General features: G+C 48.7%; 3 protein-coding genes and 1 non-coding gene across 6 annotated transcripts in view; all 4 read right to left on the bottom strand.

Moving 5' to 3' along the window:
- Window positions 1–4,662: 4,662 nt before the first annotated feature.
- On the bottom strand, window positions 4,663–7,159 carry LOC127203384 (disintegrin and metalloproteinase domain-containing protein 1a-like). The gene has a single exon (XM_051162151.1). It carries the CDS (start codon window positions 7,057–7,059, stop codon window positions 4,663–4,665), a length of 2,397 nt encoding a protein of 798 aa, XP_051018108.1. The 5' UTR covers window positions 7,060–7,159.
- Window positions 7,160–10,118: 2,959 nt separating this feature from the next.
- Mapkapk5 (MAPK activated protein kinase 5) lies at window positions 10,119–34,473 on the bottom strand. Of its 3 annotated transcripts, none has more exons than XM_051161574.1 (14): window positions 34,275–34,473; window positions 30,166–30,239; window positions 28,620–28,695; window positions 27,937–28,034; window positions 26,649–26,757; window positions 25,341–25,430; window positions 23,851–23,946; window positions 20,914–20,994; window positions 18,437–18,624; window positions 15,286–15,406; window positions 13,727–13,857; window positions 13,308–13,423; window positions 12,183–12,287; window positions 10,119–10,294 (listed from the first exon to the last, which is right to left on the bottom strand). In XM_051161574.1, exons 1-14 carry the CDS (start codon window positions 34,308–34,310, stop codon window positions 10,200–10,202), a joined length of 1,416 nt encoding a protein of 471 aa, XP_051017531.1. In that variant the 5' UTR covers window positions 34,311–34,473; the 3' UTR covers window positions 10,119–10,199. The 3 variants fall into 3 exon arrangements, with proteins under 3 accessions (XP_051017531.1, XP_051017530.1, XP_051017532.1); XM_051161573.1 differs by having other exon boundaries at window positions 10,122–10,294; window positions 13,302–13,423; XM_051161575.1 differs by lacking the exon at window positions 27,937–28,034 and having other exon boundaries at window positions 10,122–10,294; window positions 13,302–13,423; window positions 25,341–25,426.
- Window positions 34,474–40,858: 6,385 nt separating this feature from the next.
- Window positions 40,859–40,977, bottom strand: LOC127204052 (small nucleolar RNA SNORA11). The gene has a single exon (XR_007832408.1). It is a non-coding gene; the product is annotated as a small nucleolar RNA SNORA11 (small nucleolar RNA).
- An 8,408-nt stretch (window positions 40,978–49,385) lies between these two features.
- Aldh2 (aldehyde dehydrogenase 2 family member) overlaps window positions 49,386–61,327 on the bottom strand; it is a 26,318-nt gene continuing 14,376 nt past the window's right edge. Inside the window, exons 4-13 of the mRNA XM_051161570.1 lie at window positions 59,578–59,657; window positions 57,352–57,463; window positions 56,825–56,953; window positions 56,380–56,493; window positions 55,510–55,612; window positions 54,761–54,945; window positions 53,799–53,963; window positions 52,084–52,241; window positions 51,207–51,321; window positions 49,386–49,575 (exon numbers count right to left, since the gene is read on the bottom strand). Coding sequence (XP_051017527.1) covers window positions 49,543–49,575; window positions 51,207–51,321; window positions 52,084–52,241; window positions 53,799–53,963; window positions 54,761–54,945; window positions 55,510–55,612; window positions 56,380–56,493; window positions 56,825–56,953; window positions 57,352–57,463; window positions 59,578–59,657 — 1,194 coding nt within the window. The 3' untranslated portion in view covers window positions 49,386–49,542. The remainder of the gene's footprint in view (window positions 49,576–51,206; window positions 51,322–52,083; window positions 52,242–53,798; window positions 53,964–54,760; window positions 54,946–55,509; window positions 55,613–56,379; window positions 56,494–56,824; window positions 56,954–57,351; window positions 57,464–59,577; window positions 59,658–61,327) is intronic.

Raw genomic sequence — 61,327 nt, 5'->3', positions numbered from 1 at the left:
GTGGTGCATGCTTTTAATCCCAGCACTCAGGAGGCAGAGGCAGGTGGATCGCTGTGAGTTCGAGCCAGATTGGTTTACAGAGAGAGTTCCAGGACAGCCAGGGCTACACATAGAAACCCTGTCTTGAAAAACAAGAAACAAAGATTTCTTGATTTTTATAAACTTTTAATTATGTTTGTGTGTGTCTGTGAATGCTGATGTCCATGGAGGCAGAAGAGAGTATCTGCTCCCAGGTGGGATTACAGGCATTTGCAGGCTGCCTGACTTGGGTGCTGCGTACTGAGGTCAAGTCCTTATGCGTCTCCACACTTTGCCACTGGGCCATCTCTATAGTCCTAAAGGTTGACGTTTAGCCTAACATATTTATCTTAGAGAATGTCCCATATGCTGATGGGAATAGTGTGTGTCCTTCTGCCGTTAGAGGAAGTGTTCTGTAGTGTCTTCCAGGACATTTGTCCTTGCTTAAAAAGACATTTCTTTGTTGATTTTCATTGTAGATTCAAGCAAGTAGGATATTGAATTCTTTCCTTTGAGACTGCATAGTATTTGCCATTTGCATTTGAGTGGTTCCATGATAGGTTCCATGTATTTATAATTCCTAATTTGGGGGGGGGTTCAAGACAGATTCTCTCTATATAGCATTAGCTGTCCTGGACACTCTTTGTAGACCAGGCTGGCCCCAAACTCACAATGATCTGCCTGCCTCTGCCTCCCAGGTGCTGGGATTAAAGGTGTGCGCCACCACGCCTGGCATCCTAAATTTTCTTGATGAATTTTTTTAAACAAAGTCTCATGTATCTCAGGCTAGCCTCAAACTATGTAGCCAAGTAACCTTGATCTTCTGAGCCTCTTTTACAGCCAGATGGCTGGGACTACAGATGTGCACCACATCAAGTGTGTATGGGGCTGGGGCCTGGAGCCTAGGCAAGCACTGTACCAATTGAGGCATGCCCCTGGCACCTACAGTGGGTCTTTCACATTGTGTTTTCCTGGTGGTTGGTGATCTTTTTGTCTCTAGTGTGGAGTCCCTTGACTATTCCTTTAAGAGCACTTATAGAGCTGGGTGTAGTGGCACACACCTTTAATCCCAGCACTCAGGAGGCAGAGGTAGGTGGATCGGTGTGAGTTCGAGGTCAGCCTGGTCTACAAAGTGAGTCGAGGACAGCCAGCACTACAGAGTGGTATTCATGACCTTGGAGCTACAGGACACAGATAAGAACCTTCTCCTCATCCCCTGAAACAGGCTTGGCTGGGACTGGAGTTTTTTGCATGAGCAGTTAGTCTCAGGAAGCCCTTCCCTAGTGTGCACAAGATGTGTACAAGTGGTACCAGCTTTTAAAGCACTGATCATTGTCTCTGGAACTGCAGGATGAACATGGTACCACCTTGAAGATGCACACGTAACAATGGCTATCTTGGGAGACACATGGTATCAGCAGCCACAGTCCTAAGGTCTTTTTTTGTTTGTTTTTTGAGAAATGGTTTCTCTGTGTAGCCTCAGCTGTCATGGACTCGCTTTGTAGACCAGGCTGGCCTCGCTAAGGTCTTTTTGTTGTTTTCATTTGGTTTTGGTTTTTTGAGACAAGGTTTCTCTGTGTAGTCTTGGCTATCCTGGGCTCACTTTGTAGACCAGGCTGGCCTTGAACTCATGGAGGTCCACCTGCCTTTGCCTCCGCAAGTTCTGAGACTGAAGGTGTGTGCCATCACGGCCCAGTTATTAGTGATCTGACTTCCACCTAAGAGCCACAATGACCACTGGCTGCATGGCACAGGGTGGAAGCAGAGACCAGTTCATATCCTCTGATTGCCCATGGGTGTCGATGCTGAGCTGCATAGCTCTGGAGGATCTGGGTGTGCAGTGCAGTAAACCTCTTGTAGAAAGACCTTTCTCATGGTTTCCACAGTATAGTTCTCTTGTGATGCTCTCCCACACTGAATATCCTGACATCCTCCCAGAATCTTCCTCATTACAGCAGCATGCACACAGATGTCCCTTCTCCAGCAAGACAGTGTCCACCAACCGCACAGCTCTCACATCCTCTCTGGCTAGGTTTACAGCTCCAGTTACCTTACTGCCCAGTGGACACACCCACTGTGTGTTTAGCCGGCCTCTCATACTGAACACAGCCATGTCTGCTGGTTACACTCGACCCCCCTACCCCCAGTCAGTAATGGTTGCTGCTTCTTGAGCCGTTGAAGGCAAGTCAGTGAGTCCACATCCTGAGCTGTGTTGCTCTCACTCTGCATCTGCTCTGTCAGCAAATGCTTTTAGCTTTGTAAGGGGTTGTCCTATCTCAAGGCACTACAGTCTTCCTAGAGCAATGGTTCTCAACCTTCCCACTGCTTCAAACCTTTAAGGAAGATCTTTGTGTGGTAGTGATTCCTAACAATCATCTCTCCAGCCCCAAAATGTGTTGCCTTTGTTTGTTTTTCGAGACAGGGTTTCTCTGTTACACAAAGCCTTGCCTGTCCTGGACTTGTAAACCAGGCTAGCCTCGAACTCAGAGATCCGCCTCATCTCCCTCCACCTCCTGGGTGCTGGGATTAAAGGCGTGTGCCACCACCACCTGGCTCCAACAATGCTGTTTTGTTGCCACTTGATAACTCTAAGTTTGCTACTGCTGTGACTCAAAATGTAAATATATGATATGCAGATGACCTCAGGTGACCCCTAAGGGTGAAAGGGTCATTCCACTCCCAGGTTAAAAACCCCTGCTAGGGCCTAGATTCTACTGTCTAAGGACTGTCATCCTGAGCACCAGCACCTTCCACTTGGTAAAACAGAGCCACAGTTGACACAGTTCTCAGTAGATACAGTTCTCTACCTACACAATGACTGTCACAGTTTTGTTTTAAGAGTTTTACTCTGTAGACCAGCCTGGCCTTGCATTGGTGCCCCAAATCTCCCTAGTACTGAGACCTGGTATTCGACTGGCAGCTAACGGCACTGCATGTGCTAGGTAGGAACACACCCATTAACCTATATCCATAGCTAATGGTCAGTTTCGGTTTTTGTTGTTGTTGTTTGAAACAAGGACTCTCTGTCTCTGTGTTAGCCTTGGCTGTCCTGGACTTGTTTTGTAGACCAGGTTGGCCTTGAACAGCAATCGGTCTGCCTCTGCCTCCTGAGTGCTGGGAGTAAAGGCTTGCGCCACCATGCCAGGCATAGTCAGTTTCAAGATACTTATCTAATGCTCATGCAGTACAATAGCTACTTATGGTACAGTCTGGACAATCAGACTCATTAGACATTCTTCCTTTTTACTGAAGGGGAAGGCTTGGGGGGTCATAGAATGTAGGTAAAACTGACCAGTGTAATACCCTTTACTTGCTTAATGTCTGTTTCCTGGCAGCTGGGGAAATTACAACAGTAACTGTGGTGTCAAACCTTCCATCACACACAAGGAATTGTGCTTTGTTCTAGCTCTGTACCTCAGGAGACACCCTTCACACTGCAGACCTGGCACTGCAGACACTGGCAACCCATAGAACATCAGCTGCCAGGCTGCAGGTGGAGAGGACCCAGGCTCAGTTCCTGGACTCACATGACAGCTCACCAACTGTCTGTGACTCCATTTCTACAGGAACCAATGCTCTCTTCTGGCCGCCTTGAGCACTAGGCACACAATTTGTGCACATACATATATGCAGGCAAGTATTTTTTTGCAGGCAAATATTCATACATACAAAATAAAAGAAAATGAATACATTTGGGCTTTTTGTGGTTTTGTTTTTCAAGACAGGGTTTCTCTGTGTAGCCTTGGCTGTCGTGGACTCATTTTGTAGATCAGGCCTTGAACTTCCAGGGATCCCCCTGACTCTGCCTCCCAAGTGCTGGGATTACAGGTGTGCACCACCACGCCCAGCTAAATAAATCATTTTTTAAAAAGCAAAATTCTGCCGGGCCTAGTGGTGCACACTTCTAATCCCAGCACTTGAGAAGCAGAGGAAGGCAGAACTCTTGAATTTGAGGCCACCCTGGTCTACAAAGAGATTCCAGGACAGCCAAGGCTATACAGAGAAACATTGTCTTAAAACAAACAAACAAATTCCATAGAAAAACTGAGAAATCAAATGGAAAAACTAAATGCTGCAAATAAGAGCTCAGAACTGCTTGAAGCTCTGTGTGAGCCTGCGTCCTGTGCCCAAGTACCTACTTGTCCACCACTGCCCTAAAGATCCTGCTGAGTGGCGGTGGCACACACTTTTAATGCCAGCACCTAGGAAGCAGAGGCAGGTGCTCTCTGTGAGTTTAGGTCAGCCTGGTCTACAGAGTGACTTCCAGGACAGCCAGGGCTACACAGAGAAACCCTGTCTCAAAAAACCAAAACCAAACAAACCCCTAAAGATCCCAAAGTATGAAGGTGACTAGTCTGGAGTGATGCTTCATCTGAAGGGGAAAAATGGCTTTATTATTTATATTTATTTAAAATCACCTCTATTTTATGAACAGTAGCTAACAGGGCAAGTTAGAACATTTAGGTCTCATAAAAGCATTCATGATGTAATACCAGTTATTACTGAGATGAACAAAATAAGTGTAGATTAACACATTACAAGAAACAGTGCAGAGGTAGCTTGCCCTGGGAAGCCACTTGGTCAAAATTGCCCTGCAAATACAAGACATCAATAGCAATGACCCATGAGATCTTAAATAAAACGTCATGGGGGTGGAGCTCCCTCTGCAGCTGCTCCTTCTGCTGGTTTAGCTTCTGAGGACTCCTCCTCTTCTGAGGACTCCTCTGATTCTTGTACTTCAGACCAGAGGTAGGCGATCAGCATTAGGCAGCACAGTAAAAGGATAAGAAATATAGGGACCACAAGCACCACCACTTTCAGGTTTACATCATCATCCTCCATCCTAGGCATGGCAGGGTCTGTACCTGGGAACAAACTCAAGTTTTGAACAGCTGGCTTACCAACAGGGCCGCTGTCCATACTCCCCCCATTTCCTAGGCTACTGCAGTCAGGAGGGGCAAAACCAGCATCACAGTGACAGTGCCTCAAATTGTTGCACACTCCTCTCCCATGACACATTTCCTGTGGTTCACAGTTGTACTGGAGCACCATGTGATCAGTGCAGATGTATTCCATGCAGACTTTGTTTGGGGCACAGTAGGTGCCACCCTGCACATCTCCATAATCGGGGACATCAGTAATGTTATAGGCGTCCATGCTCCAGCACCAGTCATCTCCATGGGGAACCTGGAGAAGTGTGTGTCGCGGTTTGACTTGCGGCAAGTACCTAACATTTGTACATACCAGTTTCCCACAAAATATATCCTCGTTGGAACATGTTTCATATCCTAAGTTAGCCATACTGGGATGGCCACAGTTTCCAAACCGGTTCCCTTTGGTATTAATTGAAATGTAACAGTCCTCAGGGGCGGATCTTGCAGGATACCCATATATCTTAGTGCATTGTTTATCTGGGTTCCTACACCAACCTCCAGAGCAGTAATAAATCTTATCACACCGTGTGCCATCCTGCTTGTAGCTGTTTGCGGGGCATTCTTGACTATTGCCATTGCAGTACTCAGGAAGGTCGCACACATCCTCAACAGGGCGACATAAGGCCCCTTTCTTCTTGAAACTACATTTGTAGCAACAGAGCCCCTGACTGCACTGCGCACCCCTCTTCAGTGTACACGTTGGCTCACAGCATGGGTGATGTTCACAGTCAGGACCACAGTCACACTCCTCCCCAGGCTCCACCACACTGTTTCCACACCGGGCAGCTCTGCGCTTGCGGCTTTGGCGCCGAGGCTCATCAAGCAGGCAGGCCCCTCTGCCATCCTGGAGGAAATGGTGGAAGTGGTCAGAGCTGCAGCTGCTGAAGCCACTGTCCTTACTGATCTTCTCATGCATGAGGCAGAAGTGTTTAGAGTCACAGGTGCAGGCCGGGTGGTCATGCTGGATACCCAGGTTATGTCCCAGCTCGTGGGCCACGAGGGCCGAGAACAGGAGGACGTCTTCGTGATGGAAGGCCTCCACCGCTGCCGCAAACCCGCCTGAACAGGCACCATTGAGAAACGCCTGGCCCTCATTCTCTCCTGGATGATGCCCAACGATCAGATGTGCGACATCGTGCCTGCCCCGGTCCATGAGCTTCTCCTGTCTCCAGCGGTTGAAATTCCTGAGTGTAGCCTGCAGGTCCACTGGGACCTCTATCTGGTCCCCCTCTGTCCAGATTTCCACGCCCACCAGTACCACCTCTGTGTTTATTCCCCTAGTGAAGCTGTTGGCCAGAGCAATGATGTCCACTATTGCCCGGACCGTCTCGTTGACATTACTGCCCCACATCTGGAACCGTTGGTGGTTGACCACGACAAACATCTCCACATTCTTGGTGTGTGACCACAAGTCAGACAGCGCCTGGAGGTCAGCAGGCTTCCTGCTCCTTTGTTGCTGGCTCATGTCCCCTGGGCTGTCTTTGGGAGTGACACTGCAGGAGACCCGAGGCTGATGTGCCACCGTGTAGAGGACGTGTTCAAACTTTTGGGAAGAGAGGATGGGCTCAATGCCGTAGGACGTCTCCTCCTTAATCAGGACGCCCCTGAGGCCTGAACAGATGTTGACAGAGACAAAGGAGCCTGGCACCCCTTCCATGTAGCCTTCATAGTGGCAGTCTTGTGAGAGGAGAGGCGTGTCTTGCCCCAGGATGCCGCTGCGGTAAGTGTAGACCGGGAAGCTGTTCACGGAGTAGTATCTCTTTACCTTCAGGTGGAGCAGCTGCTCCTGGCCCTGCAGCACCAGCATGTAGGACACCTTCCCCCCAGGGTCCTCACTTCCCCCACCTGGCAGTCTCTTGGGGATGACTGTTTCATAGGAAGAATTATGTGCAGGTCCTGTGTCACAGAACGTGCTCGGGAGGAAAATCAATAGCACCAGGACCCCTACACCGACAGACAGGTGTCCTGGCACTAATCTCAGATCCAAGTTCCACTGCTGGGCAGCCCAAATGTGAGAAGGTATCTTAGCCTCCGTTAAGGCCACTTGCCTGATCTGCAGGGAAGATAGAACGGAAGCAATTCCTCTCACCGATGCCACCTCTGACATGGCGCAAACAAGTTGGTAATGTAGAATCTAAGTTCATCAGTGGCAGCTCTGATAGGCAGGTTTTCCCTGACTCAGGAACCCAGATCTGTGCCTGTCCCTTACAGGGGGCCTTCAGGCTGTGTCTCTGTTCTTTTTTTACTCCTGGCCTCAGTGGTTATGTAGAGCACAGGGACTCCTTTCAAGTGGAAGACTTCAACTTTGCTTAAGTTTCTTTGATGTTCATGGAGATGAGCCGTCTGTCTGCAATGACTCAGCTACTTCTCTAAGTCAGACCATGTCCCGAGGCCACGGACACTGTTAACCTGCTCATTCTTTCAGACCCAACATTCTGCCAGGGCTGCGGGGGAGGGGCAGAGTTTCTCTGGGTTCTATGAACAATTAAGAGTTCTCTGTTGTCCTGCCTCTTTCCTCATTCTTACAGTGATCATGCTGTACTGATGGCTAGTTCTCTTTTATCCGTGACTGCCTTATTCTTTCTAGTGGCGTGCGCACGCACGCACGCGCGCGCGCGCACACACACACACACAGTACTTGGATGCTCTGCTTTCCATCATCTTTGTGTTTACCAAATGAATCTTGACGTTTTATATCTGCTTTAAACATGATCCTTCTCTAAGGCATAAAAGTTAACTGATCTTGTTTGTTTGTTTGTTTTGGGGGGGCGAGAGTTGGAGACAGGTTTTCTCTGTGTAGCCTTGACTGCCCTGGACTTTGTAGCCCAGGCTGGCCTCAAACTCACCGTGATCCACCTGCCTCTGCCTCCAGTGCTGGGATTAAAGGCGTGCACTACCACCATCCGGCCCAAATGATCTTAGTTTTACCACAGAAATATACTAGAGCCAGAAATCTTAGTTCTCCCCAGAGTCTTACCATAAAAATAAAATAGCAAAACAGAATGGTGACCCTAATTGCAACAACGAAGAAAATGAGAATGGGCTCTGGAAGAATTATTAAACTCTTTAATCCCAGCCAGCACTCCGGAGGCAGAGGCAGGCTGATTGCTGTGAGTTCAAGGCCAGCCTGGTCTACAAAGTGAATCCAGGACAGTCAAGGCTATACATAGAAACCTTGTCTATGGGTAATACAAAAACAACTGCTCTGACAGAGTGCTGAATTACAAATAACAGGGAATTACTGTTTCTGGAACTTTGTCCAGGGATGACATACTTTTGAGTGACAGTAACTGGGACAGCTCCAGGGTTTTTATAAACGCCCAACATAGTTCTTATGTAGACAAACGCAGATTTGATCATGGGGCCAGATGAATTCAGCTTAAAGCTGCTGAAACAGGTAAGCCATACTCAGATGAAAAGCAACAGTCCAGACAGACGTCCTTCCCAGTCATGTCCACACATCACTACACTGAAGGCAAAAACATCCTGAGCTTTTAGAAAACTCCCAAACGACAAAGATGAATGGTAAGTCAGTGTGCCAGCAAGTTCCTCTGAAGAAAGACTAACAACTAACTTCTGTCCCAAGGGAGCACTGGATTCCAATGCAGGACAGGAGTGCTGGAGGTCTGAGGATACAAGAGAGCAAGTGTGCCCTCCCTGTTATCTGTGGGACAGGATTTCACTGAAAACAACAGGTCCCTAATCCAACTCTGAGCTACATATTTCCCCCCCCCCCCCCCCCTCTGTATTTTCAAGATAGTTTCTCTGTGTAGCCTTGGCTGTCCTCACTTTGTAGACCAGGCTGGCCTTGAACTCAACAGCTATCCACCTGTCTCTGCCTCCTGAGTGCTGGCTCCATTTTTCTGGCCAGAAATTTTGCTTAAAATGGTTTTTCTCTGTTGCCTAACTCTGAGGTCTGCTATCCTGAAAAGTGCCCTTACTTCCCACAATAGCACCAGTCACCTAAGAGTAAAGACCTTCCCTCCCACTGCAGTCTCCTAGGACATAGCAATGTTTATCACTTACCCCTAGTCAATGCATCCTCCTGAAGAACAGCAAGAACGCTCCAGGAGCTAAGAGCCCTTCTGATTGAAGAGGATGAGACAAACCTGAATAACTGGGACAGAGGGCTTGCCCTGCCTGTGAGAAGTGTTAGCTCTTCTGGGTGCCAACAAAGGCAATCAACAAAATCAGCTGTCAACCACCAAGAGCTGCCTGTGCCTATGTACACAACAGAGAACAAAGAAGTCTGCCTTCTGGGCCAGTCTATACCCTGAGCATAAAGGATGCTGAAGAAAATGAACAGAGCCTGGAGATGGCACTGAACCTGTCCACTAAATTGTGGACAGCAGTAAGAGAAACAATCAAACACAACTGGCTCCTCTTTGATGATTTCTTAGCAAAACTGTGCCAGTGTAAGTCAGGGGAGCAGGGAGGGCCACACGTGATTGGAGTGTGGCTGTGAGGGAGGCAGAGCACAGAGCGGGTGCCAGGGAGTGGAAAGAAGAATAAGCCCCAAAGCAAATCCCAGTGGGCTGAGGGAACACACCCTTGGCAGGAAGGACAGAAAGGAAATGGTTGTCTTCTTCTGTGATCAGGGACAAGAGAAGGTAAGGCCATGCTCCTGTTTTTCCACCAGGTGAAGCTCCAGGCCAAGGCATGTCCATCCTGGGAGCTGTGGCAGGTGGCTGACAACTCACAATTCACAAAAACAGGCCGGCACTACAATTAATGTAGCCAACACACAGGGGAGAGAATGAAGTGAGGCTACAGGTAGCCCAGTGTGGCTCCTTCGCCTGCCTCTGACAAATGGCTGTCATACTTTACTATAGATAAATATAAGACTCAACCATCCTATGTTTATAATATGTATAGAAACTGAGCTTTTTTAAAAACAAAAATAGTTAACTGTTAAGAAACTCTGAACCAGCCAGGCGTGGTAGGGCACGCCTTTGATCCCAGCACTCTGGGAGGCAGAGGCAGGTGTATAGTTGTGAGTTCGAGGTCAGCCTGGTCTACAAAGCAAGTCCAGGACAGCCAAGGCTAACACAGAGAAACCCAGTCTCGAAAAACCAAAAGTAAAAAAGAAAAAAAAAAGAAAAAAAAAAAAGAAGAAGAAGCTCTGAACCTAATAGAGCAACTTTAAGCAATAAGGAAATGAAATTATGATTTATTAATTTACATAAAAATTACTTTTTACATTAAGGAATAATTTTTCCAATTGTTAAAAATAGTTTGAAGCTGTTGCTACTGGGGCTCGTGGGGAGTGGTCTGTTCCTCAATCACCTGCTTCACGACTTCTGCCAGCTTTAGTCGGTCTACTTTATCTGTGAAGCCACGACCTAAAAGGTAAGAAAAAGCAAGGTCAGCAGGTTGCCTTAGCACTCTGAACCCCACTCCTCCCCCGGCCCCCACTGTCCAGAAGCCATTCAGAAACCCAGTTTCCATGCAGCACTTGAGCACTGAGCAGTTTCACAAACCAGAGATCAGTGCATGTCTAATAAAGGACTCATACCCACACATATAAACACCCCTAAACATGTGTAAGAAAGCTTCAACTGTGTAGAAAGACAGGCCAAAGGTAAAACAGGCCAGTCACACAGGGGAACCTACGTGATCAGAAGCATGTGAGCAGCACTGTCAGCAGGCTAAAGCTATCTAAACCTGCACCACAATCGCAACAGGCAGGAGGACAGCAGCAAAGCTGGGGCAGAAGGCACCACTACTGAGCATTCCTCATTGCGTGCGACTGCTTCCCAAACCTCGTTAATACAGGTAAGTACAAAAGCAGCTAATACTAGGCACACTTATTTTACAGTTCACAGCTGCACTTTCCTTCTTTATTAGACCCTAGAAACAAACTACATGTCCACTCAGGTGAGTGGACGGAGTTCATGACAACATGGCTGGAATTCACAAAACAATGCCAATTAACCCAAGAGTACAAACCTGACTTTGTTTATATAAAATACAGAACACAGAGCGGTTAAGAGCATTTGCTGCACTTGCAGAGGACCCAGGTTTCCAGCACCCACAGTGGCAGCTCACAACCACCCATAACTCCAGCGGTAGGTACTCTGACTTCCTCTTTTGACCTGTGCAGACACTAGCACAAATAATGCTACAGAAACATACATGCAGACAAACACTCATACACATAAAATAAAACAAAAACTCTTCAGACTACAGAATTAAGAGTCACAGTTGAGCCAGGCACACGCCTTTAATCCCAGCACTCTGGGAGGCAGAAGCTGGGGGATCACTGTGAGTTCGAGGCCAGCCTGGTCTACAAAGCGAGTCCAGGACAGCTAAGGGTACACAGAGAAACCCTGTCTCAGAAAGAAAAAAAGAAAAAGAATCAGGGTTGAGCCAGGTAGTGGTGGCACACACCTTAAATCCCACCACTTGGGAGGCAGAGGCAGGCAGATCGCTATGAGTTCGAGGCCAGCCTGGTCTACAAAGTGAGTCTAGGACAGCCAAGGCTACACAGAGAAACCCTGTCTCAAAAAACCTAAAACTCAGGGTTGAAGGTGCCTTTGAATTGATGGCTGGTGTTGGTATATAGCAGTGCTCACTCACATTATGTACTCTGTATCGACCACTTCTCCACACCCATCACACAGTTCATATTAATACAAATTCCTTGTGAAGTGAATCTCCTCAGGGGTCGGGGTGGCCAGGCACATTCAGGAATGTGAGACAACATCAAAGCATGTGTTCCCTCCCTCCCTCCCACACTGGAGCTGGTCTGACACAGCCTATTCAACTGGAATCATAGTATCACCCCAGGCTGCTAACAGCAGGGTAGGGCAGGCCTCTACCCTACCCTCCAAGGAAAGGAATTTACTCAGCAGCAGATCAGGAAAAACAGATTATGAGGAACCTTCTGGTACTTACCCCGCACCCCCTCCCCCCCCCCCCCCCTCCCCCCCCCCCCCCCCCCGCAAAATGTGTGGTGTTCTTTACACCTGGTAAACAGACAAGGAATGTAGGCAAAGAATGTAGCTGTTTTTGTTCTTTTCCACCTCAAGAAATATGGCAGAGCTCTGCAGTGTTCACTCTGTGACATATAATACACCTGCTCTCTGGAAACCGAGTGCTAGAAGCAGATACCAGACACACCACAACTGGGCAGTTGAAGTAGGGTATGAACCCCCCACACACACCATCCTCACTGAGCTCTGGCCTCAAGGCCCAGCCTGTGTGTAAGCACGGGCAGGGCTGTCCTACCGTCCCAGCTGAAGCTCTGCAGCGCGTCCCTCAGGAGCTGGCACTCCCGGTTGTACTTCCAGGCTTCTTGCATCACCTCATTCAGCTTCTCATCCTCATTCTCTCCTACAGGCAAGAAGGAGAGGACATTTCACTTTTTCCGTAGCATCATGGGATTTTAGTGCTAACAATGGAAAGACAAGCTGTCCGACTAGATGAGAAATGGCAGCACGCATATGTAACTGCTAGCCACCGGCTCCCTGCCGTCCTGGTGGTCCAGTCTGCCCCTCTTGTCACTAAGCTCTTCTCAGTCTCCATCACCACACACACGTTCTAAGAACCTCAAGTGGTTAGAGAAATGTGAGAGGAGTTTCTGGCCAGGAGAGGCTCTGTTGCTGCCCTTTTCCTGAGCACATCCCTCGCTTTCAAGTACTCAGGCACATTCTCCGAGTGCTCTTAAGTGGCAAAAGATTTTACAAGACAGGTTAATCCAACCTTTTCTGAGAGTAGCCCCTCACAGCACAGCCACCTGAGTAGGGAGGCCCGGGGACGGAAGTCACAGCAGGGCTAGTTGTGAGCTAGTACAGTGCTCTTTCTATACTAACAGATGCACAGTATGCACAGTAAAGACTGGAAATGGTTTTGCTAGCCTCCAGCCTACCCTTGGACCTGTCACGTTTACATTCTTCATCCTGTACTTTGTGTCTTCATTGTGAAACAGACCACACAAAATCATATCCCACAGCTGGCACTGGCAGCTACACCTAAGCTAGAAGTCCCAGAAGACCAAGGACACAGGACTTACCATGTGTCTGCACTTCAACTGTCTATATTTCTTAGTAGATGTGGACTCATTTATATAATGTACTTAGTTTAAGAAACAAACAGGCTGGGCAGTGGTGGTGCACGCCTTTAATCCCAGCACTCGGGAGGCAGAGATAGGTGGATCCCTGTGAGTTTGAGGCCAGCCTGGCCTGCAATGTGAGTCCAGGACAACCAAGGCTACACAGAGAAAGCCTGTCTTAAAAAACCAAAAAAAAAAAAAAAAAAAAAAAAAGAAACACAAACAGATCATCACAAAGTAATGAGCTCCTCTTGTCACATGTACACACACAGAGAACATTAATAAAGTGGCATGACCTTTACCAGCCTGGGGGAGGATACACTGGGCAATGACATCTCGAAGCTTTTCCAAGGCCACATTTGAATCCTCAGCTCCATTCTCATGGTCGTGGATATAAATACCATCCTTTGGCTTGGTTCTTTACAAGTGTGGAGAAAGACAGTAACAAGTTAAGACTTCAGAACCAAGCTCCAAACTCAAGATAGCAGAACAAGGGCTGGGTAAAGTAGCACACGCCTTCAATCCCAAGACTCAGGAGGGGAGGGAGAGGCAGGCAGAGAGTTCAAGACCAGCCTGGTCTACAAAGCGAGTCCAATACAGCCAGGGCTACACAGAGAAACCCTGACCTGAAACGCAAAAACAAAACAAGATACCAGAACATTCAGTAAAATAACTACAGAGCATGTCAACTTCTGAGGCCACCCAAAAGGCCTATACTTACCCCAGTAGTTTCCTTTTCCTCAGAATGGGGTTGTTCACAGAGTGTAGGGGTTTGAGGCTGACTTTGAGGTCCTGGATCCTCATGTTAGCCAATTGTTCAGCATGAGCCTGCTGGATCCCTGCAACCATTGCCTGCATGTGAACACTTTTATGAGTTAGTTTTGCCTTCTGGCTTTTTTTTTTTTTAAAGACTGCCTGCATGTGTTCCTGCACACCAGAAGAGGGCACCAGGTCTCACTATAGATGGTTGTGAGCCACCAAGGGGTTGCTGGGACCTTTGGAAGAGCAACCAGTGCTCTTATCTCTGAGCCATCTCTCCAGTCCCTGGATTTTCTTTTTTTCTTTCTTCTTTTTCCTTCTCTTTTTTCTTTTTTCTTTCTTCCTTTTTTGCTATGTTATCCATGTTCAGCTTGAACTCTTGGACTCAAGAGATCTGGCAACCTAAGCCTCCCAAGTAAGTGCTGGGTGTGGTGTGCCACTGTGCCTTTCCTGGCTTTGGCAGCTTATGTCCCCATTTGTCATTTAGCACTTAAAAAGGCAATCCAAAACAGAAACGAAGCATAAAATGTGTGGATGACATACACATTCCCATCAGGCAGAGGATTCTTCCCAAGGCCCAGGGAACAGCAAAGCATACAGAGGCCACGTACCAACTAGCCTTCTTCTTTGCACACAGTTTCAGTAATTCTTACTAACAGTGCTGGAGAAATGGTTCAGCAGTTATGGGCACGCACTGTTCAGTTCCCAGCCCTCATAGCAGGCAGCTCAAAAACGCCCATAACTCCAGTTCACGGGGGGTCTAAAACCCTCTTCTGGCTGCCAGAGCCACCTGCGTGCACATGGCATACATTAAAAAAATAAAAGCCGGGCAGTGATGGCACATGCCAATATTGCGGAGGCAGAAGCAGGAGGGTCTCTGTGAGCCTGGTCTACAAAGCAAGTTTAGGACAGCCAAGACTACACAGAGAAATCCTGTCTCAAAGGAAAGAAAACCAACAAACAAAAAACCTTCCTATTCCTTAGATAGAAGGTAGCCAGTAAGCGTGAGGGTCTCTGCTTTCCTCCTGGTATACATCCTCGGAGATGCCCATTTCCCAGAGCATGGAAGATCTGGTTTCTAAAATACTCACATTTGTTTTGTTTGCCTTCACAACCAACCTGATTTCAACCCCTTGGGAGAGGATTTTAATGCTGGGTGCCACTACACCCACATCAAAGTGTAGAGGATATTCCTTTGAGCCTTCCCTTGAATCATGATTTTTTTTTTTTTTTTAAGGAAATGAAAAGAAGCATGTGCTTGCCACTGTTTAAGCCCCATGTTCAGTCATCACAACTTCCTTTCTCACTATTTTCAGACAACAAAATCAGTATCACTGAAAAAAAAAAAAAGTTTTCCTGGGCAGTGGTGGCCCACGCCTTTAATCCCAGCACCCGGGAGGCAGAGGCAGGTGGATCTTTGTGAGTTTGAGGCCAGCCTGGTCTACATAGCAAGTCTAGGACAGCCAGGAGAGCTACACAGAGAAACTCTGTTTCAAAAAGCCAAAAATAAGCATCATTGACCTTATCCATCATCAGCTGAGCAGAAGGTAGCACATTATCCAGGGCCTCTGTTGAGTTGAGCCAGGGATGGTCCAACACTCCCTCGATGGTGAGTCTTTCCTCTGGTTTGACCTTTAGGAGCCTGAAAAGAAAACATACCAACAGACTCAATATGCATAGAATGTCTCCAAAAGATATAAAGGAAGGTCGTGGGTGGGCTCCAAATAGCTCTGGACTCTTGACCTTCTACCAACTTCTACAGGCCTGGGGCTTCTAATAGCAAGGCAGGATGGGATGCTAGTCCCATGTAGTACTTATGGGTATGTTATGACTTGAGGTCTCCTGGGCTGCAGATTAAAAGTGGTACCAGAAATTTTATTCAAAAATACTTCAGACCACACCACAGGATTCAGTAGGTAAAGCAAACATGACTGTAGGTCCTGCTGTATTTAACCCCTACACCGACGTTTCTGGGACAATGCTTCAACTACTGTGGGCTACTAGTGACTGTAAATTACCTGAGGGCCATGCACTGTGAAACAGGAGGCTGTTATCTAAGATAAAACTAGATCCCATCAATAGTAGGACCTAAATCTTTCTTTATTCCACAGACAGTAACTTAGGACCAACCATGACATGGCACTTCCTTCTTTTAAGCCCAACAGTCTCTGAACCAGCTATGTTTTGGTCATCTTCATGACCTCACATCCAAATTTACCCAGCTCACCCCAGCATACTCCTGGGCTCTCTGCAACACCACCTCTTCTAATTACATACTCCGATTCCAAATGTCAGGACAAGCCTACATCCCTTGGGCAAGCTCCAGGCCAGCAAGAGCTCTTTATCTCAAGGGGGAAAAAAAAAAAAAAAAGAGGAGGAGAAAGAAGGAAAAAAATGTGTACAAAGACCTGAAAAATGACGCTCAAGATTGACCTGTGACCTCTACGTGCATACAGACCTACACTCACAAGAGGCAGAAAACCATGAAGAAGACACCAAGGTTTAGCTACAGAGCTGGACACACAGACTGGAAGCAGTGTATGAAGATTGGTGTGAATTCAAACCCTGTCTTCATTATCATAAAAAGTTTTTTTATATAGTTTAGGAAATAGTCCCTCTTTATAGCACAAATTCCCTAAACCATCAACTCACTCTTTTTTTTTAAGATTTACTAGTTCAGCAGGGCGGCGGTGGCACACACCTTTAATCCTAGCACTTAGGAGGCAGAGGCAGGCGGACCACTGTGCGTTTGAGGCCAGCCTGATCTACAAAGCGAGTCCAGGATAGTCAAGGCTACACAGAGAAAGCCTGTCTTGGAAAAAAAAGAAAAAAGATTTACTAATTGACATATTTTATGTTTATGAGTGCTGTCTTCAGGACACAAGATGACATCAGATCCCATTATAGATGGTCATGAGCCACCATGTGGTTGCTGGGAATTAAACTCATGGCCTCTGGAAGTGCAGTCAAGTGCTCTTAACTGCTGAGCCATCTCTCCAGCCCCACCACTTCACTTTGTAAACTTATTGTTTTGCTATAGGGTCTCCGTAGCCCAGGCTGGTCTTCTAGGTATTAGGACTGAAGGCCTGACACAGCTCGCTTTTAGAAGGGAGTAATCCCCAGCACTGCCCCTTTCATGCTTCTCTTCCTCTCTCTGATGCAACTGACACACCAGGCACAGCCACGCTTTCCATACAGCAGGCAGAAGAAACTACAGCTCAAGTTCAACTCTGCTTTCTTTCATCTTCTTGCTACCAAAGGGCAGTGTCAGCTCTTTCTCATGTAGTCACATACAAACATACATACATACAACATACATGTTTGTTTCATGTATGAGTGTCTGCCTGCATGCACCCCTTGTACATGTGCAGTGCCCAAGTGACCAGAAGATGGTCCTAACCTCCATGGAACTAAAGTTACAGCAGTTGTGGACCCCCATGTGGGTGCTGGGAACTTTTGGTTGTGAGCCTAGCCTTTAATAGCTAAGCCATCTCTCCAGCCCAGCCAGTACTCTTAACCACTGAGCCATCCCCTAAGCCCCTGCTATTCCTAATTCTTACTGACTCCCCCGCTTAGTGTTTGTCAGAGCAACCATCTGGCAGAGAAGGCTGGGTGTGGGTCCTGAGACTAACAACACACACTGCAACAGTATACAAGGAATGAAAAGGTCAAAGGTGCCATCTTCTGGAACCCCATTTAAAGACTTAGCATCAACCAGCGCTGTGGCGCAGGCCTGTAATTCCAGACTCCAGAAGGCAGAGGCAGGTGGATCTCTGAGTTCAAGGCCAGCCTGGTCTACAAAGTGAGTCCATGACAGCCAAGGCTACACAGAGAAACCCTGTCTGGGGGAAGAAAAAAAAAAAGTCTTAGCATCAGCTCCACCCCTGATGGCTGACTCACACATAAGAAAGACAGAAGCTAGGCAAGGTGCCACGGCTGTAATCTCAACACTCAAGAGACTCAGGTGGGAGATTGCCACAAGTCACAAGCCAGCTTCAATTATACAGTGAGTTCTAGGCCAGCCAGAGTTGGAATAAGATCCTATTTCAAAACAAAAACACAAAACAAGATGACCAAAAGATGAGGAAGGAAAGGGTAGAAAGGCACAGCAGGTGGCTGATCACTCACGGTCCTGAATTTAACACCCATGGACTACCTACAGCGATTCCCTAGCTAGGTTCACAATCCTGAAGCAAAATCTAGGGATATAACAGAAAAGGGACCACGTAGCTGGGTGTGGTGGCGCACACCTGTAATCTCAGCACTTGGGAGGCAGAGGCAGGCTGATCTTCTTGAGTTGGAGGCCAGCCTGGTCTACAAAGCAAGTCCAGGACAGCCAAGACTACACAGAAAAACCCTGTCTCAACAAACAAACAAACAAAAAAAAAAGAGTTCCATTTTCACTAAAGCATAAATAAGGAGGGGAAAAAAATCAAAATAGGATCTATATAGTCCTGACTGGCCTCAAACTCAGATCTACCCGCCTCCACCTCTGAGTGCTGCGATTGAAGCCATGCGTCACCACACCTGGCTAAATAAAGAGAACCCTCAACTTGGGCTCTAGAGACGGTAAGACATGAAGATGACTTCTAGGCAAACCAAGGACTTCTCTTTATGCTGCATTTCCAGCTCAAAGCTCCTTAGGCACCCTTTCAGCAGCCCGGGGACTCACTTCCTCACAACGTCTTTGGCCATCTCTGAGATCTGGCTCCACTCTTCTTCTGGGAACTCGAAGCTTCCTGTCATGATTTTTCTCCGCATATCCTTCGGGATAGTCCGACTGTGATGTTTGGAGTAGAAAGGAGGATACCCGCACAGCATCACATAAATGATCACCCCTAGGGACCACAAGTCACAGCTCTGAAAGCAAAACAGAAAACAATCACTCCAAGCAGAGAGGAGCCTCAAACCAAGGTTCAGGACATACAGCCAACACATGCAGGCTGGAACCACCAAACTTCACAAGGACAGTGACAGCTGGGAACACCTATGAGCCACCCAGACTGTGTGTGTCACAGGCATGAGGCCAGCCTGGAGCAAAAAAGCAACAGCTAAAAGCAAGCTCCCACTCCAGCACGTACTGTGTCAACCTGGACGAGAGAGGAGGGAGCTGAAAAGAGCAGCTAGGGCATGTGCAAGCTGGTGTATTTATGAAAAGGCCTAAGCAATGTGACAAAATTCAACCAAAAGTTGGTCACATATAACAACTGTGTCCTTCTCTATTCTCATTAGAAGGTTCTATTTGAATTGGGTTTTTTGTTTGTTTGTTTCTCAAGACAGGGTTTCTCTGTGTAGCCTTGGCTGTCCTTGACTCTCACTGTAGACCAGGCAGGCTGGCCTCGAACTCACAGGAATCCACCTGCCTCTGCCTCCTGAGTGCTGGAATTGTCTATTTGAATTGTTAAACAACAACAACAACAACATAATTAATTTTAAAAAACAACAACTATATAAAGAGAATACTGTATGTAAAGAACAAGCAGAAGGCCAGGAGGGTGGTACATGCCTTTAATCCCAGCACTCAGGAGGCACAGGTAGATCTCTTTGAGTTCGAGGCCAGCCTGGGCTACAAAGTAAGTCCAGGACAGCCAAGGCTACACAGAGAAACCCTGGGGGTGTGGGGGGAGGCAAGGGATGAACAGAAAGTTCTTCAGCTAAAAGCTCCAAACAGAACATTCCTCTCTCAACACTCTTCAGTAGAGTCAGGATAAGACAGGAAGGCCTGGCTCACATTTCACACTTATCTCTGCAGTAGCACTTATGAGCCCTGTGAAGGGCTGCACAGGCAGGCAGGCAGGCAGGCAGTCTGGAGCCACTGTTAGCACTTGTACTGGCTCAGGTGGGTCTGGGGCTGTAGTCACCTCTCCTGCAGTGCCTGAGGAATCCTGTAGAATGTATGCTTGTGCAGATCTGTGTATACAGTGTCCTGAGGAATTGTGAAGAATGTATGTTTGAGCACATCTGGGGTGGGGGGAAGGCACGTATGCCTATGCGTCATGCATGTGAAACCAGAGAGTATCTGGTGTCCTCCTCTGTCATTTTTTGCTTATCTCATTGAACCTGACATTTTCTGGCTAGGCCTGCAAACTCCACAAATCCTCTGAATGTTCCCGTTAAGAGTGCAGCTTAAGGGCTGGAGAGATGGCTTAGAGGTTAAGAGCACTGTCTGTTCTTCCAAAGGTCCTGAGTTCAATTCCCAGCATTACACGGTGGTTCACAACCATCTACAATAAGATCTGGTGCCCTCTTCTGGCAGGCAGGCACATATGTGAGCAGAATATGTATAAATAATAAGTAAATAAATATTTAAAAAAGAAAATAAAATAAAAGAATACTTGCTGATCTTCCAAAGGTCCCGAATTCAATTCCCAGCAACCACATAGTGACTCACAACCATCTATAATGAGATCTAGTGCCCCCTTCTGGCCTGCAGCTGTTACATGCAGGAGAACATTCTACACTTAATAAATAAATCTTTAAAAAAAAAAAAAAGAGTGCAGCTTAAGGCAGGCAGTGAGGGTGACACATGACTTTAATCCACTAGGGAGGCAGAGGGAGGCAGATCTCTCTGGGTTCCAGGTCAGCCTGGTCTACAGAGCAAGAGTTCCAGGACAGTACAGAGAGACCTTATTTTGAACAAACAAGTAGAGCTTAGTTGCCTAAATGAAGCCACAGAGCTGGAGCATGTGGAGCCACAGCCACTACCCCAGGCTCCTCGTCACCCATAGCTAGTTTCAAGTGCCCAAAGAACAAGCACACTTTAAAATCTATTCAGAAACCCCAGGATCCATTTCCAGAGGCACATGGGCTCCAGACAGGTCTGGTACATGGCTGTAGATACAGATAGCACCACACAACTAAGCACTTGCTATGCACAGAAGACACTGTTCAAACTAGGCAGTTGTTCTTTTTTAATTCATCTCTTTAACTTTTTCAAACTGGTATTTATGAAGTCTAAACTGAAAGCTAACCAAGCCATTGCAGTCACCAGTGGATGGTGACCATGGCTCTTGGCTCCTGCGGCACACACTAGACTATCTCGTCAGATTAGAAACTTGGGTTCCAAGGCACTTGGTGCTGCATCATGAACATCTCACACAAGAGCTACTGAGTCCACAGTGGGGAGGCGCTAACCACCTCTTCCTTTACCTTGTTATAAGTGTAGGGTGTTGGCGAGGTAGGTATGATGCCGGACTTCTCCTTTTGGTGCCTTCTCTGGGCTTCCAGTACCTAGCAAAGAGTTGGACAAATGAGACGGCTTACTGGAAAATCTCACCACCAATGTCCCATGGCTTGGGCAGACTACAGGAAGACTAAAGATAAACTGACAATCAATGGACGACAACATCAATACAACACTTTCAGCCAGGCATGTCGGACACACCTTTAATGTCAAGGATAGCCTGGCATGCACAATGAGGACATAGTTTCAGGACATCGTGAGACCCTGTCTCAAAAACAAAACCCTTCCGCCAGGTGGTGGTGGTGCACACTTTTAATCCCAGCACTTGGGGAGGCAGAGTTCAAGGCCAGCTTGATCTACAAAACAAGTTCCAGGACAGCCAAAGCTACACAGAGAAGCCCTGTCTAAAATACAAAACAAAAACACTTTTAAATTTCCTTCTCACTAGTATCAGTCTGCTGAAGACACGGCCAGCCGGACCAAGAACAGAAGGGTTCAAGCCCCTTTTTCTCTTCCTCCTGCCCTTCGGGGAGTGACCACTAGCACGGGACTGGCATAGGCACGGGACACGATGGTGCCCATGCAAAAGCACAACTACCCTGGCCAGATGGACATCAGACTACAGTAATCACACGGATCGAGTGACAAACACTCAAGAAGGTAGTTACTGCCACCCATGGGACCGTCATTCGGACCAAACTGCTCATTATACCAGTGCACAGAACAATGGCTGAGGACAAGATTGGCAATTTTGCATTGTTTTGTTTTGGCTTTTTTTTTTTTTTTTTTTTTTTGGTTTTTCGAGACAGGGTTTCTCTGTGTAGCCTTGGCCATTCTGGACTCACTTTGTAGACCAGGCTGGCCTCGAACTCACAGCGATCCGCCTGCCTCTGCCTCCCGAGTGCTGGGATTGAAGGCATGCGCCACCACGCCTGGCGCAATTTTGCATTGTTTTGAGAACAGTGACAGCATGCTGAGGCTCTGCACCAGTGTTGCTCCCACAGTGCCATGTGCACTACCACATTCATGTTGCTGCTGCTGGCAGATACCAAGTGTGAGGCCTCAGGCATGGACTGCACTGTTCCTTTAGGTGTCTTTGACCAGACACTTTCAGGGCCCTCTGCAAAACCTACAGATCTCCTAAGAGACTCAGATTATTTTAGAAAGACCCACATCAGAATCTCACTGCTTTCCTGAAATATATTTTGATTTATGTGTATGTGTGTGCAAATGTGTATGGGTGTCTGAGGAGGCCAAAAGAGGGCATCAGATCCTCTGAGCTGGAGTAAAGGCGGCTGTAAGCCACTCCATCATCTAGGTGTTGGGATCAACTCCAGCCCTATGCTAGAGCAACATGCGCCCAGGCAGAGGACTCATGTGGAGCATGAGTTTGTTAAAACTGAAACTATATCCAAAGCAGGAATGCAGTAGTCTCCTCCTCAAACAGCGTCTAAATTGTGTTTGTTGTGTGTGTGTCTGTGGTAGCAGACAACAAACAACTCAAGTTTGTTAGGTTTAGTGGCAGCATCTTTATACCTGGAGCCCAAATAGCCCTGGTCTCTCTTCCCTTGCTTCCTACCCGCAGTCAGCCATTACACAGTCTTAACTAAAGTCTGCACCCACTCTGAGCACTCGCCATTCTGCTCCATGGCATCTGCAGCTGGATTCGTCCCTCTGTTAAGAGTATCAGCACACCTGTGAGTCACAGTGCTTAATGGCAGTGCCCCACACAAGACTAGTGATAGTGATACGTCATAGAAAGTCTACCATGGAGCCGGGCGTGGTGGCGCATGCCTGTAATCCCAGCACTCGGGAGGCAGAGGCAGGCGGGTCCCTGTGAGTTCAAGGCCAGGCTGGTCTACAAAGTGAGTCCAGGACAGCCAGGGATACAAATACAGAAACCCTGTCTCGAAACCTCCCCCTCAAAAAAAGAAACAGGAAAACACATTAAAAATATGTAAGGGATTGGTACTATCTATAATATAAAGCCCCTGGCTTTCCTGGAATTGCAGTATTTTACTTGTGTAAATCAAATCTTTAAACCAGAGCTCAAGAAAAGTTAATTTTAAAAAAATGCACATGGTGTATCGCGTCTCCCTGTGTGTATGTACACACATAAAATTACATGTTTTTGTGTGAGTACAGGTTTGTGCATGCTACAGCACATACGCATGGAGGTCGGGGCAACCTCCCGTGTCTTCCACTGTGTTTAAGGGAAAGTTTTTTGTTTCTCTTCTACATACCCAGGCCAGCTGGCACATGGGCTTCCAAGGACTCTCCTGTCTTCATGTCCCATCTCATCACAGGAGCATGGGGATTATAAGTAAATGCCACATCAGCCCAATGTAGATTCTAGGGATTCCAACTCAAAGACTGACACAAAGAGCCTAAAAGTTCATTCAGAAGCAAAATTTTATACCAAATGAATCAATCTATAGGTTTCTGAAACTGAGTTTCCTGCTTTCCATCTTTTTTGTTTGTTCATTTTTGTTTTGTAGACAGGGTTTCTCTGTATAGCCTTGGCTGTCCTGGAACTCACTCTGTAGATCAAGCTGGCGATCCACCTGCCTCTGGCTCCCGAGTGCTGGGATTATAGGCGTGCGCCACAACGCCCAGCATACACAGACTCACTCAAGTACACATAATTAAATCTTGAAAAAGGAGGAACAAGGGTCTAAAACAAGGTGTGGTGTGGTACAGGCCTGTAAATCCTAACACTTAGGAGGCAGAGGCAGCGGATCTCTGAGTTGGAGGCCAGCCTGGTCTACAGAGTGAGTTCCAGGACAACCAGGACTACACACAGAAACCCTATCTTTAAAAAAAAAGGGGGGGTGGGGCAGAGAAGGGAGGTGGGCAGCTACAGGCAATTTAGTAATACATAGTAAAGTAGAAAGCATGCTCACCTGAGGTGCTACATAGTACGGGGTAAACTGGGGTGTCATCAAATCACCTTGGTCCACTTTTGCAAACCCAAAGTCACATAACTTCACAGGGGCATCCTGAAAGAAAACAAACTGGGGTCAATACTGCATAGTTGTTAGTAAACATTTATGGGAAGCCAGGTATGGTGGCTCATGCCTGTAATCCCAGCACTGTGGACTCCAGCATTACCATGAGTTTAAGACCTGGCCTGGGAAGGGTATCTGGAAGCTGTTCTTAGTGCAGGGCCTGTGGAGTGCTCAGCACTTGTGAGCACTTTCTGCTCCTGCACACTGCCTGGCTTTGGGTCCCAGCACCCATGTGGCAGCTCACAACTACCTGTAACTCCAGTTCCAGGACATCCAGTGCCCTCTTCTGGCCTCCACAGGGACTGCTGCATCTGCAGACAAATCACTCATCTACCTAAAATTCAGTCATCACTATCTAAAAGTAATGCAGAGCCGGGCAGTGGTGGCGCACACCTTTAATCCCAGCACTCGGGAGGCAGAGGCAGGCGGATGACTGTGAGTTCGAGGCCAGTCTGGTCTACAAAGTGAGTCCAGGACAGCCAACGCTACACAGAGAAATCCTGTCTCAAAAAACAAAACAAAACAAACAAACAAACAAAAAAAGTAATGCAGGAAGCTCATTCAGTCCTGATTTACACTTGTGAGCACAATTCTGAATTCAGTGTCTTAGCTCCTGGCCCCTCCTCTCATCCACCCAGGGCACTCTTTCACCCTGAACATTAGCCACGAACTTCATGACTAGGAGGGCTGGCTAGTAGATATGAAGCAAGGGACAGGAATACAGGGGAAACTGCCTATCATAGCTACCAGCAACTCAAACTTAACTTTGAAGGTTCTACATAACAGCATGTCAATTCCTGCCTCTCCCAAAGGCCCTCCAGATAATATTTAAATTTGTAAGTCACACAAATACATCTGTACCATCCAGACTCCCCCATGCCATGGCTGTGGTAACATTTCTGAGCCCTTAACAAGGAAACAAGTTGAAAACTACAGTGTTGGAAGCACCATGGCCTAAAACCTCCTGTGCATGGGCTCAGTGCAGCAGCAGGGAGACACACCCCCGCAACCCCAGCACTCAGGAAGCAAAGGCAGAGTTTTAGGCCAACTTACGTCTACAGAGCAAGATAGTGTGACAAAAATAAACCAAGCCTGGGGGTGTGCCTCAGCTGGCAGAGTGCTTGCCACTATTCACAGAGTCCTGGGTCCCACCCCCAGCATCAAGGAAACTGAACACGGTAGTGCATACCTGAAATCCCAACACTCAAAAAAAGGTAGAGGCAGGAGGACCTGCTCAAGATCATCATCGGCTACACAGCAAGTTCAAGGCCAGCCTGGATACACAGAGGGGGGAGGGGGAAGAAAGAAAGAAAAGAAAAGAAACAACAACAAAAAAAAACAAAACAAAGTGACAGCATCAAACAAGAAAAAGCAATTTTTCTTACCAAAGAGTTATCCTTGAAAAGCAGATTTTCAGGCTTGAGGTCTCTGTGCGCAATGTTTAGCAAGTGACAGTGCTGTAGGGCCAGGGCTATCTGGAAAAGGGCACAGTGGACCAGCCACCCCTTAGAAAAGCACTATCTCTAACACCCCTAGTGTGAGAGCTCAGGGGTTAGGTCAGGTATAACTATGGCCAGGATCAATTACAAAACAGAAACTATAAGACAGAAATGAATTCACCTTAGTTTAACCATAACCTCCATTTACTGCACAGGCATGACTGCAAATGATCCATTGTCAGAAGGGAGTGGTGGGTACATCCTGTAAGATGCCCAGCTGTCTCTTTACCTGTGCTGTGACAGCACTGTAGGGGACCCACAGGCAACAGTCTTCAGTAGGCAGCAGCTTCCAAGTGGGCGGCAGGGCTGCTCCTTGAGATAGCTGCACTCCAGGGAGCTGAATGGCAGGCAGCACCTTCCAACCAGCTGGCTCCATTTCCTACCTAATGTTGCAATCTGCTCATCTTACTCAATGATAATGCATATGTCTATGTAGAGGGCAACAGTTTTTGTTTTACACATGATCAGATCTCATCTTTTAGTGTTAGCATCGAAAAATGGATGGTGTAATTTAAAAGATAAATGTAAGAGGTTCTGCAGTTCCTCAACTCTGTGAAATTCTCAGCATTTCAAATATTAGTTGGTCCCAGTCAATGGGAAAGGAGGCATCTAAAGACTTGAAAACTGAAGTACAGAATCTGCACTTAGCGCCTCCTGCTTTCCTGTGGCCTGCTTGCTTGATTGAAGGCAAGGCCTAAGGCTTAGCTTGTCACCTCTATGAAGTCAGAACTGGCTGGAGTCAGTGTACTGAATGGGACATAAATCATTTCTACTATAAAAGAGAATAGAATAGGACTAAGAATCATATACTATTTCAAAAATCTGCAGAAATAATAGGTGACTTACGCAAGAAACATCTTAGGTACAAATGCCTGAGAACAAGTCTATAATAAGGGTCTTTCAGGTGACACCAACAGCACAGAAAGCTACCTGTCCACAGCTGTCCTCAGTTAAGACAGCCATAGAGGAAACTGTTGCAGCAGCCCTTGGGAAACATGTGACAAGCAATTAAAAATATCTTCCCTCCCAGAGCATAAAAGGGATCGCACGTCTCCTAGAATGGCGTTCTTTCTGATTATAACAAAGCAGGCAATGAGAGGTCAAATGGAGCTTTTCTTTGAGCTTGCTTTCCCCTAACGCAACTGTACTGCTTAACAAGGTAGTCGCAGTCTGACTGTGCCGGGGATGACTTGCCTGCTTTGTTACTTGGCTGGCTTGCTTCTCTGTAAAGTGCCGGTGCTGGCTGATCCTGTGAAATAGCTCTCCCCCTTCCATCATCTCCATTACAATTAAGAGTCGAGCCCTGTTTGAAAGCATTTGATTTTGTTAAGTTAAAAAAAAAAAAGAAAAGAAAAAAGAAAAAAGGAAGAAACAAAAGAAAAGGAAAAGAAAAACCCTGAAGCATCAAAAAAACAAAAAACAAAAACAGGCCTAAAGTATACTCTTCTACAAACTGTGCAACCACTCTCTTAGTTCAGGGCAACCTAGCCACTGATTAAGTCCAATGAGTCTCAGGCTCAAGTTAAACATAAAGGAAAACAAAACAAAACAAAACAAAACAAAACATGAGTTTTGGTTCCTATTCCTTCATATAAATGCTTCTGCTTGCATCCAAATGCTTTCACCAACAGAGCACGCTTGGGAAACACAACTGACTTCCCACTGGCTTTGAATACTATAGCTTCATTTACCACCTTTACAGTGCACACTTCCCACAGCCTCCCAGACAGCACTCACACTAGCTCTGCTGGGTAAGGTTCAGAATGCAAGGGAGGGGAGCTCACACCTCAGTCTCCACCTAAGGTATTTATTTCCCAAACATGTGCAGCTAAAAGAATGGCAAGGGTTTCTTTCTTCAGAAAGAAAGTCCCGGCAGGTGTGAGGTGTCTTACTGGGCTAGCCTCTAACACTAACCTGGAAAGACATTTAGGCCCTTCCCACCCATTTGAAATAGAATCTTTTTCAATTCCTATTTATTTAGAAAGTCTTACTATGTAGACCACACTAGACTAGAATGTGTTATCCTCCTGCCTCAACTTCTCAAGAGCTAAGATTACAGGCATGCACCACTATACCTGGCTCTTTAATGTATTATTTTGCTTTTAACTAAACTAACATACATACAAGAAACACTAGAGATTAAATCCAGGGCCTTGGGTATGCTTCACAAACACTCTACTACTGACCTATAATCCCCAACCCTTAAAAGTGTTTTGAAAAGAGAAAAGTAATCAAAATAATGGTGGGGGAAGGGTAGCAAATGAAACAGGATTCCCACGGGCAGCTGGTAAAACTTGGTGATGGGAACTTGAGTATTCGTTACCTAATTCCACTTTTACAAAGGTTTCTAGGTTTTTAACACAAAGAGAAAGAGGCAGGGAAAGGCGAGGAGACGGGTGGGAATGGGGAGAGGGTGCAGAAGAGGACGGCTCTGCTACACGGCCTCCACATGGACACACGTGATGGCTCTGTTTAGTCTTACCTGGGGCTGGACTCGTGAGGGAACTGTACACTGTTAGCAAACACTTCAATAATCTGAACTATATTGGGGTGTGTGGCACACATCATGTGCAGGCGCACCTGAAAGAGAACGCAGGAAATGCCATCATTTCCCCCAAACTTCCCATCAAAAACTGACCATACCGGGTTCAAAGGATAAGTCTGCTGTAAAATCCTTATCACCTAGAATAATACAAAAACAATGTCTTCCTTCCAGACCCTCTCCTCAATCTTCTCTCGCCAAGCAAAACTGCACCAACAGATTCACTATTTCATTAGTGATGAAAAAACATTAACTCACCTTATTTCAGAAATTATTGCTACTAATTAAAATAAATTATGAAGTGGCTGGAAGAAAAAAGACTGTAAGCTAGCTTTCCACCCTGAGTTAGAACACATGGCGGCTATAGTGAGAACAGAGAACAGAAGCTAAGTGCAGACACAGGCTCTTCACGCACCCCTCTGAGTCTTCCAGGAAGCTGCCTGCCCTAATTGTAAACACATATATACTCTAAGGCTCTAAAGCCATTTAGACAAGAGCTAAAGAGAAGGTTAAATGGTTAAGAGTGGTTCCTGCTCTTCCCGAAAACCCAAGTGGTGTGTATGTGAGGGGAGCGCTGTGTGTGTGTGTGTGTGTGTGTACACAAGTCAAATAAATAAGCATACCTCATTTCTAGCTTTTGGACGATCAAGAAGGATCTTCAGTGCAAAGCGTTCTTGAGTAGATTTCCTCACACAGACTCTAGGTGAAAAGGAAATCACAGTAGCAGTTAGGGTCTACATAGCGAGGACCAGGACAGCACGGCCTGTAGAGACCCTGCCTCACAGACAACTTGCCCTAGAGCAGCAGATGGTGAGGGAGAAGTCTCTTGCTCCTCTCTTCAGCCATTGATACTAGTGTCTCAACCCCAGCAGGGAATGTCAGCTCACTCAGAAAACACTGAGGAGATGATGGCTCTAAAGTGGCACAGGCTTATTTTATTTTACATTTCTTGGAATTTTTATTTCTGCCGGGAGTGGTGGCACACGCCTTTAGTCCCAACACTCGGGAGGCAGAGGTAGGCAGAGTTTGAGACCAGCCTGGCCTCACTGAGAAACCCTGTCTTGAAAAACAAAAAAGAAAAAAAAGAAAAGTATTTGTTTTTACTGTATGAATGTGTTGCCTTTGTGTAAGGTTGTTCACCACACTGTCCCTGTGAAGATGGGAAGGGTATCAGGGTATCAGATCCCCTGAACAGGAGTTACAGAGAGCTGTGAGCCGCCTCATGGGTACTAGGAATCCAACCCAGGTCCTCTGCAAGAGCAGCCAGTGGTCTTATTCTCTGACCCATCTCTCTAGACCCACCTTTTATATTTTTGAAATTACATTTAAATTTTTAAAAAAGATTTCTTTATTGTACGTATGTATACAGTGCTCCGCCTGCATGCACACCTGCACACCAGAAGAGGGCATCAGTTCCCATTATAGATGGTTGTGAGCCACCATGTGGTTGCTGAAAGTTGAACTCAGGACCTCTAAAAGAGCAGCCAGTGATCTTAACTGCTGTGCCACCTCTCCAGCCCACATTTAAATTTTTTATTTTGCGTATGTATGGATGTACATATGGAAGTCACAAGGGAACCTGCAGGGGTCAGTTCTCTCCTTCCAGTACTATTGCTGGTCCCAGAGATTGAATTCAGGTCATTAGAATTGTAAGCAAGCAACTCTACCCAATGACCCACCTCACTGGTCCAAATACCTTGACATCTTAAAATTAACCCATAATACTATAGACCCTATAACCTTGCTACTTAGCTGTTTCTAGATGTAAAAGAAACTAAGGGGCCAGTGAGATCTCTAGGATCCATGTGGAGGAAGAGAACCAATCCCTGAAAGTCATCCTTTGACTTCCACACAGTCACTCCTAAAAATGCCCCCAAAATAAAATAAAATAAAGTAATAAGCCCTCTACTAGGAGCGTGGGGTATAATTCAATGGTACATGTTCTTCTTTGTTTGTGCTGGGATTAAAGGCGTGTGCCACCACACCTGGCTCACGTTCTTAATATACACATGCACACAAAAACCAAATCCGAAACCAAACAAAAACTCTACAGTATAAACTCAAACTCAGGCTAATTCTAAAGATATCTGCCTGTAGCTCAAGGCCCATTTAGTATGTCCCTTCCCAGAGCAATGCTCGGGAAAAGACCAGTTTTCCACGCTGTCTTACCTAACTGGGCCACTAATTCCGGCTCCCAGTTTCTGAGTCCAGTTGATACTATATTCTTCTAAAATGGAGGTTTCCTATGAAAGAGAAGAAAAAGGAGGAGGGGGAAGGGGGGCAGAGATGATTCCATTGTAATCTAGATAATAAGCAAAGGTAAGACAGCCATGGCTCAGAAATTCGCAGGCTTTATAATTGTACATCTGTCTACGTAACTGCTACTTCCTCCCAAGCCATAGTCTCAAGAACAAAAGGAGGAGTTCAAAGCCAGCCTGGTCTACAAAGCAAGTCCAGGACAGCCCAGCTATACAGAGAAACCCTGTCTCAAAAAACCAAATAAGAGCCAGGCGTGGTGGCGCACACCTTTAATCCCAGCACTCGGGAGGCAGAGGCAGAGGCAGGCGGATCGCTGTGAGTCCAGGATGGCCAAGGCTACACAGAGAAACCCTGTCTCAAAAAACCAAATAAAATAAAATAATAAATTTTTAAAAATTCAAAAAGGAACCTGTGTTAGCGCCTACATGGTCTATTTAAATAGACAAATGATGCTTTATAAAACGTGTCAGGGACAGATATTATTTCAAAGTATTACCATGCTAGAATACTTCCCTAGCATAGAGAGGCCTACATACATCCCAGCATCCCACCCCTATGTGCTCAAATGTGCACACACAGCACAGTCACTTGTGTGTCTTCACTACAACAATTAAGTGTACTTTCTGAGAGTCCAGAAACCCATGCCAGGTATTTGTAGAGGCTTACATCCTTGAATGAACTGTTCAATTTGTTCGAATGGGAGAGTGAACTCAGGTCTAATCTTTTAGCACACTGCACAGGACAGTCTGCTTGGCACAGAGCAGAGAGCACTCCACATTCAACTGGGTTACAGAAGTAAGAAAGGCACTTTCAGACCCATTCTAGACTGCTTGTCCTCAGTCACAACCCACCACACCACCTGAGAATATTTAAATTCAAAATAGCCCAATGTCCAGGCCCTTCGCTTGAGATTCTAGTACAATTGCTCTGGAACAGGGTGGGTGAGGTATTCATCTCAATCTTTCCATAAATATATTTAAAGCTAGACAAAATTGTCAAAACAAAACAAACAAAACTGTCAGATGTGAAGGCTCTTGCCTTTACTATCAGCACCCAGGAGGCAGGCAGATTTCTCTAGGTTCAAGGCAATACAGTCCATATAATGAGTTCCAGGCCAGTCGGAGCTACAGTCGAGCCCTGTCAGTTGTCAAAACTAATTATTTTAGGACTATATAAGCTAAGCAAACTAAGAACGGTCTGTGGTCGGAAGCTGTGTGCAGCCTGGCTCCTGCAGCTCCATCTTGTCCTCACTGCCCAAAGTGGCACTGCTGGCCCTGGACGCAGCTGCCTATGCTGCTCTAAAGAACAGAGGTGCAGGTGAGAGCAGGTGGGTATGAGTGAGAAGGGACAGAGGTGCAGGTGAGAGCAGGTGGGTGTGAGTGAGAAGGGGCAGCTGTGCTGAGCACCAAGACAGCGATCCTGGCCAGGAGTTCAGAATACATGGGTTTAGAGGACAAACAGCTACACAGAGCCATACAACAAGGCCAAAATGAGGCCACCACAAAAGCTGGAACTCCAGCTCCAAGGGATCTGACACCTACTCCTGGCCAGGGAAAGGCCAGAGAAAATCTTTGCAGTCAACTGTGGTGTGCTGAAAGGACTCCAGAGCCACAGGGGCTGAGCGGCAGGGGGTAAAGGCCTCAGGAGTTCAAAACAGGGGAAAGTCAGCCCACGTGAGGGGCTGACATAACACCAGGAGGCTGAGAAAAACAAAGAACAGCCCTGATCCCATATTAGCATGCACAAGAGGAAGAAATTTCCTTTTATTCTAGGCAGCTACAAATATAACATGCTGGGGGAGGGGAATCCAGAGCTGTTACATGTTACCAAGTGTCCAATTGTCAACACAAATTACCAGATACATAAACCCCAGGAAATGATCCTCTAATGTGATGGGGAAATCAGTAGCTACTATCTCTGACTACTGGATACAAATTGAGAAGCTTTGCAAAGATTTAATAGCTTCTGTCTTGTTTTTTTGGAGACAAAAGTCTCCCTATGTAGCCCAGGCTGCCCTGGAACTCTCTATGTAAACCAGTTTGGCCTTGAATTCAGAGTTCCAAAGCCTATGTCTCCTCAGTGCTTGGATTAAAGGTGTGCTTAGTTCACCAAGCCCTGCTTATTTGTTTGTTGTTGTTTTTTTTAATTATGTGTTCCCTGGAAGCCATGAGAAGAGGTCAGATCCCTTGGAGCTGGTGTTACAAACTGCTGTGAGTGGCTGTGAGCCTGGCTCTAGGAACCAGCAGGAGTCCTCTACAGAGAGGAATAATCCATGCTCACTCACTAAGCCATCTCTCCCTCTCTGAGAAAAAAGTTGAAGAGGTGTGTGTGTGTGTGTGTGTGTGTGTGTGTGTTTTAATATGCCCAAAGAGGATTCAGCAGAATTACAGATAAAGAGCACTTGTCACCAAGCCTGAGTTGGATCCTCGGATTCCTCACGATAGAAAGAGAACCACACTCAGAGGAAGGATAGCAAGTTACCAAGAGACTCGATATTCTAAGAGCATATATAGGGGGAGGAGGTCCCCCTCAATCACAGACATAGGGGAGGGGAGAAGGGGGGAAGTGGGAGGGAGGGAAGAATGGGAGGAAACAGGGGAAGGGCTAACAATCGAGATGTAATATGAATAAATTAATAAAATTTTTTTTAAAACTTAAAAAAAAAAAAGAAAGAGAACCAACTTCCATGGGTACACATGCGCGCACACACACACAATGTCTTTTGTTTTGTTTATTTGTTTTTGATTAAGGCATATGCAACTGTGTTGCCTAGGCTACCTTGAACTCCTGGCCTCAAGCACATGCCACCATACCCAACAAATATAGATGTTCTCAGTGGTGAAACAAAAACAATGAAGAATAAATGTACGAAATTATCAAATAAAAACAGAGTTTCTACTGATGACAAAGCTGTCACTCTAAATTTAAAAATATCTAGATAGGAAGCTGAAAAGGCGGCTCAGTGGTTAAGAGCAACAAGTGCTCTTCCAGAGGACCCAGGTTCAATTCCTAGCACCCACATGGCAGCTCACAACTGTCTGTAACTCCAGCTTCAGAGGACACCCTCACATAGACATACATGCAGGCAAAAACAATGCACATAAAAAACCTAAACAAGCAAAGAAACAAACAAGAAAGTCTATTTGAGCTAGGTAGTGTTGTCTCTTTGATCGCAGCACTCACTGAGGGAGGCAGAGGCAGGAAGATCTCTGAATTCCAGGCCAGCCTGGTCTACAGAATGAGCTCCAGGACCACAGAAAGTCTGTCTCCCTGTCTTGAAAAATAAAAGCAAATAAAAACAAAACAAAAATATTCATTTTTACTTTGGTCATTCTTATTATAGACACGGTTTGTAGACCAAAGCTGGTGTGTGTGTGTGTGTGTGTGTGTGTGTGTGTGTGTGTGTGTTTTCAAAGATCAGAAGAAAGCTTGTAAGAGTTGAATCCAGCCATTTGAGTCCAGGGATCTTACTCAAGTAATCAGGCTTGGGCTCAGTCTCCTTTGACACACCAAACACTGAGACATAGCTGGACTACATACATTCCCAGTCCCGTTTGGGGTGGTTTTAGAGCACGGAGCACTTTAACTACACACACACACACACACACACACACACACACACACACACCTCTTAATTCTTGAGAGAGTAGACAACAGGGGTCAGAGCTGCTGCCAAGTGTTGCACCGAGAAGCAAATGGTGGCACTTGGAGGCGACAGAAACATGAGAGCCCTAAGAAGCCCTCTTAGTTCCTCGTATTCAAGTATCTACATGCTACTTACCTTCGTTTTGGCTGAGCACAAACTACATCAGCCAAGGAAGATGGAGGGAATCGGACATCCCACCCTTCACAACCCAACATTCTGGGCTTTCAAATGCGGTCCAAGAATCCTGGGGAGGCCGAAACCGCACTCACTAGATTCTAGTGACTAGAACCTGCACCTCCCATCCAAAGTCTCTCGACCAGCGCTGATAAGAATCGCCGGACAACGTAGGGGAGGGTTGGCATCACCCTTTTACCTTGATGGCTTTCTCCATGTCGCTGTCCTCCGACATGCTCCGCAGGGCTCCCACAGCCCGAAACAGCGGAGGCTGTGTGGCTGCCCGGTCCCCTGGCAGCCGCGGAAGCAAAAAGCTCGGAGCCCGGGTCCCCGGGCCTCCAGGAGACGGGCAGCGCCCGCCCCTGGGGACCGGAGGGGATGAGGGCCCGGGTGCTGGCTCGGCGGCGGCCCCTGGGGACAAGCCTTTGTGCTGGGCCCCGCGCAGCCACTTCCCGGCCTCATCCCCGGCCGGGGATGGAGGCTCCCGGGGCACGGCGAGACGGGGAGGGGCCCGGCCTGGAGCGCCGTGAGGGGGTTGTTCGGGGCCGCCGCTTAGGCCCGGGCTCGCCAGGTCCTCAGGAGAGGCCTGCGCCGCCGCCGCCTCCGCCGGCACCAGCACTGCCGCGAAGCAGAAGCCCAGCCCGTCGCCGCCGCCGCTCCCACTGCCGCTTCAGCGCCACACATCGCCCGGCCGCCCGCGCCGGGCAGCCCCGCCGGCCGGCCGCCCGCGCCGCGCCCTCTGCAGCTTCATGTTATCCTTGCTGCCGCCAGGCTTCGCGACCCCACAGCTACGCGCGCCCCTCGCCGGCGTCCGCCGGGCTTTCCGAGGCTCCCCCGGGCCGCGCGGGTCGTTTGCAGGCGCCCGCCGGGTCCTCCCCGGGGCGCGCCGCAAGCAACACAGGACCCCGGGCCTTCCGCTGCGATGGCGCCACGCTAATGACGTAAGACAGCGCGCCGGCTGGCCCGCCCAGGGAGCGGTGGGAGGCTAGTAGTACGCGTGCGCGGGAGCCCGCTGACCGATGTCAGGCTGCCAGGATTCGCACTCCCAAGAAATCTTGTGGCAACAGCCACAGAGGTTAGCTACCGACCGTCCCTCGGGACGCAATGTGGGAACCAACCGGATTGTGCTTGTCCTCTCAGCTGTGCGGGGGTCGAAGATGCAGCTGCCTGCTGCCACCTCCGCATCGCGAGGAGTCTCCCGTTAGACTTTTAAGGATGTCAAACGAGCTCATGGCTTCCAACACTGAGAGTTTTAGGACGAACCAGATTATGAAGCAGAGCTGAAGGTTTTAGTAAAGATTATTTAAATGGAAGCTTGCACATGAGAGAGTTACAAGAGATGGGAGTATGGGCTTCCCAAGAGCAAACTTGGGGGGCGTACCCAAGCGTGGAGGGTAAATTGTTAACTGTCTTTGTATTGGCCCTACAAGCCCTTCGTACCTTTTTTTTTTTTTTTTTTTTTTGTAGCTCTCTAGTTATATTTCAAAAGGTTGCTGAAAGCCGGTCCTGGTGGTACATACATTTAATCCCCTCAGAGGCAGATGATATCTGAATTCAAGGCCAGCCTAGGTTACATGGAGATACTTGTCTCAGAAAATGGCAAGTAGAGTTGTTGAAGCAATTCCTCCGCCCGCTCCTCTCTTGATACGAGGTATCCGAACACCTCTGGAGAAGCTTTGGATGAAATTATTATTTTTTTTTTTTTCTTTTTTGGTTTTCTGAGACAGGGCTTTTCTGTGTAGCCTTTCCTGTCTTGGACTTACTCTGTAGACCAGGCTGGCCCCGAATTCACATTGATCCACCTGCCTCTGCCTCCCGACTGTTGGGATTAAAGGCCTCTGCCACCACGTCCAGTGCGAAATAATCATTTTTTTAAAAAATTTTGTTTATTATGTATACAGTGCTCTGGCTGTATGTACACCTGCAGGCCAGAAGAGAGCATCAGATCTCATAGATGATTGTGAGCTACTATGTGGTTGCTGGGAATTGAACTCGGGGCCTCTGGATGAACAGTCAGTGCTCTTAACCTCTGAGCCATCTCTTCAGCCCTGTAATTATAGTTTAATAAAGTGAAACCACGAGCTACAAGGGTTGTACAAGGAGTTTAGTACATATTCTTTTTTTTTTTTTTTTTTTTTTTTTTTAGTTTTTGAGACAGGGTTTCTCTGTGTGGCCTTGGCTGTCCTGGACTCGCTTTGTAGACCAGGCTGGCCTCCAACTCACAGCGATCCGCCTGCCTCTGCCTCCCGAGTGCTGGGATTAAAGGCGTGGGCCACCACGCCCGGCTTAGTACATATTCTTAATGTTAGACTTCTGAGACACTTCCCACGGACAGACAGGAGAACAGAGATGAGAACCTGATTGTCAACAGTTGGGGCAGAGGCCTGGAGAGACGGCTCAGTGCTGGAGAGCGCTGACTGCTCTTCCAGAGGCCCTGAGTTCAATCCCCAGCACCCACATGGCAGCTCACAACTGTCTGTAGCTCCAGTTCCAGAGGATCCAACACCCTCTCACAGACCTGGAGGCAAAACATCAATGAATTATTAAAAATAAATAAATAAGTAAACCAGTTGGGGTGTTGTTTATTGGTGTGCACAGCAGGGGGCAGACTCCTCCAGCAAATTAGAATACTTGCCTGGGGAAAAGCCTTTAAGCCTTTATAGTGAGAATCTTAAGAATGCAGAAATAGGGGGCTGGAGAGATGGCTCAATGGTTAAGAGCACTGACTGCTCTTCCAAAGGACATGGGTTCAATTCCCAGAAACCACATGGCAGCTCACAACTGTCTGTAACTCCAAGATCTGACACCCTCACACAGACATACATGCAGGCAAAACACCAATGCACATACAATAAAAATAAATTATTTTTTAAAATGCAGAAATAGTGGCTAGAGATGGCTCAGTGGTTAAGAGTACTGGCTGCTCTTCCAGAGGACCCAGATTCAATTCCTAGCACCCACATGGCAGCTCACAACTGTAACTCCAGTCCTAGTCAATCCAACACCCTTACACAGACAGGATAAACAGACATATAGGAAAAACACCAATTCACTTTTTTTTTTCCTTAAAAAGGCAGAAATATGGAGGAAGAGGTCTCAGACCACTCTCCATTCCATTTTATGAAGTTATCTAAATCAGTTTAGATATTAAAATCAAAAGTTCTGAACTTGGGCCAGCAGTAGTCATTGTCCAACGTGTACTGAGGCTAGGTTAGGACCCAGAGCTGAGCAAGTTAAGCTCCTGAGGTGTCCAAATGGAGCTCTTTTAGGTTATCCTGCAGCCAAGCTAAGGGCGTGTCCTTTGGAAGGGACAGTTTGGAACCTGTGGCAGGTGTCAACCCAAGGCAAAAAAAAGAAGAAGAAAAGGGTTAAATGGAGCCACCAAGAGGCATCCCTCACAGTTTTTAATGTAATGAGTATAATTTTCTTTTGGTTTGGTTTGGTTTGGTTTTTCGAGACAGGGTTTCTCTGTGTAGCCATGGCTCTCCTAGACTCACTTTGTAGACCAGGCTGACCTCAAACTCACAGCGATCCACCTGCCTCTGCCTCCCAAGTTCTAGGATTAAAGGCGCGCACAACCAAAACCAGCTGAGTATAGGAAGAAGAAGAAGAAGAAGAAGAAGAAGAAGAAGAAGAAGAAGAAGAAGAAGAAGAAGAAGAAACCTTTTAAGCCTGTAAAAATAGCTAGTTAGGAACCCCACTATACCCAAGGCTACACCTGATAACCAGAGCCCAGTGACATCACTCACCCAAAATAATAACCAGACACAGGCCAAGAACCCCCAGGATGCCCACTGGTCAGTACATAAGCCGAGACCAAGAGCAATGCTCTGCTCTGCAGAGCTGGAGAGACGCCACCTTGTTCTTGACTCTGTGGCTGAAGAGTCTCCCTCAGGATCCTGACCCTGGAATCAGAGACTACTGTTAGAGACTGGACCTGGCCTCTTGCTAAGATCTGTCACACAAGTGAGCAGCCTTGGGGGACAGGCTTAGGACCATAGTTAGGAGAGTGTGAACATTTGTATGATAACCCTCAGCATAATCAAATGTAGCTTGTTATCCCAACTACACGCACCTACACACTCTTGCTCACAGCACCAAATGTGCTTGGATCCACATTTCCAGACATCAAGAGTCCAAACGGTACATGGAAAATTACTAGAGCTTTCTGTCAAGCAAGTCACACAAGCCAGTGGAGAGTTCCCCAGAACTTGACCAGGTGATACATCTCATAGCCAGTGGAAAGCCCCAGAACCTTTGAGCCAATCTCAAAGATGGAGGCACCTCACAGACCTAACTAGGTTGCCTCAGAGTCAGAGCGCTCAGGGTTCCTTGTCCAAAGGTTTGGCTCTGTTGGATACATGGTCTGCTTGAATGGAGAGTTGGCCTCCCGTTTGGAATTCAAGACAGAAAAGTGAGAAGAGAGAAGGGTGGAAACGGAAAGAAATGGCTGCCTCAGAGAGTGTGTGGCCCTTACAGGCCAACTTGGCACACCGGACCAGTGAGCAGAGGAGAGCACGGGAGGCTCATGAGGGCTTAGGGCCCTTGCAGGCACTGTTTGGGATGCATTGCAGGGCTCTGGTGCCCCCAGGACTACAGCTCTTAACCCTTTTTCTGGCAGCTACAAGCTAACGCTCAACCGCACTGAGCCACATGTTAATAAAAGAGGTGTGTCTGTGGGCGGGATCCTGAGTTCCCCTCCTGAGTTTCAGCACTGAATGTTAGTTAGATTTCAGAGGCCGCTCAAAGGGAGAACTGTACGCTCAATTTTCTTAACCAATATATTTTAACAACTTAGTGATGGAGCATACGTCACTTATAACCCGACTAACCAAAACAATAAGAAATGAGGATTAATAGACACAATAACAAAACCGTAAGGATATCAGCTCTGAGGAACGATTCTCCTGGCACAATCCGCAGGATTTCTTCTGCTGGAACTTTGAGTAACCAGAACCCCGAACTTCAGCAGGGGCCGAAGCAACCAAGCCTTTCCTCGAGCGGTTCTCTCTAGGAGCGTCTACAAGTGCAGCTATAAACAGCCAAAACTATCCCAAGTCTCCAAAAGGCCCCGCCTCCAGTTCTGGGCTCATTTATATATCTCCTCCCAGAGTCCGTTTACGGGATCTTTTCAGCTGGCAACAATTAAGCTCCTGCACGAGGTAGTTGCTCTTCTAGTGGATTAACCTCACCTGTTCTCTCACCAGACTGTTCCAATCCCGCACTTGGGATCCTAAAAAACAGGTTTATCTCTCCTTCAGAGAACAGGAAGTAGCAAAGAGACCTTCAACAAGGGAGTCTGCCCTTCAACAGATGGGGTTGTGTTTATTGGCTTATACACTGAGAGACGGACTGAAGGGCCCAGAGTCATCTCCATGAGATCGGCTGGGAGCCCCCTACCCTCCAAGCCCTGGCGCACGTCCCAGCCGTGGCAATGCCACTCTTCCTGCACTCCCCGCTCTGCTATCGCCAAGGCCATTGCAGCAGCCTCCGCCAGCGCTATCACAAACGTGGGCGCGCACCGGTTCTCACGCATTCCCTCCTTGTTCTCCTAAAGCTCACATCCTGAGCAAGCCCAGGACGCAAGGACAGACCCACAGACTGAGAGAATAACTGTGTTCTTTTTCTTTTTCTTTTTTTTTAAGATTTATTTACTTATTATGTACACAATGCTCTGTCTGCATGTACACCCACAGGCCAGAAGAGGGCATCAGATCACATCATAGATGGTTGTGAGCCACCATGTGGTTGCTGGGAATTGAACTCAGCACCTCTGGAAGAGCAGACAGTGCTCTTAACCGCTGAGCCATCTCTCCAGCCCCTGAGTTCTTTTTCTAGTCCTATCCTAAGACCCGTTATAGGTTTCTGCTTTAAAAAGAGCCAAGTCCGCAGTACCAGCTCCCAAGTCTGATCTGCGACCCTAGCCGGTCAGAAGCATTCCCCGCCCCCACCCCCACCCCCGCAGTGAAAAATGTTGCTATTTGATTTACTTTAGCTTTGGTGGTGGTCTTTCCTCATTGGTTTCTCCACCCCCGGACCCAACAAGATTCTTCCCATGGGAAAGGAAGAGGAAAGAGACAGCTGCAATTTTTTACATGGAGTGAGGCTCTCAGGTTTGTGGAAATGTTTGCAGCCTGTTCCCTCCTACAGTCCCCTGTCTCCTGGGATGGCCACTCTGACCCTCCGAACAGAGTCCTTTTGGCCCCTTTCAAGGCCCCGCCAGGACCTCGCCTACATTGCAAACAGCCAGGACACCTAGGAGTGGTGTGCCCTGTGGAGCTGGGCCAGCCCCTACCCACTCCTATCGGAACGGACTCCCTTCACGCTTAGCTCCACAACAGGCAACGGCTTTTCGGCCTTCTCTGCCATGGGAGTCTTTGTAGACAACATACTCCAGCCCTCTTGAACTCTGGAGGGCTGGAGGGAGGGCTCAGTGGTTAAGAGCACTGATTGCTCTTCCAGAGGACCCAGGTTCAACCCCCAACACAACTGTCTGTAACTCCAGTTCCAGGGGATCTGACACCCTCACATCAATGCACATGAAATAAAATTTTTGGTAAAATTACACACCTCAAGCTAGGAGTGTAGCTTACTAGTAGGGGACTTGCCTGGCACATGCATGGTCCTGAGTTCAATTCCCAGCACCGCCAAGAAACAAAAACAAGGGAAATATAAAATTCCATACCTCATCACCACCGAATTGACCTTGTCAATAAGACTGTCTCTCCGGTCCCCAGCTCATTTCACGGGGTACTCTACCATGGAAGCCTTTTCTTTTTTTTCACGTGGCGGGAACTGCTCAGAGAGGACACAGTGCTGTGCCCCTCATTACGATGGTCCCACAGTCTTCTTGAGTATAAACAAAGAATCCACTCTCCAGGCCCCCACCCTGAGCACACCCAGAAGCATCATCTTTTTATTTTATTTATTTATTTATTTTTGTTTTTAAAGACAGGGTTTCTCTGTGTAGAATTGGCTGTCCTAGAGTCACTTTGTAGACCAGGCTGGCCTCGAACTCACATTGACCCATCTGCCTCTGCCTCCCAAGTGCTGGTATTAAGGCATGCGCCACCAAGCCCAGCACAGAAGCATCATCTTTTTTATTTTTATTGTTTTTTTTTTTTTGGTTTTTTTCGAGACACGGTTTCTCTGTGTAGCCTTGGCCATCCTGGACTCACTTTGTAGACCAGGCTGGCCTCGAACTCACAGCGATCCGCCTGCCTCTGCCTCCCGAGTGCTGGGATTAAAGGCGTGCGCCACCACGCCCGGCTCGAAGCATCATCTTTTAACAGCTGTTAGCCAACCACATTTCCTCACCCCTAGCTCCCTTTCCTACTATAACTGTACCAAACCTCTCCAGTCTTGTTTACTCCCTCCCCTGACCTCAGCCTGGAGTTCTGAGGAAAAGCAAACAAACAAGAACTAAACACTTTCCTCCTCCTCACGTAGCTCCTGCGTTCTTGACTCTAATACGTTTTTCTTTGTAGATACTCAACTTATCTCTGCTTGCCCACCAACTGACAGGGACCTGGACCCTTGCTTACCTCCATCAGCATGGTTTCACCTGACTGGTACCTGCCTGTGCTCTCTGCACAGTTTAATCTGGCATCCAGATGCTAACCTTTTCTTGATGTTCTGGCCTATCCCTCCAGCCCCCTATCCCAGACAGCGTTTCTCTGTGTATTCCTGGCTGTCCTGGACTTGATGTGTAGGCTGTCCTTGAACTCACATCGATCCATCTGCCTTTGCCTCCTGAGTACTGAGATTACAGACGTGCACCACCACGCCCAGCTCCTTTGGGTTTTTTTTTTTGTTTTGTTTTGTTTTCTAAGATTTAACATATATGAATTCTCTGTTTTCGTGCACACCAGAAGATGGAATCATATTCTATTATAGATGGTTGTGCGCCACCATGTGGTTGCTGGGAATTGAACTCGGGACCTCTGGAGAAGCAGTCAGTGCCCTTAACCTCTGAGCCATCTCTCCAGCCCCACTGTCTGGATTTTTGTATTGTTATTCTTATGGATCATCACCTACCTCAGAATTTTGTAAACACTTTTCCTCTCTCATCTTTTAGTTGGCTTGATAAAGAGAGTATGGCCAATAGCTGAAGCAGGAAGGGAGGGCAGAACTTGTGGGTGGAGATAGGGACTCTGGGAGAAGAATTGGAAAGAATCTGCCATGTAACATGGAAAAGCACGGGTGTCTGGACTATAATGGACCATGTGAGGGGTCGTGGTTAGAATTGTTGGGGCTCAAAACAGATTGGATAGCACAAAGTCTGACAAGCTATAGTGCATAATCTTTTCTTTCTTTCTTTCTTTCTTTTCTTTCCTTTTTTTTTTTTTTTTTTTTTTTTTTTTTTTTTTGAGACAGCCCTGGCTGTCCTAGACTCGCTTTGTAGACCAGGCTGGCCACAAACTCTCACAGAGATCCACCTGCCTCTGCCTCCCAAGTGCTGGGATTAAAGTCATGCACCACCATACCTGGCTGATGTATTCTGCCATCACTCTCCACTTTATTGTCTGGCCCAGGTCTTTCACTGAACCCAGAGCTGTTTCTGCTACACTATGTGGCCAGCGGCCCCTGGGATGCCCCTGTCTCTAACCCGGTACTGGGCTACGCTCCTGCCCATCACACCTTCCCATACATTTTACCAGAGTGATGGGGATTTGAATGGAGGCCTTTGAACTTAGAACACAAGTGTTTTACCCACCTTGCCATCTCCCCAGAACTCATAGTTTTTTTGTTTTTTGGGGGGTTTTTGGTTTTTCAAGACAGGGTTTCCTGTGTAGCCTTGGCTGTCCTAGACTCACTTTGTAAACCAAGCTGTCCTTGGACTCACAGCGATCCGCCTGCCTCTGCCTCCAGAGTGCTGGGATTAAAGGCGTGTGCTACCACACCTGGCTCGCTGGTACCTTCTTTTATTTATTTATTTATTTATTTACTTATTTATTTATTTTGGTTTTTCAAGACAGGGTTTCTCTGTATAACAGCTCTGGCTATCTTGGAACTCCCTCTGTAGTCCAGGCTGGCCTCAAACTCACAGAGATCCATCTGCCTCTACCTCCCAAGTGCTGGCATTAAAGGCGTGCGCCACCACTGCCTGGCCCCACTGGCACCTTCTTATTCACTGATAAGGTCTTAGCTCCAGCAGACCAGCAGCAATTGTTCCAAGCTCCCACAGAACAGCTCACCCAGCTTTGAACACTCAAAAGCCCTAGCCCAGAGTTCCAAAGTCCTTCCACAGTCCTCCCCAAAACAACACGGACAGGTTTGTCACAGCGGCACCCCAGAATCCTGTCTTACATAGAGTTACTTTCACTGTGACGGAACACTACGGCCAAAAGAAACCCGGGGAGGAAAGGGCTTACGTCACTCACGCTTCCTCCTAACAGTTCACCAAGTTCATGTAAAACTAGCACGCGTCTCCTCACAGCAACCTCCTTAGAGTACAGTTTGAAAGGCTGGAAAACAGCAAAGAACATGGAGGTCAGAGGGCGCCAGCCTCCAACCACGTGGGTCCCAGAGACTGAACGCAAGCCACCAGGCTTGGCTGCAAGTGTTTTTTGCCTTCTGAGCCATCTCTAACCGGCCACCCACCCCCTCCACCCCACCTCCAACAGCTTCCCCAAAGTCCCATAGCTGCCATAGTACACAGATGGAATACAATAGAAAGAGAGCTCCCTGCAGTGTGGGGCGGAGGGGAGATGAGATGACAGGAAGTGAAAGCAAAGAGCCAGACACTGCATGGCTCCGCTTACAGGCAGAGGAGAGGATGGGAGGCCACCAGTGTGAGCTGAGGGTGTTGGGGTGGGGGGACGCTACATGCACATGGACACACAGAGACGTGACAAGGCAGGAAGCGGGCTGTGCCATGATGTTTGTATGAGAGTGTCATAGGGAAGACATTATCTTGTTTGGTTGGTTTGGTTTTTGCTTGTTTTTCAAGACAGGGTTTCTCTGTGTAGCCTTGGCTGTCCTGGACTTGCTTTGTAGACCAGGATGGCTATGAACTCACAGCGATCCACCTGCCTCTGCCTCCTGAGTGCTGGGATTAAAGGCGTGAGCCACCATGACCGGCTTTTTTTTTTTTTTAAGGTTTTTTGAAACAGGGTTTCTCTGTGTAGCCTTGGCTATCCTAGACTTGCTTTGTAGGCCAGGCTGGCCTTGAACTTTCAGAGATCTGTCTGCCTCTACCCCTGAGTGCTGGGATTAAAGGTATTAAAGGCATGCGCCACCATGCCCAGCTCCATTATTTTGTATTTTAAGTCGGCGGGGGGGGGGGGGGGAGCAGACCAGATTTTTTAAAAAAGACATATTTATTTATTTATTATGTATACAGTGTTCTGACTGCATGTTCATCTGCAGGGCAGAAGAGGGCATTAGAGCTCATTACAGATGGATGTGAGCCACCATGTGGCTCAGGGCCTCTGGAAGAGCAGCCAGTGCTCTTTTCTGCTGAGCCATCTCTCAAGCCGCCCCGCCCCCCTTCTAACCTAGCTCATAGCTATGACAGGCCTCTGTCTGGGTAGTTGAAGGGTGGCTAACTCCCAAACACCCCTCTAGCAGACACAGCTGGCCTGCCCTAGCCCCCACCCCCTTCCCTCCACCCCCACAGGCTCCCCAAACACCGTCCCCTCCTACTCCAGCACTGATACCACACAGCCATCCTGCTGTTACTGAACCCAACCTGTCACTGCTCAGATGTTGCCGCTGCTCTGACGTCACTATTCTGGCATGCGCTGATGAGAGGGGTGGAGAGATGGTGTTCTAGGCAGAGGATCGCTGTGAATTAGAGGCCAGCCTGGTCTACTTAGCGAGTTCCAGGACAACCGGAGCAACACAAAAACTGTCTCAAAATCAAACAAACAAAAAGCAGGGTGGGCAAGATGGCTTAGTGGGTAAAAAGGCAGTCGCCACCAAGCCTGATGCTCTGAGTTCAAGCTCCGGGTCCTACGTGTTGGATGGAGAGAGTCAACTCCTGGTTTAACCTCTTCACATGTAGTATGGCACACACACACACAGACACAGACACAGACACACAGACACACACACACACACACACACACACACACACACACACACACACACACACACACACACACACACACATTTTAAGCCCCAAGACGGATACTGGTGAATTAGCTCCTCCCAGCCTCCTTCCCTTTTGGGGATGGACAGTTTCATCAAGCAGCCTGGGCTTGAACGTTGGGGGTTCGGACTTCCCTTTGGCTGTTGGCGTCCATGTTTTCTTGTCATTCTCCCTTCCATCCAGCAGGCGGGTTCTGGGAACCAAACTCAGGTCGGTCACGTTTGGTGGCAAGCTCCCTTTACAGCAGAGTCATCATCTCGCGGGCCATTTCCAGTTCCTCGCTCTTGACCTCTCGATCCCCTGCAGAGGGTGGCGCTGTTCCGGCCATTGGCCACAAGGAGGCGCTGATGGCTAGGTCTTGGCTCCAGCACCCAAGCGCTTTTTGTTGTTGCGCACAATGCCCCAGCATTTCCTCTTGAGGATTAGACAAGGTTAAACCTATAAGGAGCGGCTTTGCACCCTACACTCCTGTGACCGGCTCACATCCAGGTACCCAGAGAGATCAGGCTCCTTGGAACCCGAGAACCTTGTTTTCACCCTAGGCAGCCACTTCTGACCCACATGGTTCCTTCAGCTGATCAGGATTACTGCATGTTGGGTGTGGAAGACAGTGCTCCAGGCAGCTCATCATACTTGCCTGCCTTTGGACTAACTCTGTGGATTAATTCTTTGGATTAACTGCTTGTCATGCACTAAGCCGGATTCGCACGCCTGGAGCCAAGAATTACATCCCCCACACCCACCGCACGTGCCACCATTGCCCCTCCTGGCACTGGCAATATTTATAGGAGAATGTGTTGGCGTCAGCCTCCTCCAACCTTCCGTTCTCATGGAGATAGTTCTAGTCTTTGGAGATCTGTCGCTTTTTTTTTTTTTTGGTTTTTCGAGGCTGTGTGGCCTTGACTGTCCTGGACTCACTTTGTAGACCAGGCTGGCCTCGAACTCACAGCGATCCATCTGCCTCTGCCTCCCGAGTGCTAGGACTAAAGGCGTGAGCCACCATGCCCGGCTGATCTGTCACTCTTATTCTTGGCTAGTGGGGACTCTCCTTCCTGGTCAAGGAGTGGACCACATGACTCTGGTTTAAGCTCAGTCCCATCCCTGTAGCAGTAGCTCGACAGAGGCATTGCACATCAGCTGGGCCAGACAGTATGGGCGCTCAGGCTACAGAACGCGTTCTCTTTGCAGGTGGATGGGAGGTGGGGCCTCAGCGTGGTGGGAGGAAGGCTGGGCAGCTCCTCTAAGGATCCAGACACACTAGAAGCCGGAGAGTGGTCATAGCTGGAAATGAAGCTGTGATGGAGGCGGAAACAAGAGATGGAGACAAGAGATGGAAGGCAAAGGAAGCAACTCTTGCCATGGGACCCCCTTCCCCCTTCTCACCACACAAGTGAAATTGGGCTTGACACTACAGTAATCCCCCACAGCATATCTAAGACACAGTTGACAAATACCATATAGCATGATGCTTTGACAGGTGTCTCCATTTGGAAAAATGGCCCCTCAAACCGGGCGCGGGAGCGCACACGCCTGTAATCCTAGCACTTGGGGAGGCAGAGGCAGGCAGATATCTTGAGGATCTCCAAGTTTGAGGCCAGCCTGGTTTACAAAGCAAGTCCAGGACAGCCACGGCTACACAGAAAGGAAAAAAAAAAAAAAAATGGCTCCTCATGATAACCTTTGCGGGTGGACAGGAAGGTGGGGCGCCCTTCCCCGCCCCCCGCTGGTTTCAAGGGCTAAGCTGCTAACTGTGGTTGCCCTGCTACCTCACGGCCTGCCTCCCACCTCCACCCCCTTTTCCTTTCTTTCTGTTTTATTGAGACAGGATCTTACTGGTTAGTCCAGACTGTCAAACTCTTGGCAACCCTCCAGCCTTCTCTTAAGAGTCTTCTAAATCTTGGGATTGCAGGGTATGTCTCTGCTGGCAGCCATCCTATTTTATATTTTAGTTTTTGGTTTTCCAAGACAGGGTTTCTCTTGTTTAGCCTTGGCTGGCCTGGAACCCACAGATTCGCCGGCGTCTGCCTCTAGAGTACTGGGATTAAAGGTATGTGCCATCATACGAAGCATCTGATTTATTTTTTTCTTCTTTCTCCAAGACAGGGTTTCTCTGTGTAGCCTTGGCTGTCCTGGATTCCCTTTGTAGACCAGGCTGGCCTTGAACTGACAGCAATCCACCTACCTCTGCCTCTCCAGTGCTGGGATTAAAGGTGTGCGCCACCATACCCAGCTTGAGGCTGATTTTCAAAAATTACATTTATTTCTGTGTGTGGACACACATGTGTATGTAGATAGAGGTCAAAGGACAACTTTGGGGGACCATCAGGCTCTCATTGTAAGCCCCTTACCCTCAGAGCCATCTCATGCAGCTTGTTCTTCTTCTCTTGGCTGTTCCTCTTGTTTTCTTTCTTTCTTTCTTTCTTGGTTTTTTGAAACAGGGTTTCTCTGTGTAGCCCTCGCTGTCCTAGACTTGCTTTGTAGATCAGGCTGGCCTCGAACTCACAGCAATCCACCTGCCTCTGCCTCCCAAGTACTGGGACTAAAGGTGTGCGCCACCATCACCACCGGTCTTCCTCTTGCTTTCCATGTCCCGATTTATTCACAAGTTGAGTAAGATCTGTGGCCTTTGCCCCAAAGCATCCATCAGGAACCATAATCTTGGACCTGCTTATCACTGCTCAGGGCCAGTACCAAGCACCTAAGAGTCATGCACAGCCTAAGAGTATCAGATGAAAATTCTGGAAGCAAACACACACAGGTGTGAGCTGCCTGAACATCGTGCCTGCAGCCGCTGTATCCACATGGCATAGATACCCACCTATGAGCCACTAGCAACAACCTTAACTATTGAGCTTACTGGAGCATTGTAGCACTTAGGTAGAACTTACTTAACACCCCAAAACACAAGTGTGGCAGTGCCAAGAATTGTGTAATCTCTTACTATTACCGTTGCTAATTGCTTACTAACTTTTTATGCCAATCATCATGAGCATTTATGTATAGGAAATAATTTACAGGCTGTACACAAGGTGTCCCTTGAAGGCTTACAACTCACACTGTAGGATGGGGCGGGGCTGGGCTATGGTCACAGCAACCCCACTTACACAAAGGGCAGAGGTCAGAGGCATCTAAAACCTCTGGGAATGGAACCTTCCAGGAGGTGAGGTGGAAAATCAGATGTAACCGGCTCAAGAACTTTCTTGGCCTGACACTATGAGTGTGCCCCTCTGTCCCTCAGCGATGTCATTACAGCTGCCACACCCACTGGCATCTGCCTTCTCTCCCTGAAACAGACCTGAAGTTACCGAGCCTGCACTGTGGCCCCCAGCCCACGGTCCCCGCCTTTCCTCCTCTGACTCCCCAGAAAGACTGCCGCCTCTGGCTGTCAACGCCATCTCCCTCAGGTTGCTGCTGTCACTAGTGCCACTACGTCCTCTTGGTTCTGGGTGTGTGAGAGGAAGCCTCTTGCACTTGTGCACACGGCCCTGCTCCACTCTGTGCCCCGAGGAGGCTGCAGAGCAGCCTGGGAGAACAAGGCGACTCCTGGAAGCTGCCTTAACTCCAGGTTAGCAGTCAGTAAGACAGATGCTGAGCCATGAGGTACCTTGGTTGAAAGCTGACCTGGACCACCCTGGAAAGAATCAGTGTTCTGTGAGACTTCCAAAATGTAGCAGCAGCCACAGATAACCATACCTCCTTCCCTGGCCCCCCACCCCCCACTCTCTCTCTCCCTCTCTGTCTTGCATTCCTCATGGGTCTAGAATTATCTGTGAGAATCAAGGACACAGGCACCAATAGGGAGAGTAATAAGGCACTTTGTGACACCAGCAAACATCGAGGACACTCACATGCCTGGTGCCAGGCGTGTCCCTGGGTTAGTGACAGGAGAAAGAGGCATCAGGAATTGAGAGCCTTCCTACCTTTTATGACTTTCGGTCCAGGAAACAGCAAGGTGTTACTGTTCCACAGAGCTAACTCACTTGCAACAATGGCCTTCCCCCTTCCCTATGTGGAGAGTTACAGAGTGCAATAGCGATAAGGCTCGGGATTTCTTTCTTAGAAAACAGACCCTGTGGCCTTGATCAGTGAGTTTTTATTGCTCGTTTGCTTAAGCACTGCTGGTGGAACCCAGAGGCTTGCACACGCTGGATGAGCTTTCTGCCCGAGACCCAACCCCTCCCCTACCCAGTTTGTTAGCTGCTCCCCCCCCCCCCCACCTCCCACCAACCCGCCCTGTTTATCAAATTCTGACTTTCTTGGCCCAAGACACTTTGGTGAAGGGGTTTCTCTTTAGAGGCGCAGTGTGCGTGGTGGTTTTTCTCAGGATCTTGTTGGGATTTCGGGCGCTGGCTGAGGAAGATGGCTTGTTGCTTTACGAGTTCTTCTGTGGCACTTTGACGGTGACCTGTGCAAAGGGTTCAGAGAAGCCGTTATTCCTCACACTTGGCAAGTGTCAGCAGGTCACATTGGGGACAAAAGCCCCCCTCTTCTTCTCACATCTCCTTGGCAGCAGGCTGTCCCCTTCCTCACCCAAAGTCCTATGGGACATTTGCCAGTGTCTGGAGGCCCTTTCCAGGGGTTTGGGAGACATTAGAGGTCAGTAGCATCTGGTGAGTTGAGGTCAGGAAGCTGCAACATCTAGCGTGTCACAGCCCCCCACAAGGCCCCCCTCACCATGCAGCTCCCCACAAGGCCCCCCTCACCATGCAGCCCCCCACAAGGCCCCCCTCACCATGCAGCCCCCCACAAGGACACCCTCACCATGCAGCCCCCCACAAAGCCCCCCTCACCATGCAGCTCCCCACAAGCCCCTCCCATAGGGTAACACTGAGGAAGAGGCCAAGTCTGTGTACACAGGAGTCACAGCAGAGAAAGGCTCAATGGCCCAAAACTGTATCTCTGTTTGTAGGTATTACAAAGTGTTCTAAAAGCTGGGCGTAGAGGTGCAAGCCTTTAATCCCAGCAGAGGCAGGCAGATCTCTGTGAGTTCGAGCCCAGCTTGGACTACAAATTGAGTTCAGGACAGCCAGGGCTCTGTTAGACAGAGAAACCCAGTCTCAAAAAACACCCAAAGAAACAAAAAACAGGGCTGGAGAGATGGTTCAGTGGTTAAGAGCAATGCCTGCTCTTCCAAAGAACCCAGGTTCAATTCCCAGCACATGGCAGCTCATAACTGTCTGTAACTCTAAGATCTGACACCCTCACATCAATGCACGTAAATTAAAATTAAATAAAATAAAAAATAAAAAAGGAAAAAAAACCAATCAAAACAAAACAAAAGTGTTTGTTGGCCAGTGGTGGTGCATACCTTTAAACCCAGCACATGGGAGGCAGATCTCTGAGTTCAAGGCCAGCCTGGTCTACAGAGTGGGTTCCAGGACACCCAAGGCCACACAGAGAAACCTTGTCTTAAAAAACAAAAAACAAAACAAAACAAAACAAAACAAATCCATCTTTCCAGCATCGAATGTGGACAAGCCATTTTTGTTGTTGTTTTGGAGACAGGGTTTCTCTGTGTAGCCCTGACTGTCCTGGACTCGCCTGCCTCTCCCATCCGAGTGCTGGGATTAAAGGCGTGCGCCACCACCACCCAGTGGACAAGCCATTTTTAAGGGTAATCTGTATTCCAAGGTTGGAGATGCTAACACATTGGGCATTTAGGTCACACCTGATGTCTCCTTTTGGAGAACCTATGTCCACAGCATGTGACCTTCTCCATGCTTCTGATGGAGTCTGCAGTACATTTCCTGTGAGCACAACTGGACAAGGGTGGCTTGGCAGCTGCGCCTGCCCATGCTTCTTACCGGAAGCATCTCTCAGCCTCCACCCACTGGGGTCCTCCCTTCTCTCAGGTTAAGTAATCCTGTGGCAAAGTTCTGCGTGGGCCTGTTTTGGGGCAAGACCCTAGAGACTCTATCTGACCCCATCTGTGGCTTCTCTGGCCTAAACAACGAACTAATAATATCAAGGTCTGCGGGCCTTGGCCGGGAGAGGCCAGGACCCGGGTGCCCGGGTGCCCGGGTGCTGTGTGCTTACCGTCTTTACTTCGGTGTAGGCCTGCAGGCCATACTCGCCCAGCTCCCTGCCGCTCCCCGACATCTTATAGCCACCAAACGGAGACTGGGCCCCAAACACATCATAGCAGTTGACCCTGCAATCGGAGAGGTCATACTGTGAGGAACTACATGCCATTCCAGGCCCTGTGTGGACGGCCCCACAATCTTATGTGGAAAATGGAGGAATGGAACAGGTTAACACTCAGCCACGGAGGAGGGTAAGGCAGGCCACGGGGCACACACTGCTGCCATCCGTGTAGATGCAGTCATAGGGGGCATCAACACAGCACACCACATGCCAGCTTCCGATCTGAATGAGTCATCTTGGCCAACAAGGGCCTGGCGCTCCCCCGCCTCTTTTTTTCTTTTATATATTTATTCATTTCTTTCTGTTTTTTTGTTTTTCGTTTTCGTTTTGTTTTGTTTTCCCGAGACAGGGTTTCTCTGTGTGTAGCCTTGGTTGTCCTAAACTCACTTTGTAGACCAGGCTGGCCTTGAACTCACAGAGATCTGCCTGTCTCTGCCTCCCCGAGTGCTGAGTGCTGGGATAACAGGTGTGTACCACCTTGCCCGGCCATTTGCTCTTTTTTTTTTTTTTTTTTTTTTTTAACCCTAATGATGATGAAAAAGGGGCTGAGCAACTGTCTATGCTCACAGCCTGGGCTCCCACCATCACAGCTAGGGAAGGTGGCCAGTCACCTGGTTCAAAGGTACCTGATTTGGAGGTGGGGGGTGTCCTTCTCTGGCAGAGGCAATGACTGGATAGCTTCTGGTCTAGGTAGGGTCCCAGTTCTGGGGTTTTAGATCTTTGGAGGATATTTTACTAGGTTGAGGAGTGGCTACTGAGAGGCTCTTACCACACAGTGCCAGCCTGGAGGGCTTGGGACAGGTAGTTGGCTTTATCTAGGTCCTTTGTGAAGACAGCAGCGGCCAGCCCATACTTGGAGTCATTGGCTCTCCCCACAACCTCCTCTATGGTCTTGAATTTGAGGATCTGCATCACTGGTCCGAAGATCTGGAGGGAGAGGGTAGAGGAGGAAGGCTGGAAGGCTCCCCATCTCCAGGACTAATGAGTGTCAGAGGGTGGCAGATACCGCTGAGCCTGAGACCTGACCTAGCCAGTCCAAGCTCATGAACAACAAATGGAAAAAAGCAGACAAGGACTGGCTGCCTCCTGCACAGCTGTGTTTTGGGCACAGTTGTCTTCTCCTTTTTTTAAATTTATTTATTTATTGTATATGAGCACTTTATTTGCAGAATAGGGCATCAGGTCACATTACAGATGGTTGTGAGCCATCATGTGGTTGCTGGGAATTGAACTCAGGACCTCTGGAAGATCAAGCAGCACTCTTAACCACTGAGCCATCTCTCCAGCCCTCTCTTCTTTCTTTCTTTCTTTTTGGTTTTTCAAGATAGGGTTTCTGTTTCTCTATGTTATCTTGGCCGTCCTGGACAGCGATCCACCTGCCTCTGCCTCCCGAGTGCTGGCATTAAAGGCGTGCGCCACCACACCCAGCCAGTTATCTTATTTCTAAACAGTCCCACAGTGCGGGGAATATGTTAGTTAGCATGTGAAGTTAGCGTAGATAATCTAAGACTGGCCCCCATCGCATTTAACCCAGGTACAAGGCACAGACTGGCTGCCGAGCAAGCGACTGTGAAATGGCTGCTGGTTTCTCTTGCTCTTCCCGGCAGTTTTCAGAACAGGCCACTTCTTCAAGTAACTCCAGCTCCTTTGATGGAGAACGAAATTCAGAAACTAAGACCTGTGAGCAAAGCGGGCTGCTGCAACCGGCACCACTGCTCTACATCTGGAGCTGTCAAGAGACCACTGAGAACTGGCTGGAACTGGCCACCATGCAACTACTTAACCACATATAACCAGCACGGTACAGTGAACTGAAACAGAGAGACCTAACTGGGAGCCTGGGGGGAAGGTGCTGGGAAGTGACAGTCTGCAGTAAGTGGGGAAGGGGGAAAAATGGAGTCTTATTCCACACTGAAAGGAATTTAGGTCTGCACAAAGAAATGGAGGATTCCCAGAGGGGACAGGGGGCAGAGGATGCCCAGGAAACCTCAGAGTTGGGCTAAGAACTAAATCAAGGTATCACAGGCTGAGGCACAGCAAGCACAGGCACTCTCATGCCTCTAGAATATTCCCACTAGCATGAAGAAGAGTGGCACTATGTTGTCCTGCTGGTAGCTTTGGGGTTTAACCCAGCTGGTGCAAGTGGAGGGGACATCAGAGATATCACATTAGGTTGAGAGTCACCCACAGGTGTCATCCAACGTCTCACTTGGGTTAAGACTACGGAAAGGGCCAGATGAGCCCATTCCTAGACTCATGACTCCCAGGGGAAAGAATACAAAGTCCTGTGGGCTAGGCTAAGGGACTTACTGTTCACCCAGTGTCGGGAAGCCCCAGCAAGCATAAGGAGAGAGTGACGTGTCAGAGGCATGCTGAAAATAATTTGTTCTAGGAGATGACTCAACCAGACATTTCGGGCACAGTCAAGACACTAAACCAAATCACCCACTCTGCTTCCTGCTAAGACCCGGCCGAGGTGCTAACCTCCTCCTTGGCAATGGTCATGCCATCCTTCACGTCTCCGAACACGGTGGGCTGGATGAAGTAGCCACGGTCGGCGGCAGCGCCTCCACCACACAGCAGCTTCGCCCCTTCTTGCTGTCCTGACTTGATATAGCCGAGGATCTTCTTAAACTGAGTCTCATCCACCTGCAGAAGGCCCCAGAGTGAAGGAGAACCTAGATCCAGCCTCTCTTTGGTTTTGGGCTGAGAAACATAGGCAGAGGTAGCTGGGAAGGGCACCAAGGTCTTCAAGGAGCAAGATCCCAAGAGCCCATGGTCAGAAGCATAATGCTCAACAGAGACCCCGCATCCTTTACCACCAAGGAAAGGCACGTCATACCCAGTGTTTTTCTCCTTAAATTCTGAGGCTAACAAAATGAAAACACACAAACACAGGCGCTTAGGGAATGGCTCAGTAGTGGGTATGGCGGCCACTTCTCTTTAAACTTTTCTTTTCTTTTTTTGTTTTTTTTCAAGATAGGGCTTCTCTGTATACCCTTGGTTGTCCTGGACTTGTTTTGTAGACCAGGCTGGCCTCTGAGTCACAGAGATCCCCCTGCCTCTGCCTCCCAAGTGCTGGGATTAAAGGCATGTGCTACCATGCCCGGCTCTTTAAACTCTTCTTTCTATTTTTTTTTTGTTTTGTTTTGTTTTGTTTTTATTTTTGTGTGTGTGTGGAAGTCAGGGTTTCTCTGTGTAGCCTTTAACTCTTATATTAACAAAATGAAAACACAAAAACACAGGTGCTTAGGGAATGGCTCAGTCGAGGGTACAAGCGTCCACTCTCCCGCCGAGGTCCACAGACCATCCAAAGTGTGGGACTCAGACAGTGGCCAGGGTCTCTCCCGTTAATCTCGATAGGACATACAGCTGATATAAGATGCTTGAACACAACCCCACCCACTGTGCTTGGCCATGCTGGCTTTGGACTCCAGGCCCCTTACCTGCGGCCCCTGCTCTGTCCGACTGTCAAAGGGGTTCCCCACCACCCGAGACTTGGCCCGGGCAACACTGCGCTCCACGAACTTGTCATACACATCCTCCTGCACAAAGGTCCGGGAGCCGGCGCAACAGCACTGGCCCTGGTTGAAGAACAGAGCAAAATGGGCCTGTTCCACAGCCCAGTCCACTGCGGGGAGGGGACAGCAGAGAGGGAGAGAGAGAGAGAGAGGTGACATGAGAAGAGGCCGTTAACCCCCAGAGCTGCTCACCACACAACCCGTTCACACCATCAGGGGTGGTGCCTGCCAGGGGCGGGGCCCCTCACCACACAACCTGTTCACACCATCAGGGGTGGTGCCTGCCGGGGGCGGGGCCCCTCACCACACAACCTGTTCACACCATCAGGGGTGGTGCCTGCCAGGGGCGGGGCCCCTCACCACACAACCCGTTCACACCATCAGGGGTGGTGCCTGCCAGGGGCGGGGCCCTGGACAGAATGAAATGGAACCTTCTTCTCTTTGTAAAGACTGGCAACTGGGAAAGAGACAGAGGATAGGATGTGTTTCTCAGAGAGGACAGGACAGGGTGTGCTGAGGTAAGGCCTAGTGGCCTGTGGGTGGAGAGCACAGGGCTCAGGCCGGCCCTAATGAGGGAGGAGTAGCTAAGTTAGAGAGAGGTCAAGGCCAGACCACAGGGGCCCCAAATCAATCATGCTGGAGGCTGAGGCCTCCCCTGCAGTGCCATAGCTTACTGTCAGCATCTGAAAGGATGATGTTGGGGCTCTTGCCCCCCAGCTCCAGGGTCACTCTCTTGAGGTTGCTGCTCCCTGCAGCAACCTGGATCAGGTGACCGACCTGTGGGGACACAGACACACGGACTGCCGTTAGCAGAAGAAGAAAACTAAACACTTTTCCACACAGGGTGTCATCAAGTCCCAAGAGACTGGAAGAGTGAGCATGCACACATACACACACATACACACACACACACTCACACACACACACAACCACTGCGTTCCTGGTGCTGGGGCTGGAGTCAGCCCTCCTGATGCCCCGTGGACGGTATGGCTTAGAGAAAAGGAGGCTGAGGCTCGGAGTGGCCACTCTGCATGGCCGGTTACCCAGCTGGTCAGTGAGGAGGCAGGACCCAGTCAAACTATGATGTGCCCTCCTTCCCAGCTGAGTATTGCCTGCAGCGTACTGTGTATTCTGTGAGGGCAAGGACAGGGCACTTCTTGCCCCCACAAACCCAGAGCCTGGCACAAAGCTGCTCCCCTCCCCCACACCTCTGCAAGGAGGCCAGCTCCGTGCGGAAGAGCTCGGTAATTGAGCAGTTTGAAAAGTATTGTTGATCCACTAACTAGTGTCCCCTCTTGGAAGCCCGAGATTTCAGGTGTGGGGACCCGCTGACCTTTGGAAAGAAATGTGTCCCTGTTTCCAAGAACTCTCTAGGTCTGTGTCTCAGCCATGGAGCAACCTTGTAACAGTCCTGATCCACTCACTCACTCACTCACTCACTCACTGCCTCCCAAGCGGTCACAGCTTTACACACCCTGGCTGGGACCTGTGGCCGGCTTGGTTCTCACTGCCATACATAAATCTGAGGTCCTGAGACACCTTACCTCAGTGGAGCCTGTGAATGCCACCTTGTCTACATCCTCGTGGGAAGCGATGGCAGCCCCGGCGGTAGGGCCGAATCCAGGGACGATATTGACCACGCCAGGGGGGAACCCCGCCTGTAGGGAAAGCCAGGAGAGGTGGAAGTGTCACCTTTCTGTCCCTAGTGCCTCGACAAAGAAAACACCCCAATCCCCGCAACAGTGATCTGGGGACACACTCTATAGTGCATAAGCTACCTTGTAGGGACTTCTAAAAGGGATTGGAACAAGGAGCCTGGCTGTGGGGTCCCCTGTGGAGCTGACAGTTCTAGAACAGGCTTTCCTCCCTCAGAGTGTCATGCCACAGGCATGTGGGAGGCAGGAGCAGGGACTCCTCTGGGTAAGGTACTGAGGACAGAGTTCTACCTGTCAGAACATTTAGAGGTCACAGCAGAAGCGAACCACCAACCTCCTTGATCAAGTTGGCCACATAGAGCGCGGTGAGCGGTGTCTGCTCGGCGACCTTCATCACAACCACGTTTCCAGTTGCCAGGGCTGGGCCCAGTTTCCACGCTTGCATCAGGAGCGGGAAGTTCCACTGGACAGAACAAGAGTTACGCAACCACAGGTCCTCCTCAGAGAGGCATAGCAGGCGGCGGGAAGGCCACTCCTGAGGAGCCCCTGCTACTTAACCATGGTTTTGGATGCTGGTTGAGGCAGGTAGCTGATAGTGACAGTGGCTCCCACTTATTAGTCCCCATAATCAATAGATTGCCGCTATTCAGATGACGAACCGAGGCTTACAGGGGATAAATTACTTTGTTGGCTCAGACCTAAACCCATCCTGGTAGAATTTCCAAAGCCTATGTACCAGCCGCCGCCACCCGGTCACCCTCCCATGACACATGCAGTAGAATCTCCCACTTTGCAGTGAGCATGGCTCTCCCCAAGTTTCACGCCCCCAACACCATGACTCCCAGAGGGGCTGGTACACACCGGAATGATCTGCCCACACACGCCCACAGGCTCGTGGCGGGTGTAGCTAAAGAAGTCACCATCTATAGGAATGGTCTTCCCGTGGTACTTATCAGCCCAGCCGGCATAATAGCTAAAAGAAGAAAAACCAAAGTGTTAAGTCAGCGTGCAATATCTGGCAGAGCTGGGGTTGGGGAGGCCCTGGGTCACACTGATAACCACTCTGGCATCTGGCTTATTCCCAGAAAGAAACTGATGACCACCAGGACATTGGGTCTGGTAGCACCCTCTCTATAATAAACTTCAGAGCCTCAGAATCACGTGCGTTGCTGCTGACAAACATCAGGTCCACAGCCGGGGCTGCTTCCCACCCATTCAGCACACTTCTCTGCGGACTCAAGTCTTTTAACTAAGCACCTAAGCACCTGTGCCAGCCCAGCACTGGGGGATCATGGGTGTGACCTGGTGGAGGAGGGCAGACACATCAAACGGCTAGCACATCCCCAAATGGCCTCGATTTATGAAGCTCATTATGCAAATCATGGGACTTGGGTGACAGAGAAGCCTAACAGCTGCAACAAACCAGCGTGAGGTTATGGCGTGTAATGGTTTTGCCTTTGGGAAGGAAGGGACAGGAAAAGACTCAGGATGAGGTGCCGGGGATTGTAGAAGGAAAATTTCTGAAATGAACAGGGTCTGCCAAAGCCGGCCAGGGTGGGACTCAGGTTTCTTGGAGTCGGCACATCTGACATTTTGGATCGGAAAATTCTTTGCTGTAGGGACTTGTTCGATGGGTCTGCGGATATTTAGTAGTGTCCTCGGCTCCTCGCTCTGCAACCAGAGTGAGCAGCACCCTTCCCCGCAGTCATGACAAGACACGCTTCTGAAACTGCTCACTGCCCCTGGGGACATGATGACCTTGGATCTCTCTCTCTCACATCTCTCTCTCTCTCACACACACACACACACACACACACACACACACACACACACACGCTGCTGTAGAGAACAGCTGCTGTTCGGGCACTGCTGCCCTCTGCCAGTCTGCCCACGCTGCCCGTGGCTGGTCAGACTGGAAGGAAGCAGGTTGCAGCCCCTCCCCCAGGACGTTGGCATTTGGGCTAAGGGATGGATGGCAACATGAAGGCTGGCCCTGAAGAAGCCACGCGTGGCAAGAGAAGAGGGAGTGGGGTTGAAAGTCAGGCCTTCCTTAATCCCAGCACTCGGGAGGCAGAGGCAGGCGGATCGCTGTGAGTTCGAGGCCAGCCTGGTCTACAAAGTGAGTCCAGGATGGCCAAGGCTACACAGAGAAACTCTGTCTCGAAAAACCAAAAAAAAAAAAAACCAAAAAAAAAAAAAAAAGAAAGTCAGGCCTTCCATGCTGAGACACAACTCCTGCTGTGGTCTCCAATGGACGAACCCCAAGGGCAGCAGCAGGAGAGAAACAGGAAACAGGAAAACCAGAGAGAACAACGGATAGGCCGTTAGCGTGACAGAGAGGACTGCTGGAAGCCAGAAACAAGTGAAGACCACCACATCGGATCCCTTAGAGAAACGGCCACTTCCAAACGCAGCTCAAGCCAGAGAAGTCTCAGAGGACTGACTGACTGACTGACTGATTGACTGTTGGTTGAGACTGAGGGATTTTTCTCATAAGACAGAGCCTAAACGGAGGCTCCCATCCCTGTGAGGGTCCTGTATTATTTATTTATTCCCCCGCCCCGAGGCAGGGTTTCTCTGTGTAGCCTTGGCTGTCCTGGACTCGATTTGTAGACCAGGCTGGCCTTGAACTCACAGTGATCCACCTGCCTCTGCCTCCCAACTGCTGATATTCCAGGCGTGTGCCACCATGCCCGGCTCATCTATTTCTTTAACTTTTTTCTCCTCAGACAGGGTTTCTCTGTGTAGCCTTGGCTGTCTTGGACTCGCTTTACAGACCAGGCTGGTCTTGAACTCATACAGATCCACTTGCCTCTGCCTCCTGGAGTGCTGGGATTACAGGCTCGCGCCACCACACCTGGCCTTTTTTTTTTTTTTTTTTTTAATATTTTATTTAATTTTAATTTATGTGCATTGGTGTGAGCTGCCATGTGGGTACTGGGAATTGAACCCAGGTCCTTTGGAAGAGCAGGCAGGGCTCTTAACCACTGAGCCATCTCTCCAGCCCTGACACCTGACCTTTTAATCTACTTCTACCTCCCAACATGGCTCCCTCCCCTTTTAGGTCAGCCAGAACAAAACCCATACCGGAGACATTTCAGGACCATGTCTAGATCCACCAGGTAGGAGATGACATAGGGCTTGCCGTTGTCCAGCGTCTCCAAGGCCTGAAGAGAGATCAAGGGTGGCGGAGACACGGGTTGGTGCAGGAATAAAGGGAAGCAAACACCCTTTTGGACCATCACCCCAGCCTCTGCCAAGGCAGGGAGGGGAGAGGAAGGCCTGAAGAGCCAGGCCTATTCATTTCCCAGACTTACTTTTTTTTTTGGTTTTTGTTTTTTTGAGACAGGGTTTCTCTGTGTAGCCTTGACTGTCCTGGACTCGCTCTGTAGACCAGGCTGGCCTCGCACTCACAGCGATCCGCCTGCCTCTGCCTCCCAAGTGCTGGGATTAAAGGCGTGAGCCACCACCGCCCAGCCCCAGACATACGTTTAAGTTCTGTCCTCTACCAGCTTAACTGTTGGGAGGATAGCAGTGAGCAGAGAGCCTTTGGAGCAAAGAGCACACATGTTACACATGCAGGGAAGAAAGCCAGCCAACTGAGAGTAACCCTGAAGGATGGGGTGGGGTCGGGGTGGGAGCCTGGACACCCGGCAATGAAGTGATGAGTCCCGGCAGGAGGGAGACAGTGTATGCCAAGGTCTCAGGGCTCCAAGAAGCTTGGCTGTCAAAAAGTGAAGGGGAGCCAGGTGGTGGTGGTGGTGGTGCACTGTTGGGGTAACCAACCCCCACCCCCATACATATTGTATCAACTGACTATGAAAGCATATGCCCCTGTGTTCTCAATTGTTAACCGCTGTGCCGGCAGTGCCCGATGCTGGCAGGATATGTGCATGTATGTTTGTTACTCCCTCTCCTGCCCCCCAAAAGGGGATTCTCTGAGATTTTCAAGCTGCCGTGGGGGAGGTCAGGGAGGGCCACCATCGCCCTCAATTTAGCCAAAAGGCAACAGTAAGATATGGGTTGGTTGGCTCAGAGTGAGTAAGCTGTGGAACCTCGCCCACTATGCTAATAGCTTTTTGTATGAGAGGTGAATGTGGCTTGTGATTAAAAAAAAAAAAAAGGGCTGGAGAGATGGCTCAGTGGTTAAGAGTACCGCCTGTTCTTCTAAAGGTCCTGAGTTCAATTCCCAGGTGGGTCACAACCATCTATAATGTAACCTGATGCCCTCTTCTGGCCTACAAGCAGACAACAGTGTATACATAATAAATAAATCTTTAAAAAAAAAAAAAATGTGCTGGCAGCTGGAGCTGGAGAGAGGGAGAACGGCAGGGAGGCTGGGTGGCCTGGATGGATAACTGAGGGACCACCCTAGAAAACAGGATAACCGACTTGTACTATACAGCTGTCTCCGTGTCTTCATCACTAAACCTCAAGCACCCCTACTCAACTTCCGCAATAGTGCATGCCTTTAATCCCAGCACTTGGGAGGCAAAGGCAGGTGGATCTCTGTGAGTTCGAGGCTGGCCTGGTCTACAGAGTGAGTTCCAGGACAGCTAGGGCTACAGAGAAAAAAACAAAAGAAAAAAGAGAAGGTGGGGTGGGAGAGGGGGCGTTTGATGGGACTGAGCCAGTGAGGGACACAGCAGCACTGCCTGACTTAGGCAGCGGAATCCAGCCATGTCAAGGACTTCAAGAAGGCTGTGAGAACAGACTGCCATGATGCACCTTGACAGTTCACTCTGGCTTCCACTATAGAGAAAGGGGCCCACCTTTAACTTCTCCCATCAGGGTGGCCAGGGTGAAGGCCTGGCCCACTATGCAGAGGTGCCCAGGG

This window comes from Acomys russatus, chromosome 19 (genome assembly GCF_903995435.1).
Source record: "Acomys russatus chromosome 19, mAcoRus1.1, whole genome shotgun sequence".
Taxonomy (NCBI): Eukaryota; Metazoa; Chordata; class Mammalia; order Rodentia; family Muridae; genus Acomys; species Acomys russatus.
Note: the sequence above shows the minus strand (reverse complement) of the source record. Positions and strands in the feature narration are given on the sequence as shown.

What these genes read in the sequence shown, in the direction of transcription:
- LOC127203384 (XM_051162151.1), bottom strand. Translation starts at nt 7,059, where the DNA reads ATGTCAGAGGTGGCATCGGTGAGAGGAATTGCTTCCGTTCTATCTTCC.
- Mapkapk5 (XM_051161573.1), bottom strand. Translation starts at nt 34,310, where the DNA reads ATGTCGGAGGACAGCGACATGGAGAAAGCCATCAAG. An exon ending in ACATGGAGAAAGCCATCAAG is followed by an intron (nt 30,240 to 34,274) that starts GTAAAAGGGTGA and finishes TCTCTTTCATAG; the next exon opens with GAAACCTCCATTTTAGAAGA. An exon ending in CCTCCCCCAGGCTGGTAAAG is followed by an intron (nt 12,288 to 13,301) that starts GTCATGCCACTT and finishes TCTTGCCTGTAG; the next exon opens with GAGAGAATGAGGATGAGAAG.